The following is a 72089-nucleotide window of genomic DNA, read 5'->3' as shown; positions in this document are numbered from 1 at the left end:
TTTGTCCTGAAATTCTTGGATGATTTTCGAGAATGTAATTTATTTTTAAATGCTTGATTTCCTTCTATGCATATACACATATATAAATATTGTTTATACATATACATGTGTGTATATGTATGTGCATATTTATATTTGTATGTATGAACATATAGACACACATATACCTTAACTTGAGAGAATGGAGATTTCAGCAGAGAGGAGAGAGTTGTAGAGACATGGCCATGAGACGTGTGTTTATTTGTAAATGACCTTTGATCCCTTCAAATGTAGAGAAATATAAAGGACATTTGATGGCCGTAGACTTGGAAAGATATTTTTTTTAAATACCATTATCTTGCTATATTTTGGTCTTTGATAAAAGTCAATTTTAGTACAATGGAGGAATGTATCTGGAAGACATTTAGGCTATGAAAGCTGAGTTTTGTTGAGATTTATGGGCAGAGAAACCTTCCCTTTTGACTATTGCTCTGCAGGGTCAGAGGCAAATCGATCAGTTCTAGTGTTTTTGAAGAAAAATTACTCTCTTTGTGGTTGACGAGCTTCTGGGAGGCAAGAATTGTCTCAGTCATCTCCAGCACCCAAAGGAATGCCAAACATTTAATAAGCATCCCACACATTTTTCTTGAATGAATAAAAAAAGTAAGATGTTCTACCTATACATGGTACTACCTGTTTCTAGGCATAGTTCATGCCCCATTTAATTCAGTTTCAGAAAGTAGCCTTTAATGATTGATATGAACAGACTGTGAAACACACAGTATCTTGAAAAATCCTAGTGAAAACATAAAAATTATCTGGGAAACCCGTAATGGGAGAAATGGCTCAGAGTCCGTGATTTTACAGTCTAGAAGAGCACAGGCTACTGGACGATGATAGTGCTCTTCATGTAAGGAATGTGTCTTGGCCACACGAGCTGGGAAGCTTCAGGCTCTATCACTGAACCAACCAGTGGAAATTATAAGGATGTATAATTTAGGCATAAGCAGACTCTGATATTTATTTTCCAACCTTAGAACAGGCTATCGCATGAGGTAGGGAACATTAGTGGAAGCATTCTAATGAAAGTTAGATGACAATTTGAGGCACGGCTGAGCATGGTGGCTCATGCCTGTAATCCCAGCACTTTGGGAGGCTGAGGCGGGTGGATTGCTTGAGGTCAGGAATTTGAGACCAATCTGACCAACATGCTGAAACCCTGCCTCTACTAAAAATACAAAAATTAGCCAGGTATGGTGGCGCAGGCCTGTAATCCCAGCTACTTGGGAGGCTAAGGCAAGAGAATTGCTTGGACTCGGGAGGTGGAGGTTGCAGTGAGCTGGGATCTCACCACTGTACTCCAGCCTGGGCAACAGAGCTCTGTCTAAAAAAACAAAACAAAAAACAAAACAAAACAAAATTGAGGTATGTATTGTGGAGACTACTTCTGTATCAGATGAGAAGGAGGAGACCTCAGATCCAGTGTCTTAGAAAAAACAGTGTCTTTCTCCTTTCTAATCACATGGAAGGGGCTGATGCCACAGGTGTGGGTCCTGCCCCACACATCTACACTAGGAGTCTTGCTGTTTTACCCAGCTGCTTTGTGGCATCTATCAAATACGAGTCATTAGCTTGCTGGGAGTCCAGGTGGCAGAAAAGAGAAACAGCATTATTTCAGCCAAGTGGTTTGCCTCTGTGTTGAGGACGACCTTGACATTTCACAGACTTTATCCATTTACATTGCTCTGACCCAAACCTCATTACGAAGGCACCTCCACTGAGCGGAGGGTAGAAGCTTTGTCTCCAGCTGGGGGATCAGGCATCTCACAAAAATCCCTTCCCTATAGGAGAAAGGAAGGCTAGATTTAGGGGAAAACCTAGGCAGTGGTCTGTATTATACAACAGAAAACAATGGGGTCTCTTACTCAAATACTACTGCAATCCTGCATGTGCGTTCATTTATTTGTTCTTTTAACAAATATTTATGGATTAGCTACTATGTATGCAGTACTGTGTTAGTTACTGAGATATGCATACAGATAAAATATGCTTCCTGCTTTCAATAAGCTCACATTATATTTTTAAAGTATCTTGAAAAATAGCTGTAACTTAAAAACAACAACAAATAACCTAATTCAAAAACTGACAGAAATATTTGAATACACATGTCTCCAAAGAAGATATACTAATAGCCAAAAGGCACCTAAAAAGATGTTCAACCTCACTAATCATTAGGTAAGTCAAATCAAAACTACCATGAGATGCCACCCTACACCCATTGGGATGGCTGCCATCAAAACACCAGGAATGAAAATGTGTTGGTGAAGATGCGGAGACATTGGAACTCTTGTGCACTGCCGGTGGGAATGGAAAATGGTGCAGTCACTGTGTAAAATAGCATGGTGGTTCCTCAAAAAGCTGAAAGTAGAATTACCCCGTGATCTAGCAAGTCTACCTATAGGTCTAAAAGCAGGCTTTCGGCAGGGCGTGGTTGTTCACATCTGTTATCCCAGTATTTAGGGAGGCTGAGGTTAGAGGATCCCTTGAGCTAGGAGTTTAAGGTTGCAGGGAGCTATGACTGCACCACTGCACTCCAGCCTGGGCACAGAGCAAGACCCTGTATTGAAGTAAATCAATAAATTAAATAAAGTAGGATCTTGAAGATATACTTGTATAGTCATTTTCATAGTACTATTCATAATAACTAAAATGGAAGCAACCCAAATATCTATTGACTTATGAATCAATAAGCAAACTGTGGTAATTCATACATATGTTATGGCATGGATGAATCTTGATGACATTATGCTGAGTAAAGTAAGCCACTCACAGAAAGACAAATACTGAGGATTCCATTTACATGAGATACTTGGAGTAGTCAAAATCATTGAAATAGAAAGCAGAAGAGAAAGTGGTCATATAATGGGTACAGAGCTTTAATTTGGCAAAATGGAAAGAGCTATGGAAATAGATGGTGTTGGTCATTGCACAATATTATGAAGGTATTTAATAACACTGAACTGCACACTTAAAATGGTTAAAATAGTACCTTTATGTTATGCATATTTTACCACAATAAACAATTGGAAAAATAGCTATAATTCATTGATTTATGTGCAATCTATAAGTAAATTTAAGGTACAATGAGCAAGAAAAAACACAATCTCAAAAAGGACAATGACAATGACATTTAAAGTGTCTTAAGAGTGAGAAAAAGAATCCCATTAGCGTTTAAGGAGGAAATAGTATTCTGGGCAGAGGAAAGTATTTGCAAAGCCCAGAGGCATGAAATAGCACATCACATTTCCAGAAATGGAGAAATGAATGGAAATGGGGATAAGGAGAAACATGGAATGACTCATTCCACCACGGAAAGAAACTTGAACTTGATTCCCAAAGTCATGAACAGTCATTCAAATAATTTCTAAGTGGGATAGGCTAAGATTCCCATTTAATAAAACTAGCTGACCTTAAAGATATGGATAACAACAACTTTCAGGTAAGGAATGATAAAGACAGAGACAGAGGTCCCGTTTGTGTGAGGTTTTCTAGGCGTGATTGTCAGTGTTATATAACATGTTGCATTTTTCCACTCGTTGCCTTTATGTCTGCATATAAAGGCTCACTAGGCTAGGGCTTGGAGGACTTCACATGACTTATAATGTACTTAGCACATTGCAAACACTTAATAAATAGCAGTGGAACGAATATGTAGATTGAATTTGTAGATCTCTCAGTCTTCCTCACAGCCAGCCTAGAAACATTTAATGTAAGTAATCTCCCTATAAATAGGTTGTGATAATCCATATAAAGTTGTGAAATATGGGCAAAGTTCAGTTTCATAAACATTTCACTTTTAAATAAGTAGAATCAATTAAAAAATACATCCCCCACGCAAAGTAAAATATTAGTTGAGCTCGACAAAATTTTTCAGTGTTTGTTACAGTCTACACAATGTACATCTATTAACCTGAATATCTACAACTTTTTCAATCCTGTTGCATTTTTGGTAATTATGCTTTACTTAAGTGCTAAATGAGGCAAACCAAGTGGATTTGGCCCTGCTCTGTTTCAACGTTGTATTTACAAATAAAGATTGAATATATTCAAGTTGTATATACACCCACTATGGAAAACCACATCCAGGTTCCTCAAAAAATTTGCCAGCAATCCCACTTCTTGGTATATACCCAAAGGAAATCAGTAGGTCAAAGAGATACCTGCACTTCCATGTTCATTGCAGCACTGTTCACAGTAGCCAAGATATGGAATTAACCTGTGTCCATCAACGGATGGATGGATAATTGAACGGTGGCGTACACGTACACACATTGTTGGTCAGATTGATTGAGTGGCTGACAAATGGGAACATTTGCCAGCAACCTGTCAGGGATAAGAATCTGGGATGCATTTTTTGAGAGACAATTATTGAGAAATCTTTCACGTCTTCCTATCTAGGCTTTAACAGCAATTTGCTTAGATGTATTTAAATGTTAAATAGCAAAGATAAAGACCTCCTCTCCTTCCCAGAAAGGATGTGTGTACACCCCGGTGTGCTACAGGTAGTATCTCTCCATGGAGGAGAGGATGGCAGGGTGACCAGCAGCCCACGTCAGATGGGGGTGTCCTCGGCGGGGCTACACCCTGTGTGCAGCCTCTTTCTGCCCCTGCCCCTGCACCCTCTCATCGGGGTTAGGACAGGGAGAGTCAGTGTGAACAGGAAGCTCCCATTGCCCACTGTGTTCTTGGTAACAGATTTCCCAGGTCCACTGGGCTCATTGTCTCTTTACCAGCTAGTTCAAAGTGTGACGAACTGACCCAGCAGTGACATTCAGGAAGCTCAAGAACTGCTCGGCTGCCTCACAGCTCTCAGCGTATGCCATATGGGACCTTGTGCAGGCTGGGCTGGGGCAAGAACTGAGGGCCTCAGTTTGTCAGCTGTAAACTATATGAGTAGTTCTTTATTCGGACGTGCAGAATCCCAGCGCTATCAGATTGTCCTGTCAGCCTGTTTCCTTCAATCTATGGTCAAATACACCCCACCATCACTTCTACTAAGGTTTTTTTTTAATTCCAAGGGATAAATTTCATTTATTTCAGGACCACCTATATACACACACACACACACACATATATATATATATATGTATATACCCTACCATTACTCTCTTGTAAAATTTTAGGGTTCCCTCCATTTAAATACACACACACACATATATGTATATACCCTATCATTATTCTCTTGTAAAATTTTAGGGTGACCTCCATTAAATAGATACACACAGACACACACACACACATGCATATATACATATATGCATATAATTATTGTGTGAATGTGTGCAAGATTCACTGGAAGAAACATTAATTTTTTTACTTTCTCTTAAATACAAATCACAGTCCTTTATTTGGAGGCTCAGTGTGAAAAGTCAGCCCTACGAGAAACATGAAAACCTGCCCCAGGACCTCCAAGTGGAATCCCTGCTTTTGTCATCATTCCTTTTTCCTCAAAGGGTGGTTACCCTCTCAGTGACTGTTACAGTGGCGTATTGTCTAAATTTCTATTTCTTTCAAATAACATAAGCCTGTTGCCTTATCAGAAAAATATGAAGGCAACAGAGCACATCCCCTTGAGACTGAATAGAATCCTGTCTCCTCTGCCTGTTTATACAACGAGAATGAAGTTGGCGTTTCCCTGAGGCAGGATGCAGAGGTTGGGCATTTGAGGTGAATAGAGTCAAATTTTAATTCTGCATTGCATTGAATTTAAAATCTTGACGGTTTTCCTGGAGGTTATGCTCCCAGAAATGGAAGCTCTACCCTTCGGACTCTAATTACATATCGCAATCTCCAAGGACATGAAGCTCTCACATTTCTAAATCCTCTTTTTCACCTTTATTTATTTCCCTCTTTTTTTTTTTTTTTTTGCCTTAGCACTTATCACCTTCTCACATATTGTATGATTTACTTGTTTATTGTGTTTATTGATTGTTTTCTGTTTCTACCTTACCAGAAAGTCAATTCGACAAGAGCAGAGGTCTTTGTCCATCCCATTCTCCAATGGAATCCGAAGTGCCCGGGACGATGCGTGGCATACAGCAGGAGTCTCATAAATGTTCACCGAAAGAATAAATGACACTTGTGTTTCTATTCTGGAAGACGTTTAAAATCCTGTGTATAAGCAATACATTGATTAGTTGCATTCGTTTCAGGTAAACTGATTATCGGAAAAGTGGTCTCATCCTCAGAAATCCTGTCTCACAGGAATTCAACAATGGTTATAAGGACAGCATATTTGTACTATGGACAACTGTGCCGTAGAGACTGAATCTCAACCCACCAGGTCCATAGAAAAAGGAAGTCCTTAGTCAGGCACGGGAATCCCACCCTGTGTTCAGCGCTGGGGACACCCGGATGGTGATGACACACCAGGGCTGTCAGACAGCGCCTCTGGAACATCCATGACAGTTTCCATTTTTGCCTTCGCCTCTGCCGGGTGCAGTATCCCGTGGGGGGCCTTTGCCAGTGGTTTTCCAGTTCACTTCTCATTCAGCCGGTCCCAGGCAAACCTTGAGTTTTCGCTGATTCCCGAGAGACTCTCCTTGCAGGGCTGTGACAGAAAGCAGCATCAGACGGAGCCCTGAGAGGCAGGCTGTGAGGACAGGAGGACGGCACGGACGTTCTAGCTCCAGGATGCCTTTCACAGAACCAGCGTCAGGGTTTGCTGTGTGGTGATTTAAATTTGTTTTTAAAGGTGATGTTGATGTTCTGGTTATGGTGCGCCCTAGTTCTACAGGAGGTTATAGGCTTATCATCACTCCAGTAATTGCCAGAATGGCAACTGATAGTGTGAGAAAGAGGCAATTCTGGCAGCAATTTAACTGGATAAGATCTGCAATGACCCTCTAGCAGGCAGACAACATAGTGAAAACACTTCCCTGATTCTCAAACCACTCAATTTACGATGTCCGCTGCTTATTAGATGCCTAATTCAGTGGTGTTTTTCTTCTCCGTAGTTTTGCATTCAAACTCAGTCGGTAAACGTGTAATCCAATATTCCACATTTTGAGAATAGACTTAAATTGAGAAATAAAATGTAGAAAATCAGTGATGACAACATCAAGAGTTGAATGGGATTTCTCATTCAAACTAAAAATACAAAGTTCAGGGGATCCTTGGAACTTTTTCCATTTAACTTTAGGGAGTTCAATTTTTATGCCATCCCCTCATCAGTTTTCTGTGTTTTGATATTGATGCATTATCCTCACTGAAGCCTGCATCTTCACTGGATACATGCCACATTGTGGTGTTTTGGTGGCCTTGGTTACATTTAGCCATAAAGATTACAGAAGGATGAACCAATTCAGATTATCTCTTAAAATGTAACTGGAACACTCCTTATTTTGAAGATGGAAAAATGTAAAAGGTCTTTATTGGCTTTTGATCCTGGTTTATGGCCTGATAAAGTTCTAACAGTTTAACCATGTTTCAGAGAAGTATTTGAAAATTATTAAAATAAAACTTGATTTCTTTAATCTTTTTTTTTCTTATAAAGGCTAAGAAAGTTCGACCAAATTTGAAAATAACATTTCTAGCAAGTAATAGGATCCTCTGTTAACTTTTTTTTTTCTTTTTTTGGCGACAGAGTCTCACGTTGTGGCTCAGGCTGGAGTGCAGTGGCACGATCTCAGCCCACTGCCACCTCCGCCTCCCAGGTTCAAACAATTCTCCTGCCTTAGCCTCTGGAACATCTGGTATTACAGGTGTGCACCACCATGCCAGGCTAATTTTTGTATTTTTCATAGAGATGGTGTTTCACCATGTGGGCCAGGCTGGTCTCGAACTCCCGACCTCAGGTGATCCATCCACCTCAGCCTCCCAAAGTGCTGGGATTATAGGCATGAGCCATCTCGCCTGGCCTGTTAACTTTTGAAGAAACCCCTTCTGGCAACTTTTTCTGAGATGAAATACTCTATTCAAACAATATAATTACGGAGAATTTGCTTGAACCTCAGAATTAAAGAGAAACAGACTTCAATGTTTCCACTTGCCAAAAAAAAAAAAAAAAAGCCAGTGTTTTCTTTCCATGAATATATGATTTTTCACGGTTTATTAACTTCTTTCTAAGCCTCAGTTTTATCATTTTTCTCGTAGGTGGCGTCTCCTGCATGGGTTCTCATTAGGATTAATTGAGATGTTATCTGTGGAGCGTTTAGCACAGTTCCTGACAAAGGGGAAAAATTCAGGGGATGCCCCTCTTTTTGTGTTAGAAAGCTGCTTGGTAAATTTACTGCAAAGTACTGCAAAAGTGATTTTGAGGTGATTGTTATCATAGCATAAATATTACAATAATAGAATCATTTCCAATACATCTTCTAACGACACCAAAGGAAAATATACTGATGTTTTATTGCTGACATGTAGAAAAACTGATTTGTCTATATTTACTTTGCAACTGGTTGTCTCACTGACCTCTCTCACCACATCTATCACTTTTAAATATGTGGTTTCTTCATATTTTAATGCCTCCAAAATCAAGTCATGGTTTATAGTCAATGTCAGAAACCATGTACTCTCCGCAGCCATTGTTGGAGAAGATAGGTCCTGGCAGACCTGTCATTGCTGGGACATGGTTTTCATCTGGGCATGGCAGCCGTCCATTCACTTGGCCGTCAATGTGAGGTATCTCCATTGGTAGCACTTGGATGCAGTTGCAATTTAAATTAAATTTGGATGGAACATTATTACTTGTCTGCAAAATGATTACAGATGATAAAATATGGAGACAAAAATGTATTATATGTACAGTCAGTGCTTCTACATACCAATGTAATGTAGTACTGATTTGTAAATATCTCCAGTAGATCATGCCATTGTTAAATGCAGAGAGGTTGTTGTAACAGATTCTTGCATCAAGAGAGACTCTCACTAGGTGCTAAATATATGTCTAAAGTTTCCAGTGTCTTCCAAGAAAAAAGTATTAGCTTATGCCCTGATGTAATTCAATTAAAAAATAAATAAATCTACAGTCTTGATCAAACTGGAAATATAAGGAAGACTATTATTTTGAATAATTCTTGAAATTATACAGTTAATCCTAAAGATTATGACTACAGGTTACCCAAACCAACACGTCCCCATGAAGATATGCATAATTGCAAAAGACCAAACATCTCTCGGAAGAATCTCTAGACTATGAAATGAACATTGATTATGTCTTGCAGAGGAAGGCAGTATACATTGTATAGGTAAACATTTTTATTGCCTCCCAGAAAAAAGTATAAAATTATTTCAGTGCTTTAATTTTTCTATAATTGGCTATTATCAAAGTGATTTTATTTTATTTTATTTTATTTTATTTTTTTTTTGAGACGGAGTCTCACTCTGTCGCCCAGGCTGGAGTGCAATGGTGCGATCTCGGCTCACTGCAATCTCCGCCTCCAGGGTTCAAGCCATTCTCCTGCCTCAGCCTCCTGAGTAGCTGGGATTACAGGACCCCGCCACCATACCCAGCTTATTTTTGTATTTTGAGTAGAGATGGGGTTTCACCATGCTGGCCAGACTGGTCTCGAACTCCTGACTTCAGGTGATCCACCTGCCTCAGCCTCCCAAAGTGCTGGGATTACAGGCATGAGCCACTGCCCCTGGCCTCAAAGTGATTTTAAATATTTAAATTGATTACATTTTGGAATCAAGAAACTGCAGCCATTTTAAGTTTTGTTTTTGTCTTCTTCAGTTCTCTAGATAGCTTGACCCATCAGCCTTAGTGAAAGGCAGCCCTGCAGAGAATTAAAACCATGAATTCCAGCGTCAGAAGGCTTGTATTTTAATCCTCACACCAATACTCATTGTTACCTGATTATGATAAATTTGTGTATTGTTTTAATGTGGATCTTATCCCCCTATTAACTGGTGCTGATAATGCTTACACCCCGGATTATCATATGATTGCATCCTTGCAATGTGTCTGAAACCACACCATTTTCAGTTTCAAAAATAAAACATATTGGATTGCAAGCAAGTGAGAATGAAAATAGACAAGCATAACCATACACACACATTTTGAAGCATTGTACATTTAACAGATTCCTTATTGTATGATGTTCAATTGTCATAATAGAGCTAAATTAGCATATTTTGTTGGCATTCACTTTGGAGTTCTGCTGAGATAGGTGATTACAGCAAGTGAAGGTCAAGAGGCAGAAATCCAAACACGTCAGAATCCTGTGTTCACCACAAAGCTCCAGTTTTTGCTTCCTTAATCTTCATAACAGGAATAGCCACTCACACCCTGGAGAGCATTGCCCAACTCAGAACAGCCAGAGCGGAGCTGACCAAAACCTTGTCCAACACTCTGCCTATGTTTACACCTGCCTGGCAGCCACTGGTATCCAATGGTAAGAGCTGAGAACTTCCAATCCCATTCTGCCTTCTGTATGCCAAATTCTTCTAACGATATTCTCTGTGGTCCAAGAGACTTTGTTTCTTGCATTTGTGATCTTCTTACTGATCATGAAATTCAAAGATCAGCAGGATATACCGATGTAGATACAATTTTGGGTTTATCTTTGTCTCTTTATTAGAAGTCCCTGGGTTTCTCAATATGGAGTCATCGGCAAGTTCCAGCTTTCTGCCCAAGGAAGAGACTACCGTATAAATGCTGAACTTCAAAAAGACTAATTAGTGAACCAAGTACAAATTGAACCCAATAATTATATCATTCTCTTTGCTTAACTTTGGCTATAAATATTTTATTTTATGCATTTTTATGAGCTTATATCTAAAGTATGAAACTGAAATAACTGTCAGAATTGAAAGAAGAAAATGAGACAAATATTCTTCAAAGCCACATCCATATACCAATGCTCTGTAGAGTTTCACCCGTGTTTTTAAGCTAAAATTTAAATGAAATTGTGTTTGTCTGAGTTTCCCAAATTAGGTTATTGTGTCTATTTATGACAGGCAGTTCCTGTCATGTAATATGATTACATGGGCTTTATCAGAAGTGACACATTGGATGATTTATATGACGTGTCAGCCAGAAAGATACAAAGGAAGATAATTTCCTGTAATTACTTTTAAAAGAATTTTGAAAATGGATTTTAAATAAATAGTATGTGACTTGTATTTGAAGTAATTTTTAAATATCATTCCAAGACATTACTGAGAATGAAATAATCAAAGAGGTGGCATGTTAACAAGCTTTTTCTAATGGATTAAAACAATGAGTTTTAATTTTGAGTTTAAATAAACACATTGCTTGTTGTGTCATCTTCTGATGGTGTGATATTAGTAGGTGCAACTTTGGAATTGCTCAATGCTCACCCAGCAGAGAGAGGTGTTGCTGTGTCTCTCATTGTTTTGGTTATGCCATTGTTTGTTCAAAACCTTAACTCATTTGTGCTCTTTGCTTTGCTGTTCATCTCCTACCCAAATCCTTCACACCTTTCACAGCCACGAGAAAAAAGGTTATTGCCTAAAAGCCTTTCTTGACCATATTTGCCTCTATGAATCCCTGCCTTTTGAATAAATCCCTAGCCCTTGGGATCTCTGCCAGTGTTTTCACGTGGCTGTTTTGAATCCTTGGGACTACCACTGTGTGTCACAGCTAGCCCCATATGTAGTGGATTTCCCGTACTTGTATATTGTTTATTGCCATGACACGGAGCAACTTGCCCCAGACTGTTCCCTGACTTTTGCCAGTTTTCTCCCTTTTGACATGGTGATTTATTTCATTTTAGTGGTTTATTTCACAACAGGTCTGACATATATTCAGCATGGCAGAGGGAGAAAACAACAGGTCTTCAAAATCTCTGCGGTACAGGCCTGGGTTTAGATATCATCTATTTTCCGAGGAATGTGGATTGTTACGTGGGGATCATTTCCTTTATCTGTAAAGTGGGATTCATAATACTCACCTCATTAGCTGGCCAACACATTAACTGGTCAAGGCTCTGTCTTTTCGCTAACTTCTGTAATGCCAGGATCTTGCATTTAGCACATTACCAGATGCAGTGGGTGCTCAAAAGAATCTGTTGAATAAAATAGCTGGGGTATGATTTTCACTTCCATCCTTAACATTGTTAACTGTAATTCAGAATTCTTACCTGGCTACAATGCCTGGGTTAACATTTTGCCCAGTTCAGTTGACTGCCCAAAGGCTCTACCAACATCTAGTTTTGATTTATCAAAACTTAACTGAGTTATTAGGTTCCTGGTTTTTTTTCCATGCATTTACATTGTCTTCCAATTAAACGATAATTTCTCGTTAGTCATCATCCGTATATTTTCCTGTTTAAGCATTCACATTTGTCAATGGCACAGAGATTAGCACATAGTAGATGTTTATTGTTTATTGACTAATTAATGTAATGCACAGATGTGTTTCAGAAAAAAAGTCCTTTTGATCTATGCAGGTGTTAAAAAAGGAAAGAAAATCGCTAATTTGCTATTTCTGTGTTGTGTGTTTCATAAGGGCCGGGGCTGTGTCCTGTGGTTCATCATTTTTTTCTCAGGTTCCCAGAGTCTCAGGCGCTTGGCACACGCTATGCCATCAATGATAGATGAGTGAATAGTTTTATGGAAATTGAGGATTATTGTTCACAATTTTGATGCATAATAACTTTCCCAATATCAGAGTAGCAGTCATCAAATGCTTTGTCCGAAACTGCCCTGCCCTCAAAAGACCAGAATGCCTTAAAAAGTCATTTCCAGTAACTTGACCATGGGGAAGTTGAGGCTTGGTTGATGGATGACTGTAGTTTATATTCATTGGGTAGTTCAATAGACCCACTATAGCTCTCTATGTGTGTGGGTGGATGTGAGGGTTTCTCACAAGGCATTTTCTAAGTTGGTTCCAACACCAGAAAATTATTTGAAGCCAAAAATAATTTCTTTCCAGTTTACACCTTCTTAATCCATGTAACAGGAATTCTAATGAATCTCATCAGGTAACTGATATATGCAATAAAATAAGATCATTTTAAGACACCACTAATCTGACAACATCCTTAGTAGGATCACACATTTCTACAAAAATTGAAAGCTTCTTGTAAATATAGAGCCATCTTAAGAGATGAACAGATGGCAAAGCTTGGGACCTATAGACACCTGGGAAGGATCTTGCAAGCTCAAGTGGGAAATGTGTTTTAGAGATCAATGGTCAACTCTCCCATGTGCTAATGTTCAGAATCTCCTAGAAGCTCTTCAGTTACAGCAGTGGCTCCATGACCTTTTTGGCACCAGGGACCGGTTTCATGACAGACAATTTTTTTCATGGACTTGGGGGATGGTTTGGGATATAACTGTTTGGGATATAACTGTTCCACCTCAGATCATCAGGCATTAGATTCTCATAAGGCGTGTGCAACCTAAATCCCTTGCAGGTGCAATTTACAGTAGGGTTTGTGCTCCTGTGAGAATCTAATGATATTGCTGATTTGACAGGAGGCAGAATTCAGGTGGTAACACTCTCTTCTCCCTGCTGTGCCACCCGGTTTCTAACAGGCCACAGACTAGTACCGGTCCATGGCCCAGGGGCTGGAGACCTCTGACTTAAAGTAAAAATACATGAAAATTATTTCTTAAGAGAAAGATAATTTCTTCTAAGAAAGGATAATTTCCGCATCATATGAAGAAAGACCTGTTTTTATTAATGCTTTAACTACTTTATTGTTACTAAAAGACCAGATGTACAATATTCAACTTGATTTTTTCACGATGGTTGTGAAATACATTATCATGCTGAACTTGGACATCTCTATGTAGCAAGAAGGGCCTACATAGAACATGGAGGCTCTTCTTTGGATTTTGTTTGTGACATGTCTGAGCTCTTCCATGGCTGACCCACTGTTAAACAGAATACTGGGATGTAATTTTGCCTAATTGTAAGGGTATATAAATGCAGTCATCTTAAAAGCATTCTACACACCCTCGCTAAAAGAGGACTGCATTAGTACACAGGAAATGTTCTTTTTATTTATTTAACCTTCAAGTTCCTTATTAGCAGTTGTAGCATAGTAAAGATTTATTCTTCAGTAAAATCCAAAGACTCCATTTACCAAATTTTTATTCTTTACTTTAATGAAACTTGTCTGTAGGGCTTTTAAAATTCATTTATAAAGTTGGAAATATATTCAGCTCTGCTGTCGTAGAGATAGATGGCCACATTATTACTTGTCTGTCAAATATAAGTAGGGCTGTTAATAATGGGGAGACAACTACGAAAGCTTCCAAACATGGGTGTTTCCTTTGCAGGAAATTGCAATTCTAAGCCCTGCATTCCTCTTGGAATCAATTACCTGACTTTGCAAGTATTACAAAATAGCTTACTTTTATAGTTAGGGGTACAAGACCTAAGTTAATGTTCTTCAAAACATTGCCTCTAAGAAGGCAAGTGAAGCTGAAGACTATAAACACGAAGAAGATGTGAACATGATACCTGAAGCAGGGTGGTGCCAGCCCGTTCTGTCCACTCCAAAAGGATAGCCCTCATTCCATTCTGTCCCGTGTACATATTTCTACATGATGCCGAGATCGGGGCAGGAGCCAAGTAAGTGAAGAACTGCAGGGTGTTGTAAAAAGATCAGACTATGGCCAGGCGCAGTGGCTCATGCCTGTAATTCCAGCACTTTCGGAGGCCGAAGCGGGTGGATCACAAGGTCAGGAGTTCGAGACCAGCCTGACCAACATGGTGAAACCCCGTCTCTACCAAAAATACAAAAATTAGCTGGGCATAGTGGTGTGCGCCTGTAATCCCAGGTACTCAGGAGGCTGAGGTAGGGGAATCACTTGAACCCGGGAGGTGGAGGTTGCAGTGAGCGGAGATCGCACCACTACACTCTAGCCTGGATGACGGAGAGAGACTCCATCTCAATAAAATAAAATAAAATAAAATAAATAAAATGAAATAAAATAAAATAAATCAGACTCCTTCTCAGCCTGTAAAGTATTGATACATATTTGGAAATACCTTCCTTTTTCTCAGCCTCAGCAATAGAGTCTAGAAATAGAATGCAATAAGAGAAACAGTGTTAGAATACATTAAAAAGGGATTTTCCAGACTAGACAGTCCAATTTTAAAAATATCTATAGATAGGTGTAACTAAGTCCCTATTTTAGCTATCTTTACCCCTCTATCTTAGGGTAAACCAGTGAGTCTATACAACCCCAGAATTTTCCAAATGTGAATTGGAGACGCACTATCCAACAATAGGTAATATCTATGAAAACTGTTGAGACATGTTATCAGTTACTATGCATGTGGTAGGCACCCTTCCTGCTGTAGTAGATACAACAGTAATGTACAAAAAGGACACCTGAAACATTACTAGTGCTATGAAGCTCATCTGGATCTCCAAGAAAAGAGAAGTCATTATGGGTTGGTTGCCATAGCAAAACGTTCGTGCAAAAGTGAAACCGGAATTAGCCCCTGAAGATGAGTGTTGAATGTAGAGAGATTGACAAGGATGTTGAAGAATTTAGTAATATTTGAATTATGTATTAGGTCCAGAAAAAGATGACTCAATCAAGAAAAAAATAAGCATCTTTTTTTCAAATTCATTTCATTGTTGAAAGAACAATAGTTGGCTTGTTTTAAAATTTTCCTTTTAAGGCATTTTCTTCTGGTTGGTTTTCAAATATTGGGTATTTCAAGACTTTGCTCATGAGAAAATCAGCAATAATATGTTCATTTATTTTCATAAACTAAATAAGATAACACTGACACCTGGAAACATTATTTTTTTTCACTTGGGAGGAAAATATTGTTAGTCTTTGGCAATATGTGATTATGGATGTGATTTGGTAGAGTGGCTGACCTGTCATCCATGTTGATTGTTTTGTGAGTGTGTTTCAGTTTGTAGCTTCTATGTGATGACAATTTCACTCATCTACATCACAGGCCAGGGGAGGGTAATGTACAGCTATGTCTTCTCTGCTTAATGTGTCCTCAGGATTGAGAAGCTGCTTGGTTAAGAAAAGCTGTGAGCTGCAGGGACAAGAACCCTGGCGCTGAGATAACGTCTTATTTTCCTTCAGCATTCCATATTCTGGAAGAGTTTTATAGACTCTGTTTGGGAGCAGAGGAAAGGTCATGCCAGAAGAATAATTGAAGATTTTCATGTAATTCTTAAATGTATGATCTCTGTGTTTGGTAAAAGAGAGAAAATCACCCTGTCAGCATATGTCCCTGAGACGTATTATATATATATATCCAGCAAGCTTTAGCTGGCATTGGTAGAAAAAAATACGTTAAGGGTGCAAAGTCTCCTCTGGCATAAAATGTCTTTTGTCTTTTGAGAATTTAAAGAATATCCAATCACAACTGATTTTTATCCATTTTCATCAATTATTGAGTTGTTATCCAGTGCTAACATGACCGACTAAAGTAGACACTTTCAAGCACATTAGGGAGGCACTATAGCTTCATGGTTAAGAATGTTGGCTTTTAAACTTTAGACATGGTTTAAGTCCACTGTCTTATTGATCTAAGGTGTAACCTTGAAGAAATTGCTTAAACTCTCTGGCTCTCCTGGTTCTCCTCTGAAAAATGAGACAAGAATAATATCTATCTTATAAGATTGTCTTGGAAATCATATAAAACATTTTCACATAATACCAAGAAGGAAGGTTTTGTTTTACCAATTATTCATTGATCTCAAACAATATGAGAACAGGATGTAGGTGTGTTTCTTTGCAAACACATTCAAGAGCTCTTTCTCTTCCTTTCTCACTGCGAGGACAATGGGCACAACGAGGGAAGTACAGGCCACCCAGGGGACCAGATGCTATCATTGTCCTTGTTCACATGCAATACAGCATGAGCGTCTTGGGTGAAACAATTTGACTACAGCTCTTTTATAAACCATGGCGTTTAAGTTATCCCTTGATTTTCTGGTATGTTCTTTATGAAGAACAAAGCTTTGTTAGCTCATGATTCTGGAGCCTGGAACGTCCAAGACTGAGGAGCTGGCATCTGGTGAAAGCTTGCTTGCTAAGTCATCCCATAGCAGAAGGGCAAACAGAGGATGAGAAAAAGAAGAAGTTGAACTTGTCTTTTTATAAGGAACTTACTCCTGTGATAACAAGCCTATCCCTGTAATGATGGCATTACTCCATTCCTGAAGACGACGGCACTCCCTTGACCCCAAAACCTCCTATCAGGTCATGCCTCCCAACACGGCTGCACTGGAGATCAAGTTTCCAACACATGCGCTTTGGGAGAAACATTCAAACCATAGCAGTTATTATGAGAATCTCTGCTCAACTGGGGTTCAGCAGAGAATTTTTCCTAATTTCTACCAGATTTAGGTTATGGGGTGAAAACATTTGAATGACATCTAATTTTGTTCTTCTTGTTACTGACATCATCGACTAAGTATTCTGTTTCAACCTCTTTACAAAGATAAGATTTTGAAATTCAGTCCACTGAGGCACATAATTTGCACTTGGATTTCATCATGTTCATACATAATGGATATGTCTTTATATCAGTGTTGATTTGCATGGGCATGCACAGACTCACATCTTCACAGAAAGGCCAAAATATTAAAGATGTCAACAAAAAAGTATGTTTCTTGGACAGAATTTTTACTGAATCGTCATCACATATCACTTCTCTACTATAAGCTGAAATCATGTGTCATTAGTGTTTTTCAGCTAACTGAACTATAATCTACTTTAAGAAAATAAAATACAAAATAACCAATCAAGGCAGGGACCTGAAGACTCGCAAGTCTTTGCAATCTATATTTACCTTTCAGCTCTCTGCACTGTTTCTGAACACATTTTCAATAATGTAAAATTAGAACCTTAGCCTCTGTGCTCAGAATTCATCAGTTCATAATACACTATTTTATTTACTAATTATTTCATATTTCTATTTTGCTCAAGTTGATCAAATCCCTATAAATTTATCATCAGATCTTTGCCGGTAGAATTCTAGTCATTAAGGAACGGCTATGTCCTTGTCACAGAGCACAGTGTCATAAGACTCAGAATTTCATCTGTTTTTTTGAGTGGGGGGAGACAGGGTCTCACTCTGTCACCCAGTTGGAGTGCACTGGTGCAATCTCAGCTCTCGTCTCCCAGGCTCAAGCGATTCTCATGACTCAGCCTCCCGAGTAGCTGGGACCACAGGTGACTGCCACCATGCCCGGCTAATGTTTGTATTTTTTAAGGAGGGGCTTTCTCCATGTGGGCCAGGCTGGTCTCGAACTCCTGGCCTCTCAAAGTGCTACGATTACAGGTTTAAGTCACCGCACCCAGCCAGAATTTAACTTTGTAACTTAAAATTCATGATTTACTTTTTATGAAGAATTTCCCATTTTTGTACATTTTTGTAACTATATTGAACAAAGATAAAAGTTTTCTTTTTCTGTTAACCACTTAAAGTTTTAAGGCTCAAAATATATATTGAATATGATTTTCTAAAATATGTCAAAATAATTTCTTTTAACTCAGGGGCTTAAAAAGATTTTAAACTTTTTTTGATGACTCAATTGATCATTATTATACACAAGATTTTAAAATTATCTGTCAACATGATTTATTTACTTATTTATTTTTTGATTTGCCCCTGTCTTGCCTTGCTGGAAACCATTGCTTTTCTTCTAAGGGTTTTCCTAACATAAGTACTTTAATTTAAAACAGCTTCTATAGATTGCTGCTTCTAGTCTGCTGTTAAAAACAAAGAACAAAAACAAAACCTAGATAATAGCAGCAGACAACAACATCTATGTTACAGATTGTCTTGAAAATTATATACAACATTTGCACACAATGCCAGAAGTCCTTTGGTTAACCAGTTACTTGTTGGTCTGAAAAGCAGCTGGTCGGTACTGTCACATTTCCTTTATACGGGAATTTTTTAAATCTTTTAAAGTCAGTTGGTTTATTCCTCTTTTTTGTGACTGCTGTATTGCAACTATACCGACAAGAGAAAAACATTACTCAGTTAAAAAGTAATTTATTGGTAGTAAAAATAGAGCACTAGATTTAGTTGGGAAGTAGAGAAAGCTGAAATTATTGATTAAAATGTGAGAATTGTCCAGGCACAGTGGCTCATGCCTCTAATGCCAGTACTTTGGGAGGCTGAGGAGGGTAGATCACCTGAGGTCAGGAGTTGAACACCAGCCTGGCCGACATGGTGAAACCCTGTCTGTACTGAAAATACAAAAATTAGCTGGGTGTGGGGGCAGGCACCTGTAATCCCAGCAACTCGGGAAGCTGAGGCAGGAGGATCTCTTAACCCCAGGGTGCAGAGGTTGTCATGAGCCGAGATTGCATCACCGCACTCCAGCCTGGGCGACAGAGTGAGACTCCATCTCAAAAAAATAGATAAATAAATAAATAAAAATGAGTGAGAATTAATTGCATTTAATTCATTAGCTAAAAGTTAACACATTAAAATAAAAAAAATGGAATGAAGGCTGGGCTTTAATTTAAAAAAAAAAAGGTATTTCTTTGTTTAAACCATTTGTTTTGCTAATTAACCAGGCAAAAATAATAATTAGAGACTTAACAAACTAAGAAAGAAAATGTTGAAAAATCATAAAAAGCAAATATTTAAAATTGTTTTAATGACTAGAGGTGAAAAAGTGCACAGAAACGATCATTCTCCATTATTGTTGGTGTCAGCAAAAATTGGCTTGACTCCTTTGGAAAACCATTTGAGTTATAAAAATAAATAACTTCTCCGATGCAGTAATCCTATTTCTGGGAATTTGTCCAATGAAAATAATTTAAATGAAGGCAAAATCCACTTGAACAAAAGTAATATTTGTTGTATCATGTATTTAACAGTAAAATCTGAGAAGATGATAAATATACACAATAAAAAATAAGTAAATAAATGATGGAGCTGGTACTAAATGGAATATTACGCTCTCATTCAAGAAATGGAAGATATCCCATACAGAATGCTTATAGAAAGCTCATGTGTTTCTTCAAGTTCGAGACAGCATCTGGAGGACATGTAATTATTTCCTCTCTTCCCTAAAATCCCACTAAAGTAATGGTATGGAGGTACAAAGAACTATATTTGTAAAAGGCAGGTCACAAATATTGATAAATATCTAGACCACTGAAAACATTTGGAGTGATTTACAAATACATCAGAGTTAATTATAGCCTGAAATGTGCATGGAAATAGCATTAGAGAAGGCAGAAGACACTGCCTTCTGACGTGTCCTTTGAGACACCCTGATCTTTTTAATAAAAGTACGGAAAATGAGGATAGGAAGTGTGGCAGAGATCAACATCATCAATTGCAAAGCTGTCAATGGAAGAACTGTGGAAATCTTTTCACACAGGGACATGCCTCTCCTCACCATCCCCTCCATGCCCAACACCTTTTTGATCGTGGTTCTTTTCTCCAAGTTAAATGTGCTGTGCACCCATTGAACATGGGAAGAATAAGGATCGCCCAGAGTCAAACCTTCCTCATTCTATCAAGGATGGAGATGAGAGGAGACAGTCTTCCTCCCTGCTTCCCACATGTGTGCTTCAAGCTGAAGTGTTCCTGTCACCAAAGCTTACCTGTGTATGCAAAGGTAATAGTCAACTCACTTACTCGAGGGAGGACTGGTGGAGAAACAGGCTTCCATGGTTGCAGAAGAAATTCTGAGAAGCCTTTGATAATTTGTCGAGTCCTTCATTCATAAATATAAGCAAACAACCAAGGGTCACCAGATAAGAAGAAAACACTAGTACCTGCCCCCTAAAATGGGAAGAATGAGGAAATAATACAAAATATTAAGGGAACAGAAAAGATTTTAAATGGTTTCCAATTAGCATCTTGAGAGAAATTTAAGAAGGTAATTCTATAAAATAAGAGCAGACTATGACTAAAAGGATTTTAAAAATTCTAAAATAATTCTGGAAAGATGTTAAAATGTGAAACTTCATATTTAAAAAATTTTTAACTTACCATGATTCAGTATTCTGATATTTGTTGTAATTAAATAAAGCCTTTTTCTAAAGCAGTTTTAAATTTACATAAATACTGAGCAACAGTGTAGAGTATTTTTATATAAACTTTCATCCCAATAACAGAAAGCATATTTGAAAAAACCTCATATACCTGGAGATTAAAAACATGCTTCTATATAACACATACTCTGCAGCTCTTCTCCATCTTATCTATAGGTGAAAGAAGTCTCTGAAGAACTAAGATAAAATGAAGATATAACTGCTCTCAATTTGTAAGATGCAGTAAAAGCAGTACTCAGGGGTCAATCTGTAGCAGTAAATGCATATATTAAAAAGAGGATAAATCTCAAATCAATAATCAAATTTCTACTTTAGGAAATTAGAAAAGAAAACAAAAACAAATCCAAAGTAAGCTAAAGAAAATAATTAATAAAATTAGAGCAGAAAGCAATGAAACTGAAAGCATAAAATCATTGGAGAAAATCAATAAAATTAAAGCTGATTCTTTGAGAAGACAAATAAAATAGATATGAGAAACTTCTAGCCAGGTTAACTGAGAGAAAAAGAGAAAAGACCCAAACTACAAACATCAGAAATGAAAGAGGGGTGATCACTTTTTAAAAGGAGAATAAACAAGTGCTGTGAAAAATTCTTTCCCCACAAATGTAATAATACAGGTGAAATGGACCATTGCTTTGACAGATACAATCATACAAGGAGAAATAGACAATCTGATTAGGCCTATACATTTTTAAATAAATAAAATCAATAATAAAATTACAATCAGTAATTAATATCCTGGGCAGAAATAAAAGATTTTATTTTATCCTCATTTATGCCTATCATGCTTTCCTTCCTTTTTCTTTTTTGTTTGTTTTTCTTTTTTCTTTTTTCTTTTTTTTTTTTTGAGATACGTTCTCACTCTATCACCCAGGCTAGAGTGCAATGTTATGATCATAGCTCACTGCAGCCCTGAAATTACTGGGCTCAAGTGATCCTCCCACCTCAGCCTCCTGAGTAGCTGGGACCACGGACGTAAGCCACTTTGCCAGCTAATTTTTGTATTTTTTTGTGGAGAAAGGGTCTCACCAATTTACCAAGTCTGGTCTTGAACTTCTGAGCTCAAGCAATTGGCCTGCCTTGGCCTCCCAATCATACCTTCTTTATGTAGGTCCAAGTTCTGACCTACATAATTTCCTTTTCTCTGAAGGACTTCTTTTAACGATTATTACAAGGCAGCTCTAGTAGCAACACATTTTCTCAGTTTTTGTTTGTCTGAGAAAGTCTTTATCCTTCACTTTTGAAGAATAATTTTAGTGAATGCAGAATTCTGAGCTAATGATTTTTTTAACACTTTAAATATTTTACTCCAATCTTTTCTTGCTTGCATGGTCTGAAGCGATGTCTGGTGTAATTCTTATCCTTGCTTCTTTATAGAAAAAGCGTTTTTGTTTGTTTGTTTTTTGTTTGTTTGTTTGTTTGTTTGTGGCTTCTGTCCAGATTTTCTGCAGTTTGTTTATAATGTACCTAAGAATAGACTTTTTGGTATATATCCTAATTAATACTCTTTGAGTTTCCTAGATCTGTGGTTTAGTGTCTATCATTAATTTTAGAAAATTCTCAGTTACTATTGCTTCAAATATTTTTTTCTGTTTCTTCCTCTCTTTCCTCTTCTTTGGAATTCCCATTATGTGTATATTACACATTTTTGTAACTGTTACACAGCTCTCGATTTTTCTGTTATATCTTTTCATTGCTCTTTTTCTTTTATATTTTAATTTTGGGCATTTTTATTGACATTTCTTTAAGCTCCCTGATTCTTTCCTCAGCTGTTTCCAATCTGTTGATGAGTCCATCAAAGGCACCCTTCATTTTTATTACTGTGTTTTTTATTTCTAGAGTTTTCTTTTGTTTCTTTCTTACATCACCCATCTGTGTGTTTACATTACGCATCTCTTTTAGATTTGTACACTTTTTCAGTTAGATTTCTTAGCATGTCGACATAGTTGTTAAACGTCTTCTCTGATAATTCTGACATCTCTGCCATATCTGAGTCTGGTTTTGCCTATTCTGTTTCTTAAAAGTGTCTTTTGTCTTTTAATATGCCTTGTACATTTTTTATTGTAAGTCAGTCATAATGAACTAGATTTCATTTCCTGTTGTCCTCAGGTTTCCCTACAGACTTCTTAAATAATGTGTGATTCAATTCTTTTAGTTGTCTCCCTCTGTTTTCACACAAGAGTCCTATTTGGAGGCTCTTTTCTGGGGAAGAAGAAAGTGCTACACAGTCCTGTAATCAGGCCTCAGTCTTTTCACAAGCCTGTGGCCCTGGGCTATGATCTTTACAAGAGCTCTTAAGTGTCCTCACCTCTAAGGTTAGACAGAAAGATTAAAGGGAGCTGGAATTGGGTCTTCTCCTTTGCCCACATAGGTTAGGCTTTGGTAAAATGGTTTATTCTGAAGGAAGCATTGTTAAGAAGAACTGGATATTCTGGCATATTTCAAAACGGAAATTTTACTTCCAGGGTTCCTAGAAGTAAAATTTATGGAAGTGCGGGTGACCCTAGAAGACTGGGTCCCTGGAGAATTTTTCTTTCAGACTTGTCCATGTTAGGTCTTCAACACTTCATGAAGGACAGGTCTGGCTTTCCCGCCCCGCTGCTTATTCCCTTGGAGGTTTCTGCTCATGAGTTTTCACCACAGTGAGTTGTAACTCTTTATACCCCTATCTGTCTCCCTCTCGCCTTTTTGGGTTTCTAGTTTGTGCTGGGACCTCAATTCTCTGATAAATCTAAGAATTGTTGATTTTGTCTGCTTTGTTTTTTTGCTGTTGTGTGGATCATGGAGACAACTTTGAAGCCCCTGTTATATGTCAGTATGGAGAGAGTTTCTGGGTGGACTTTTGGAATTTGTAACACAGTGTATTTCAGAAATAGAAAAAAATAAAATTTCGTTGAAGAGATTGAAGACATTGTCAAATAAATCTCTCATGTTTTAGACAAAGAGATAAAGAAATGTGAAATAGAATAGAATCAGCCAATAAATGAGTCAATACTGATCTAGTTCAAGAAAGGAGAGAACTCGGGAAATGGAGGGAAAAAGCTAACAAAATAAGAGCAGAATTTTCTAGAGCTGCAGAAAGGCTTTGGTCCCTAAACTGTGCTGATTTGACAATTAAAAAGGACTGACACAAAGAACAACTTATAAAGTTTTTAGCACACCAAGAATAAAGGACCTATCTTAGAAGCTTCCAGAAAGAGAAGGTTAAATTTCCATTACTTATAAAAGAAAACTCAGATTGATGTACTTTCTGGTTTCTCATCAGCAACAGTGAAGGACTTTCTTCAGCAATCCTTTCTGCTAGAAGTCGGCAGAAACTCGTGTTGCAGTTCTGAGGGTAAACCACTGAGCCCAGGGTTCTAAAATCTCAATAGGAATCATTTGAGAGGGTAAACAATGATTCATTTCATTTGGGATTATAAATGGACACAGCTATTGCAACAATATCAAAAAATAATTGTAGTCAGGCATAAGGCAATAAGAATCAGCAGCACCTGGAGGAAACTAAAGAATGTACAGGCTCCACTATAGAAAGTTAAGTTCTGGAAAACAACATGAAACCCAAATCAGAAGACCTAGATACAACTGTAGGTCACCAGCAGGAGACCTCCTGTTTACACCACCCATGTGGTGGTATAAAACAAAAAGAATCAACTGCAAAACAAACCAACTGAAACATCTGAAAATGAAGAGTAAGTAGAATTCAGGAAATCATGGATTTAATCAAAGAATGAGAGAAAATAAATTTTAGAATTTAACTGTATATCAGGCTTAGAGAACAACTGGGTCATACTAGGGTATAAAATAAAAAGGGCCCAAGGAAATATGTTGAAGTGCAACCCCTAAAATAAATAGTGCCAACTTACTGATAAAGTGAACAAATATATTGCTGTTGTCAAAGAAGAGGAAAGAGAAGAAGAAAGGAAAGAGAGAGAGAAACAGAGAGGAAAGGAAGGAAGGAAGGAAGGAGGAAGGAAGGAGAAAGAAAGAAAGAAAGAGAAAAAAGAAAGAAAGAAAGAAAGAAAGAAAGAGGGAGGGAGGGAGGAAGGAGAAAGAAAGAGAGAGGAAGGAAGGAAGCAAGGAAGGAAAAAGGGAAGGTGGGAGAAAGAAAAAAAAGAAAGAAAAAAGAAAGAAAGAGAAAAGAAAAGAAAAAAGAGAGAGAGAGAGAAAGAGAGGGAGAAAAGGAGGAAAGAAGGAAGGAAGGAAGCAAGGAAGGAAGGCGAGAGAGGAAGGAAGGAAGGTAGGCAAGTCGGAAGGAAGATAAAGAAAGAAAGAGAGAGAGGGAGGGAGGGATGAAGGAAGGAAAGAAAAGAAAGGAAATTGAGAGAAAGAAAGAAAGAGAGAGAGAGAGAGAAAGGGAGGGAGGGAGGGAGGAACGGGAGAGAGGGAGGAAGGAAAAACAAATTTACAACCAATTTCAGGCACGGTAACATCTACACAAGGAAAATCAGAGTCTAAATATCAAACAAAGTTAAATGTCACATGGCCTTTGAGTAATTATGAAACTTTTTGATCTTGGTGCTTGAATGTTGTCTTTATAGTGTCACGGGCTCGATGGTTAACAAAATGGCACAATGCCTAAGTACCCAGTGTATGAGAGAGAATGGATTTGTGCTTGACGGTGCTTGTGCCTGGGGCAGGTGGGTCACCTGGGAGTGGGGAGAGGAGTTGAGTTTTACATCTGGGTTGACACAGGGTAAATTAGAGGCATTGGTGTAGGATCTAAAGGTAGGAAAGCTCATGAGGAGACTAGACTTCTGTGATGGTACTGAGAGGTTACCAAGGGACAGAGGCCCCCACAGACATAAATATGTGCAGATAAAATTTTTCTAGATAAATATGATATTTGCTTTGCGAGGATTGTGGAACTATGAAGTTTTCCCCTGTTCTCCTAGTTTTCTCTTCTGTGGTTATGTAACTTTATAAAAAAGGACTTTATAATTAAAAATGGAACAGATTATTCTATACTTTAAAAAATAATTGACCAAAGTTAATTATTGTGTTTATAACAGCCACACCTGCTGTATCATGTGGTTGCCAAGAATGATCTTAAAAATATAAAAATGCATCTGCTACCATGATTTGATAGAAGTGACTTGGAAGCCTGCAGGTTAGTGACATCACTCCACTTCATGAGCTCTTCGATGAGAGATGGGTTGGCTGGAGGTGGGTTTATTCCCTGGAGTAACTGTCATGCTGAGATTATGACTAAACACCTTTTCTTGCCCCTTCTTGACCACCAGATCTATCACAATAGTAGTTAGGCAAATCCAACAAAAAGCACAAATCCTGCTTTTTCCCCACATTGAATATACATTGCCACATATATTTCAGATTAAAAATATCTTGGTCTTCAGAAAGATAAAGGAACATCAGCAAACAAATCGAATCTATAACTTTCTCTTGGTCTTAGGCAAAATTTTATAAGGAGGTTGATTAGACAGAGAGACAGGTAGATAGATAGATAGATAGGTAGATAGATAGATTATAGATAGATAGATAGATACACTATATATATATATATAGTGTGTGTGCGTGTGTGTGTGTGTGTGTGTGTGTTTTCAGAGGAAAATAAAATAATACTTTCCTGGGGAAAGGTGTTTTGAGACTTGCGGTCCAATTCTATGTTGTCCTCATTACCTGTGCAAGACTGGGTGAGAGTCTTAAACAGTTTCCCCTTGAGGAAGAGATGAAGAGCTTGGCCAGCCTTCTAAGAAGACTCAGTGGTAACGTTCTGCAAGTCCCTAAGCCAGGTGAAGATCTGGAGGAGGATGTGAGTTCCTCCTCCACCTCCCTCACATTGTCAGGTACAGGTTGCTGGGCTTCAGAAGGATTCGCCTGTGGCTACTGCCCCCCATCCATCGCTTCCTCCTAAGGCCACCCTTGCAACCAGTAGGAGGCTGACGAGACAAAGTTCGCGCCATCGCTGGGCCGGGCCAGAGTTACTGACTGCTCAGTTGTTGACACCTCCTTATTTCTGTCCATCCATGAGATGGATTGTTTTAGATTTGGTGAAAAGTGTTCAGTGAAGAAAGCAAATCAAATTGCTTTAGTTTATATATGAGATAATGCACGTAAAAATGCCCTTAACTATGAAATTCTAGACAGATACAGGAAATTATGATTCTTCTGATTAAACACTAGCCTACTGCTGCTATAAGACACATATAGAGACAGCTATAGACAGGAAGATAGTGCCTGTATCTGTAGTCAGCACAACCTACTATATAGGAGAATAAAAATATATTATGCCATGTTACAATGAAATGCAAAAATACCTTAGCATTCAAGAATTGCATATTCATTTGATGACAGTTTCTTCTAGAAAAGTGAAGTGGAATGGAATTATGTGACTTTTTACATGTTTTTCAGATTAAAAAGTTAAATATTTACTCTCATTAACTGATGACTTGCTCTCCCACTCTTGCCTATCACTTTTTCTACCTAAAGAAGGGTTGGCTCTAGTAGCCAAGCAAATAAGCTGATGGCTCCCTCTGACGCCACACACTTCTGAAAGTAAGGCTCTTGGTGTATGTTGATGAGGAGGTATGATTATTACATGACACGACTGAAAATACTTCATTTCTGTTTCACTCAAAGTTGAAGTCTAGGCCCGGGCACGATGGCTCACGCCTGTCATCCCAGCATTTTGGGAGGCTGAGGCAGGTGAATCACCTGAGGTCAGGAGTTCGAGAGCAGCCTAGCCAACATGATGAAACCCCGTCTCTACTGAAACTACAAAAAGTTAGCTGGGCTTGGTGGTGGGCACCTGTAATCCCAGCTACTCAGGAGGCTGAAGCAGAAGAATTGCTTGAACTCTGGAGGCGGGGGTTGCAGTGAGCCAAGATCGTGCCGGTGCACTCCAGCCTGGATGACAGAGCAAGCTCCCGACTGAAAAAAAAAAATGAAGTCTAATTTGTCTTCATGCATAAAATCATCATATTAGTTTGACAAGCTTTCTAACAAAAATGAAAACAAACTAGTAATATATTTAATAATTATACTTTACGATTCAACAAAAAACAAATGTTGAGCTGTGCTTAGTTGTTTAATTTTATGTTTGGTGTAGTGCAGGTCTTGGGATAGGAGCCCATCTCAGTATTAGAAGCAGCACATGTTGCTGAGGACATTCTGGCTGGGCAGTGCTGGCTCCAGCAGGGCTGGGTCCCGAGGAGCAGGGCATGTGGGGTGACACAAAACCGGAAACCCCCATCAACCCCACCACTTCCCATGCTGTGTGTGACGTTGGCAGATCACTGAACCTCCTGGAGCCTCACATTCCGAATCTGTTTACTGTTCAAAGTAACTGAGATGATATATGCAAAGTTCTACAGAGAGGTGTTCAAGAAATGTTTATTCTCTTTACCCTCATTACCCAAATAATTTTTTTTTGCGGATAATTTAAAGGACAGAAATACACAGAAAGTGCTGAGAGTACACAAATAAACTATTCCAAGCATCTTATTTCTAATATTTTTAAAACACCATTTACATTTGTTAATAATTTAAATATAGTTACATATCAATATCCTACAGGGATTTTACTTGAAAAACATTATGAACTCTCTTTATATTTTTAGATGTTGAAAATTGCAGGAAAAAAGCACTTAAGCACACTTAATTTCAGAAGATTTCTTTAATCCATCTTTATTTTCCTAGATACACAATTAGTCTAAAAGAAATATCATTATTATTATTTTTGAGGTGGAGTCTCACTCTGTCACCCAGGCTGGAGTGCAGTGGCACGATCTTGGCTCACTGCAGCCTCCACCTCCCAGATCCAAGTGATTCTCCTGCCTCAGGCTCCCAAGTAGCTGGGATTATAGGCATGCGCCACCACACCTGGCTAATTTTTGTATTTTTAGTTGAAATGGGTTTTCACCATGTTGATCAGCCTGGTCACAAACTCCTGACCTCAGGTGATCCACCCTTCTCAACCTCCCAAAGTACTGGGATTACAGTTGTGAGCCACTGAGCCCAGCCAAGAATGACCTTTTTTAATGTTGAAATAGCAATAAAAGAATATGGAGAAGTAAATTTACAAGGCATGAAACGAACAGCTTTCAGTGCATGTCTGTGTGTTGTGGCAGAGCTGCAGAAATAACAGGGTTGCGCTGGTCTTCCAGGTGGCGCCCATGGGCCTCCAGCTGCTTCCTTTGTGCCCTCACCTGGCCAATATCTCCTGCCGCAGTTGTGGTGTCAAGGTTCCTTTCGCTCCCTTTCCCCCACCGTCCCTTCCCATCATGCCTTTCTGTCCCTTCTTCTCCTATTTGCATGTAATGTTGCTGCTGCACTTGATTCCCATAACTGTAATGGTTATGAATCAGAAAGGAAGTAAATATTTGCATGCATATGGAAACTTTGCAGAAGAAACCTACACGGAAACCAGCTGACAGCACATTTGCTGACAGGGGACAGTCTGGGCTCGGAGTGGCCCTGTGTTTAAAATGCATGAAGCGGGCACGTACAGTATTTCAAAAGAGATTACATTTTGTCATCCGTCATATGTTGAAGGTCACTGCAGACACAGACTGTTAAAAATAGATTTCAAGAACAGTATCTTTCGTCTCTTTAATAAGTCATTTGGATAAAAACCTACTTGCTGTGTGGCAGGGACATTTTGGCATTGCTTTCTAAAGATGGAAGCCCAAGCCCCTCACCCTTTCCAAAACAACCTGTACACACACACAAAGGAGCTTTGACTGACCCACATTAACCTTGATGTTAGTATCAAGTACTGGCACTCAAGAAAACTCCTTCATTCATTATCTCTGGATTACCATTTGAAAGATACGAATACCAAACAAAGAATCTACTTCCTAAGAAACAAATCTTAAATGAGAGGTATGTCAAGGAATAACGGACCAAGTGCATAGATCCACAAACAAATGTTAGTTGCGCGTGACTCTAAAACTCCTAGAGATGTTAAACCAGAAGAAATAATACACGAATAGAGTGAATAATATACGAATAGAATGAATATGTCTCCAAGCAAGCAATATCAACATTTCTGAAAGTGTGCACTTGTTAAAATTGCAGTTATTTTGTTTGCTACGTACAGGCCCACCTTGCCTTATTACAGTCTGCTTTCTTGTGCTTCCCTGATAGTGGATTTTTTACAATGTGAAGGTTTGTGGCAACCCTGAATGAAGCAAACCTATCAGCACCATTTGTCCAACAGCAGGTGCACACTGCATGCCCTCATGTCACATTTTGGTTAATTCTCAAATATTTCAAACTCTTTCATTATTATATTTGCTACTGTGATCTGGGATCAGTGATCTTTGATGTTATTCTTATTGTTTGGAGGTGCCACAAATTGCACCCATATAAAACGGCAAACTTAATCGATAAGTGTTGTATGTATTCTGAGAGCTCCATCAACCAGCCGTTCCCCAGCTCTCTCTCTCTCCTCAAGCTCCGCAAGCTTTCCTGTTTCCTGAGACACAATAATATTCAAATTAGGCAAATTAATAACCTATAGTCTCAAAGTGTTCGAGTGAAAGGAAGAATCCCCTGTCTCTCAACTTTGAATCAAAAACTAGAAATAATTAAGTTTAGTGAGGGAGGCATGTTGAAAGCTGAGAAAGGTCACAAGCTCGGCCTCTTGTGCCAAACAGTTACCCAATTTGTGAATGTACAGAAAACATTACTAAAGGAAATTAAAAGTGCTACTCAAGTGAAAACACAAACGAAAAGAAAGTAAGATAGCTTTATTGTTGACAGGGAGAAAGTTTGAGTGGTCTGGATAGAAGATCGAGCTGGTCACTCATTCCCTTAAGCCAAAGCCTAATCCAGAGCAAGGCCTTCACTCTCTACAATTCTGTGAAGACTGACAGAAGCAGGGAAACTGCAGAAGAAAAGTTTAAAGCTAACAGAATGAATGAATGAATGAGGAGTCACTTCTTATGGATGAGCAAAGAAAGTGGCTTCTTGAGATAAAATCCACTCCTGGTGAAGATGCCGTGAACATTGTTGAAATGACAATAAAGGAGTGTAGAATATTCCATCAACGGTTGATAAAGCAGTGGCAGGAGATGAGGGGATTGATTCAAATTTTGAAAGAAGTTCTACTGTGGGTAAAATGCTATCCAACAGCACAGCATGCTATAGAGAAATCTTTTGTAAGAGGAAGAGTCAATCAATGTAGAAAACTTCATTGTCTTATTTTGAGAAATTGCCATGGCCACTCCAGCCTTCCCACCAGCAAAAAGATTACAACTGGCTAAAGCCTTAGACGATTATTAGCATTTTTAACAATAAAGTATATTTAAATTAAGATATGTACATCTTTTTAGACACAATTATATTGCATACTTAATAGATTACAGTATAGTGTAAACATAACATATATACTGTGGAAAACCAAAATATTTGTGTGACTGGCTTTATTGAAATATTAACTTGATTGTAGTGTCTGGACCCAAGCCTGCCATGTCTCTGAGGTATACCTGCATTAAAATTTTAAATGATCCTTACCCTGATTTTCACAACTCCTTATCTTATTTCACTTCAGTCACTCAAATCTTTTTAGTGCATAAATATTAATGTATACATTTATATAGCATTGTAGCAGTAGTCCTCTCACCTCACATTGTGATCCAAAGTTAATTTTATTAAATATAAATGTGAAAATGACAGTTAAGTTATTTCTGCTTTCTGTAGAAATATTAGCATTTGTAAGCTACATTCACATCCCCAGAATGTCATCAACAGCTATAACATACTGGGCTGACTAAAATAGCAAATGTATCCTGTATTTTGCTTTGAAAATGTCTAGAGTAACCATGCTTGCTTTCCATATTACTTCCAGAGAAATAAATTTGCTGGCTCTTACGAAAGGAAGGTTCCAGTAAGTTTTTCAAGGTTAACAAATTCCCTTTGCAGCAGTCTGAGCAGGGCTTAGACTCACATATATGTAAATATGTGAGTACACACATAAACACAACACAAATGAAAACATGCATGCTCACGTATTTGTAGTCACAAAGTGACTGGTGTTGTAACAACAAGGAGCTCGAGCAACTGGGGCCTGCTGGGTGGCTTAATCTCAGGTTCTCTCCATGTGGTCTCTGCACATGAGCTAGCTTGGGCTTCCTCACAACATGGAGGCCTCAGTAGAGTCAGACATCTTACATGGGGGTTTAGCACTCTAAAAATGAGAGTTCTGAAAGAGTTGGCTAGAAGTACTGTGCTCTCTTCTGCAGAGACACTACTGAGCCACACAGTTACTAAAGACCAGCAGGACTCAAGGGTAGAGAAAATGTCACCCATCTCTCAACAGAAGGAATTTCAAAGGCACACACACAAGAACATATGGTAGGATATATGGTTGCAACCTTCTTTGGAAATAATGAATCTACTCTTTCAGAAAGAATCTTCTAGAGGAAATAATGAATTTCTCAGCAAACAATCAAACTACTTATCCATCTGATGTGCATTAACTTTTCATGTTTCCTCAGTAAAGTGCAATTGGTATGGTCTGGAAGAATGGTATTTTAAGTTAAAATACAGCATAAGGGGATAAAGAAAGTAGTACATTTCAGGCTGGGAATGGTGGCTCATGCCTGTAATCCCAGCACTTTGGGAGGCCGAGGTGGGCAGATCACTTGAGGTCAGGAATTCGAGACCAGCCTGGCCAACATGGTGAAATCACCCCATCCCTAACAAAAATACAAAAATTAGCTGGGCGTGTTGGCGTATGCCTGTAGTCCCAGCTACTTGGGAGGCTGAGGCAGGAGAATGGCTTGAACCCAGGAGGTGGAGGTTGCAGTGAGCTGAGATCATACCATTGAACTGCAGCCTGGGTGACAGAGCAAGACTCCGTCTCAAAAAAAAAAAAAAAAAAAGTAATATATATCAGAAATCTCCAAAGAATACAAAATTTCAAATTATGGACTCCTAAAAAATTGTTGTAGACATCAATCATCTTCTAAAGCCTCACTAGTTCTGGAGAAGAACAGTCAGTGATTAGTGGAAGACCATGTTTCTTGGCCACTTCTTTTCTTTAATCAAAATTTTTGGTGAACACTGCAAAGGATGCTATCATTCTTTTAAGCACTAATGTGAATGAAACCACAGCCACAGCAATAATCTGAAACCCTGCCCAGCAGATCGACAAGAATTGAATGCCAGGTTCTGGACAGAAATATGGTTATAATTAAGCATTCATCAGGCTGCATGCTGGCCCACTTCCATGTTTCTAAACATCACATAGCACTAGATACTGGCCATTTGCATTCCACTATCCCTATAAACTGGATCTCTGACATTAGAATCATAAGGCTTTAGTTTAAGGATTGCTTAAGGTGTTCTTCAGGCCTGAATTCGGGCAATCAATTTGAAGAGCCAGAGAGGAATGGACTCAGCATGAGAATACAGCTTCTTCCTGCACTCATTGACCAATCAATCATCTTTTCACTTTGGCCCACTCCAAAACCCTTAAAAATCCTAACCCTAAATTCTTTGTGGAGATGGATTAGAGGTTTCCTCCTGTCTCCTCAGTCAGTGACTCTACAATTAAACCTCTTACTCTGGTGCAAGCCCCTGTCTTGCTTGTGGACTTGGTGCACGCACTGGGGGGTAAACCTATTATGATTCCATCTCTCTTGGAGCTGCTGGTTCTTCATAAATTTTGCATGGCACATACCACCTGGAATAAAGATCACATTTCTTGGCCTGCTGTGGTAAGCAGAATTCTAAGGTGCCTCCCAAAATTCCTCTCCCTGGTGTCTAAGTCCTGTATCATCCAGGGACGTGAAAAGGATAGGCTATCACTCCTGAGATTAGTTTTGATTAGAGGAAACATTTTATTTTAAAAAGGGGAGATTAACCTGGGTGCGTCTGACCTAATCAAGTTGCAACCACCCAGTGGGATTACCTCACCTGCTGCCTAGATGGAGCCAATTTCTCAAGACAGGAGAATTGCAATAGAGAAAGAATAAATCATGCAGAGCCAGCTGTGCCGGAGGCAGGATTTTTATTATCACTCAGATCAGTCTCTCTGAGAATTCAGGGATCAGAGTTTTTAAGGACAACTTAGTGGGTCGGGGGAAGCCAGTGAGCCTGGAGTGCTGACTGGTCAGAGATGGAATCATAGGCAGTTGGAGCTGTCTTCTTGTGCTAAGTCAGTTCCCAGGTGGGGGCCACAAGATCAGATGAGCCAGTTTATCGAGCTGGTGATGCCAGCCGATCCATCAATGCAGGGTCTGCAAAATATCTCAAGCACTGATCTTAGGAGCAGTTTAGAGAGGGTCAGAATCTTGTGGCCTCCAACTGCATAACTCCTAAATCGTGATTTCCAATCTTGTATGTAATTTCTTAGTTCTACAAAGGCAGTCTAGTACCCAGGCAAGAAGGTGGTTTGTTTTGGGAAAGGGCTGTTATAGTCTTTGTTCTGAAGTATAAACTATCAACTGGCTGGGCATGGTGGTTCACCTCTGTAGTCCCAGCACTTTGGGAGGCCAAGGCAGGTAGACTACTTGAGGTTAGGAGTTCAAGACTAGCCTGGTCAACATGGTGAAACCCTGTCTCTACTAAAAATACAAGAATTAACTGGGCATGGCGGTGGATGCCAGTAGTCCTGGCTACTCAGGAGGCTGAGGCAGGAAAATTGCTTGAACCCGGGAGGTGGAGGTTGCAGCGAGCCAAGATGGAGCCACTGCACTCCAGTCTGGGTGACAGAGCAAGACTCTGTCTGGAAAAACAAACAAACAAACAACAAAAAACACTATAAACCAAGTTCCCCCAAAAGTTACTTCAGCCTATGCCTAGGAATGAACAAGGACAGCTTGGAGGTTAGAAGCAAGATGGAGTCAGTTAGGTTAGATCTCTTTCACTGTCTCACTCATTATTTTGCAAAGGCCATTTCAAAGTGACCACTCAAAGGAACTGGGATTGCAGGGTGCAGAGATTCAAACACAGTCCTGGGACCACTCTCTTCTGGATTTGATTCATGCGTGAGAGGGATAAACCTCTATATTTTACTTAGCCAATTGCTTTTTGGAATTTGTTGGCAAGCCAGATTTTACCTAATGCAGACTAACCTGCTCCAACTCAATTAAAGAACCAGCTTTTGCAATTGTGGTTTATTATATAGGTTGTAATGTTTTGTCTTCTAGAATCTGCAGACAAAAACAACCCATACACTTCATTCCACAATTCACAGACCGTGGTCATTAGCAAAAAAGGTCAGAGGGAAAATTCATGGGCCTTATCAGAAAATTATTAGCCTGATAGATCAATGCTGTGTTTGAAGTATTCTAATGTAATTAACTGCCTCTGCAAAGTGAACAAAAGGAGGCCATTATGCAAATAAGAACCATTCATTTTAGAGGAAGGAGCTTTGGTTTCCTGGTACAGATTCAACAAAATGAGGAAGCTGCGAAAGGCCGGGATCAGGTAGTTAACCTTGGGTCACTGTACCCTCCAGCCTTAGCACAGTTAATCCATGCATACTTGTAGTAAACAGCCTCTAAAAGTCACCAGATTCTGATGTCCAGTTACTATTTGCTACCAAGTTTACAATTCGGAATTTTTAGTAAATAAATATGTAGCCTGCATCACTAATGTACCAAACTTTCGGATAGGTTTCTTTCTAATTAGATCTCTGAAGGATTTTCCTGACGGAGCTCCTCACGCTCCTGATTTCATCAACAGACGCGGTGCAGAAACCCCTCCGTCATGATTGTTTTGCTCAAGAAATCTTCATTTTGCGAAAGACGAAATGACAACAAATTCCGTTCCAAGACGCCAATTGGCTTTATTGAGATCCTCGAATCAGGCAGCACTTCATTCTCTAAAATAGAATACATGCTCCAATGAACTGAACACAGGAGATTGGCTTGGCTTTATAGATAGAAAAAGTGCTGAAGAAAGAGAAACAGAGAATAAAAAGTGTATTGGGTGCTTCTAAGTTACTTTCCTTGTAAGCCACTGTGTCAGGGGTGTTCGAACCAGGGCGACTCCATCTTGAGTGACGACTAGGAAAATGAGGCTGGGACTTGCTGGGCTGCATTTCCAGAAAGTCAGGCACGCTTAGCTTCCAGATGTTTATTAAGCAGACCCAGACTCGGGAGTGTCCAGATATCCTGGTATCTGGAGAACAAAAGCATTCCTAATTTTACTTTAAAGATAATAATATCGATTCTTGAAAAATATAGCAATTGAGAAAATTAATTCTTTATCACAAACCCTTGTAGTAGAGCATATCGCCTCACGATCTTTTTTATCCCATATATACGAGTATTGTACCTAGGGTGGACATGTTCCTCTTCTTACTTTTGGGACCCTCCTACTCTGTCTATGTAATAGCTGTACTTTCACCACTTGACTTTCTTAATAAACTTGCTTTTACTTTGCATTGCAGACTCGCCCTGAATTCTTCCTTACATGAGATCCAAGAACCCTCTCTTGGGGTCTGGATCTGGACCCTTTCATGTAACAACTGGGGCCAGAAAGAAGAAACAATAGAAAAACTGATGAGTTCACATGATGTGACTTCAGATTAAGGATTTAAACACAGGAAACTTCATTATACTGCCCATCGAAGACTAAACCTGTTCCGTTCGGGAAGTTAGGCTATTTCTCTCCTGGGTCCTCGGAGGGCAGATAACTGCTCAGTTTGGGTTTGGTGAGCCTGGGTGACCCCATTATGATTTGTCTAGTCTGTTGCGACTGCAGGAGTTTTGTCCAAAATAATGGCCTCTTGTAAATTTTGTTGAACAATGTATACGGAAAGCAATATCCACCTCTGAAGATTTCATAAAACACATCAGCATAAAGTGTTGAGAAATCTGTTTAACTTTAAAAAACAAAAACAAAAACACAAAGTCTCAAGATTTCACAGTGCTTTTTGATTCTGGTATCTCTCCCTCTCCCACCTCCATCTCCTTCACTCAAGGTGCACCTATCAATAGCTTGAAAAACACAAGTGTGGGTGGGATACGCTGTTTTGGATCATAAAGTTCTACTCAAAGGGTGAATCCATTAGCCACACGTCACTAGAGCTACTGTCTGCAAAGGCAAATTTGTTTCCACTAATTGAGAAGCCAGTAAAGACATCAACTACAGATGTAAAATTTTCTTCATGTACAGGAAGGGGGAAAAACAGTAACCCCACTGCGGCGCTACCACTTTGCACTTGCTATTTGTGGGATGGTTTTCTTCACAAGGAAAAAATAAAAAGTACAAGTGGGAGCATGGGCAACTGTTAATTACAATGAGATAATGATCATTCAATAAGGAAGAATTGAATTATGAGTCAGAAAACAAATACTGTGGGACCTGCATGTAACACAATGTTTATCGTGGCACTTTGACTCTCACACTAAATGATCTACAGGCAAAATTCAGTTGCAGACCCGCGATCGGAGGCTCCACGCCCCTGTGATTTGTGCTCTCTAGATGGTGAGAGATGCTGAGAAGCGACCCCAGGAATCCTGACCTAGAGTGGTGGCCTCCTCTAGTGTGATGAGACCTGTGACTGACTTATTTTAACCAATACAGTGGCAACGATGGCAGGTCCTTATCTTGATAGAACAGCTGCTTCTGCGGCAGGGATGCGGTCCACAATATCATCGTGTCTGTGATATGAGAGAGCGAAATAGACTCCCCTGTATCGACAAACATGGACACTAAGGTAAAGGGAACAGAGTCACCTACATCTCAGAGGTTTAGAGCCTGGCTGGTGTGGCAAATTTCCAAATTTACACAGGTACAAAACAAACCACACTTGCTAAGCTCCCTCACAATGGGTGCTATCAGACCCCTCAAAGCTCTGATTTACAACGCAGACCACTACCCTTCCGGTGGCTTTACAAACATTCTTTTCTGATAAACAATGGAAGACTTGAAGTCAGTTTCAGCAGCTTGTAGAGGATGTGCACAGACTGTTTTTGTTCCTGCAGTTCGTCTTTTGACATAAAGGGCTAATCCCACCTCATTTTCATGCTGAAACCCTGCCCCAAAGTGAACACAGGATTTATGTTCCATACACGTTCACCCATCGCACATGCGTTCCACTCTCCTCTTAAATATGTACAGCGTTTCCCCCAAACTTGCTGACCATGTGTGAGTCTATTGTGTAACAAGACCCCCTGAGGCATAAAACCAACCCCTTCCTTCCTTCCTCAAAGAGAGAGCACCTTTGCCTGGTTCTAAGTAGTTCCTGCTGGAGTCTCCTGTGGTTGCGGTTGGGTCATCTAAATTACTTCAAAGAGGAAAAAAACTGTCTGACATAAAAATGGTCTCTTATTTTCTTAATCTTTGTGTTTCTCAGCTGCACTGTTGTGAAGAGACCTCAGAAGAAGTGTCAAGAACAGTTAGTAAACATTTAGTGAAAATCCATAAAGAATTTGTAAATGCTGTCTCTGTAAATCCATACACAGACTCATTTTTTCCCCCCAGTTTCCAGTAAGACTACAGAGTTATGATTTTTACACAAAGACTTGTTTTTTATCCCCTATTATTGTGCCCTATAACATCCTGGCAAATAATAACAATAAGAAATGAGAACGATAACAGTAATTCTACTTTTGAAATACCTTTTGTCTGTAAACATATATACACTTTCTGTAAGTGTCAAGGAATAGATTTAATCATGACATTAATCCCCAAGAACTTCGTGTTTTGTCTCAAAATTCAAATAGACACAGGGCCCTTTGTTTGGACTTAGGTGGTTGCACAACACTTCCCAAGTTAGCATGTTCTATGAAGTCAACTCGGATTTTCAAGACTTTCTTTTCTGTACATTAAATATGTCTTAACATGATCTTAATGAAAGATGTAATAATTGTCTGGCAGATGGAAGAGGCAGCAAGAAAACTGTAGTTTAGTAAAATACAGTTTCACATTACTATATCAATATTAGGTTTTACACTAAAAGGAAAGCTAAATTTAGGAGCTTTATTACATACTAGCATTGAAATGAGTCATTTCCTCTCCATTAAAGCAACCAAAACCCCAACTTCCTATCTTAGGCTATAATCTGCACCAGCCAGCAGATTTCAGATCTCAATTCTGTATGTTCGAGTTCCTCAAAAAAAAAAAAAAAAAAAAAATCTCAGTTTAAGTTTGTACTTTCAGTGGAATTTTAAATAATTCCAAGAATGAGAATAGCTAACATCAAGCATCAGATATTAGTCAGAACGGTTTCACTTTGAGCAATAAAATTAGATCTCAGTTGAAATTTGCAGATACTGTGAAAGGAAAAGTGAAGGACTTGCATCTTCACAAAATAAAATGACTAGTAGTGAATTGAGCACACCCACTAAGACAGACACTTACAGACATACACAACACAGAGACACAGATGACACACACACAGACACACTCGCAGACACACATGGAGATAGAGACACGGGCACATACACACAGACACACACAGACACACACAGTGAGACAACACAGAGATACAGACGACACACACACAGACACACTCACAGACACACATGGAGATAGAGACACAGACACACACACACACAGACACACACCAACACAGACACAAGAAGATACACAGAGACAAAGACACACACACACACAAGACACACACCAACACAGACACAAGCAGACACACAAAGACAGGCACACGCACACAGACACACACCAACACAGACACAAGTAGATACACAAAGACACGGGCACACGCACACAGACACACAAAAACACAGACACAAGCAGATACACAGTGACACAGACACACACAAGACACACACCAACACAGATGCAAGCAGATACACAGAGACGCAGACACACACACACTCACACACAGACACACACCAACACAGACATAAGTAGATACACAGAGGCACAAACATACGCAGATACCAACACAGACACAAGCAGATACACAGAGACACAGACACACACACACAAGACACACACTAACACAGACACAAGCAGATACACAAAGACAGACACACGTGCACACACACATTCACCAACATGCACACACCCAATGATAAATGCTTCTCCACTTCTGTGTTTTGGTGACACTAATAATCTTGTACTTTCTTCAACACAGTAGCCCATTTTATGTTCAAAAGCAAAAGAAAAATATGTCATCTAGTTTACTGTTTTTAAAATTCTAGGGTATTTTTGTTTCAGCCTCAATAAAATTACTTGTTCTACCATTCTTCTAAGTCCTTCTAAGTTTTGAGTATCTTCTAATTTCTTCATTCCTCTAATGAAGGGTCCGGTCATGTGTCAATATCACCCCGGTGGGGATCCCCTCACATTGCACCTGAGCTTAGCTGTGCTGCTGTCTGCCTGTAGATGAAGTGGATTGACAATGGTGGCATTCACCCGATGAGAAAAATGCCCCTGGGGCCGCGCTCCTGGCGAATGGCTTTGGAAATCAACAGAAGATGGCCACACTTTTGTCTGTGGACCAGTCTTTACAGCATATCAGTTACAGTGGTGTGCTAAATTTTGAGGCCAGGTGGACAGAGGTGAGATAAATGTTTTCAATTGATCAATAAAGACACATACCTTTATTGGGTACTTATCACAAGCTCTAGAATGGAAAAATACAAACATGCATAGTCTGTATTACTCTTTTGAGGAGTTTAATAATTAATTGAACATAAAATTCCTATATATGTGTATAAATACATATATTTTAATACCTACACAATGAAAACATCATGTAAAAAAATGAGAAGTGAGTAACAAGGACTCAAGAACCTGAAGTTCACAAAAAAAGAATGCATTACTGGAGAAATAAAAAACTAAATAAGTGACTGCAACTTTTTCTCACAAAGCTAGTCAATAAATTCAATGTTTAAAATGTGACCTGTGGACAGCATTTAGACAGGTTTAGAAATATTGTACGTTGTTGAATCTGTCTAAAAGGATTCAATGACCTTGTGAAGGAAAAAATGACCCTTATTTTGTCTAGTGAAACATGTAGCATTTACAAGCAGAACCTACTCCAACTAAAATAGAAATAAAATTAAATTATTTAAGCATCTGGCATACTCAGAAAACTAAAGTCATCATTTTACTCATGAGGTAGAATCTACCTAAGTTATTTATCTCTGTATCAAATCCTTAAATACTTTGTTAAACTTGGAAAATTTTAAAGTTGAGTAAAATCATCCACATTTATCTGGGTGTGTTTCTGCTGTGTGCACATATAATTTAATATAATAAAATATTTATTGGATTTTGACATTAATTTTCATCTTAAATGAAACCTGCTGATACTTCTTAAATTAGGTAGGCAACAGAGCAGTCTCCTTTATGGTACAGTTCAGATCCTCCTCTGTGAGTCTATCTTCTGTCCTGGAATATATAGTCATTCACTAAAAGTGAGCACCTACTGCTCCACCAACTTGTGTTAAATCAATTTAAAAAAATTCCTGCCCTCAGGGAGCATACTTTTTACATCACAAATTATAAATATAACATGTAAGTAAATTATATGGTATGCCAGAAAACGATAAGTGCTAAGAAAAAAATAGGGTAAGAGATATCTTAAATGTTGGGTTTTGAGGGGTTGGGTTGGAATTTTGAGAAGAAAAAAAAACTGCTTAGTGTAGACCTCCAGCTGAGGAGATAACTTTTGGTAAAATCTCCATCATTAAGAAGGCCCTAGACCCTGGACTTCTCAGCCTCCATATGTATAAAAAAAAAATTCCTTTTCTTTATAACTTTCTCAGTTTTAGGTATTCTGTCATAAACAACAGGAAATGGACTAAGACACTGGAGCCCAGGTAACATGACGCAGGGGGAGATGGTGATGTCTTGAGTGAGAGCAAAGACCTTCAGATGAGATCTGGTGCATTCAGGGTGGTATAGTCGCAGACAGAGCAGAGACCTTCAGGTTGCAAGTGCTCTCATTCTGCATCTTGAGGGAAAAGACAACAGAGTCCTTCATTAATTTGGATTACAAGAGGTGAGAAAAATAAGATAAGGGTAAAAACAAGGTTTTAACCTTCCTACAGAACGAACTGAACAGAATTTTGATCAATGGAAAGTGTGTGATGAGTAGGATCAGATAGAAGGGAGAGGACAACACCTCCATTTTAGATGGAATAAGCTGGGTGTTTATCAGAAAACCAGGCAGGCAAACCGACTAGAGTTGATGAGCAAGTCCAGCCCCAGGAAAGAAATCTGAGCTGGGGATGAAATCTGAGCACCATTTGCATGTGGTTGTTCTTAAAGAATGCATGAGGCTAGATGTGATCTTGAGGGGTGAGAGTGTAGATGGAAAAGGGTTGAAGAAGGCTCACACCTTGAGGCACCAGCAAGCAAGAGGCTGGGAACAAGAGCAGGAACAAGAAGAGAAGCCCAAAGAGATGGGATCAATGAGTTCAGGGGAAAAGGGTCAGACCTGGGCAGTGTCCTAGAAACTAAATGAGAGCAGTGCTTCAGGTAAGAATGCATAGCAACTCTTCTATATGAGGAATGAGAATTAGGCATGAAACTTCACAGGCAGGTCATCGTTGGTGCACTGGACAAGAGCAGTTTGGGCGGAGTATGGAGGTAGGGTGAGATGAAAGCCTCATTGGAGAAGGTTCAACAAGAATAGTGAGAGGAACTTCACACAAAAGATATGGGTGATTATGTGAATGAATTATATTGCAAAAGGGAGCATAATCTCTGGGCAGTGGCTGGTAGAAAAAGTAAATCAGAGGAGCTATGTTTGCCAGGATGGTAAGATAGCATGTTTGCATGCTGGAGGGAATGACAGGGGAGAGAGAGAAAATTAAACAATGTGGGAATAAAAAAGAAGAGTTCCAGGAGCTGTGTCTTTGAAAAGGTAAGAGAGGATGACCTCTATGAACAAGTGATTGGTTTTGAACAGGAGGAGAGAGAATGTACCTATAGGAATAGATGGGAACTTAGAATGGATGGTTACTGGTGGTGCTAGGTGGGAAGCTACGAAGACACGGAAGTTCTCTTCTGATTTCTTCAATTTCCTCAGTAAACAGAAGGTACAGTCATCATCTGAAAGTGAGGATGAGGCCATGGGAGGTAGTGAAGATTTCTGTAGAGGAGAGCTATTAAGTGAGAGTCTAGAGAACAGATAAGGGAAGTAGAGTATAGAATGATAATGTTATCACAATGATTGCCACGTCACCATCAGGATGCAGTTGTGTTGTGATCGTCAGTATTTGACATGACACCACTCAGGTTGGTTGTGGGATTTCCTGTCAGTGTCAGAGGCACAACTGCCGTTGCTTCACATAAAGATTGTAGCTTAACCAGGTATCCCAAAACTAGACAGGGACAAAGGAACGGAGGGTTTAGCCAGCCACAGATCACTGGGTATTGTGTAAATTCTTTTACTATGGAAGATAGTTGTTGAAAGAAACAGAAAAAAGACAATGTGGGGGACACAGAGATCATGAAGGTAGAAGAAAACTTAAACAAACCCACCTTCCTCTAGGCTGTCGAATTCACACACACTTACTCAGTCTGTAAGCATGAATGAAGGAGATTATACGGTAGCCTGAAGAAGGGAACACTGGAAATAGAATATTAAATATCACTGCTCCTCCCGCTGCAGGTGATTTGTCAGGGTCATGCTTCTTAGGCCTGTGACTGCAGAAACCATTGCTGATGAAACACCCTTTGCTACTATTTTAGAACAAACCATCCTCTGGTTTTACTGCTCTCAGGGGAAGACTGAACACTCATGTTAATTATTATGCAGAGCAGTTTGGCTCTTGTTTCTCTAAAGAAGTCTAAATCACCTATGTCAGGAAACCTTGCCTGACATTATGAGACCAACCAATTAAGGCATTTTCCTTAGGCCTATAAATGCAAACTCAAAGAGTAGTTTTTAAAATAACCATTTCCTTTTCTTATTATAGTATCACTTAGAATTATCTACTCTATTGTAATTAATTGATCAATTGTCGGCCTCTCTCATTAGAAATCAAGGTCTTTGAAGTCAGGTACTGTGGTTTATTCACTATTGTTTGCCTAATATGAAACTATTTGGACTCTATCAAACATCGTTCATAAAAAGTAATGCCAGGTGGGTTATAGATCTAAATGTGAAAGGAATACAAAACACTTCCAAAGAAAACTACAAGGGTATCTCCATGCCCTTGGGATGAGTAAAGAATTCTTTAAGAGGACTCCGAAAGCACTGAGTATGAGAGAAAAATTCACAAATTGGACTTTATTGCAATTAAGAACTGTCATCAAAATATACCATCAAGAGACTGAAAAAGCAAGCTACAGACTAGGTAGAGATATTTGTAATCCATACAGCACAAAAGAATTACATCCAGAATATGTAAAGCAGTTCTTGAAATTATTTATTTATTTATTTTTAAAACAAAGTCTCACTCTATCGCCCATGCCAGAGTGCAGTGGTATGTGATCATGGCCCACTGCAGCCTTGAACTTTCAGGCTTATGTGATCCTCTTGCCTCAGACTCCTGAGCAGCTGGGACTGCAGGTAGATGCCATCACATCTGGTTAATTTAAACTTTTGTTGTTGTTGTTTTGATGGGGTCGGTCTCACTATGTTGCCCAGGCTGGTCTCCAACTTCTGGCCTCAAGCGATCCACCCACCTCAGCCTCCTAAAGCACTATAATGACAGGTGTAAGCCACTGTGCCCAGTCAAAGTTTTAAAAATTATTAAACATGACAGTCAATCCTATAGAAATAAAACCTAGAGAATTGAACAGGTGCTTTACAAAAAAGGCTACATGAGTCACCAATAAGCATATAAAAAATGTCCCACATAACTAGTCATGGGGAAATGCAGTTTACAATCAAATGAGACCTCATTGCTCCCCAACCAGAACTGCCAAGTCAACATTGGTGAGCAATGGCAGGCCGTGGCAACGACGGGGGCTGCCTGAATGCTCAACCCTTGTTGGTGGAAACCTTGGCATGTGCACCCCATGTGTGGTGGTTTCTCCTAAAATGGGACATACACATTCAGTATCACCCACAGTTCCACTCCTAGGAATCTATCCAACCAAAATGAGGACAAATGTTCATAAAAAGATGTGTACAAGAATGTTTATGGTGACACTCTTCATAACAACTCCAAAGGCAAAACAACCAATGCATATGAAGAGCAGAACGAGGACACTGTGGTACATTCAAAAAACAAGATTGTTTCTTTGCGATTTCAAATGCAAAACTCATCTCAAGTGTGAAAGACAGAATAGTGGATGCTTTTGGGGAGGATAGTGACTTCTGGGACATGGGAGTACCTGAGCGGCTAGCAATGTTTTATTTCCTGGTCACGGCAGTGGTGACGCAGAGTTGATTGCTTTGTGAAAATTATTCACTTTTGCAATTGAAATTGCATTTCAATTGTGCATATTCTCATGATGTGTGCGCTTTTCAGTGTGTAAGTTACACCAATAAAATTCCTTCAAATTATGTGTTCAATGGTAATTAAAATTCTGCAACTATTTTTTAAATAAAGAAATGATAATACTATGAACAATCAGTTGAGTTGGATGTTATCATGAACAAGAAATACGAGAAGCTTCACCTCTGAACAAGAGTTTCCAACATTCCCTATTCCTCTGGAGCCACAGAGTGGGAGTTTCAGTGCGGATTAAATCCCACAGTCTGAATTTTTTTTTTCGTGCATTGTCATAGCTTTGTTATTTAATGAGGTATTGTGAGAATTCCTGCTATTCCTTCCATGGTTGTTATAAATATTGACATTAAAAGACCTTATTGCAATAGTAAAATGAGCTCTACAGCCAATGGCTGCCTGTGAGAGATAATGGGGCCATGACTTTATAGGATTTACCAGTCACTGCACACCTAAGTCATTAATTTGTTAAGCACTTTGTGCAATCCCAAATATGAAAAGTACTATATGAGCCAAAATTCTATTCTCTCTTATATGATGATTAATTGTCTCATAAAAGTACTATACAAGCCAAAATTCTATTCTCTCCTATATGATGATTAATTACGTTTGATTAATATGATGTAAAATATCATTAAATAATTTAAATGCAGGTGTGTGGATTAAAGTTACTCTAGAGCTTCCATGACATCAACAGTGACAAATTGTGTGCAAGTTTAAGTTTGCACAAGTGATTAATCTGCTATTCTGCAGTTAAAATTAATTATTATTAATTATTATGCTCATATTTACATGACCGGTTCAAAATATGGCCAACCATTAATGCACTGCGTTTGCACAAAGTTATTTTTAAACATAATCTTACATTCTTAATGTACAGCAAGTACAAAGAGCAAGAGAGAATTGGCTCAAAATTGTAATTTTAGCTGTTTTAGCTTCAGGTTTAGCTGGCTAATTTTTATAAAACAGCTGAGGTTATTAAAATATTTTATTTGTTCTGTCTGCACAGAGGCTAAATAGGATTGTATTATTCTTATAGTTAAGTGGCCTAGTATATATGTTTCCAAATTTTCTCTGTAATTATTGGCACAACTTTCTTTTGAACAGTATATTCGGATGTTCTCATCCTGTCTCAGGAGTACACTTACCCAGGAAGTGAATGAAGAGGAGGCTTTCAGATGTCACGGAAGCAGAGTAGGAAGATTCTAGAATGAGAGAGCTGGCAGCCACCTTAGAAATGAGGTGTTGCCTCTGTTGCCCTGCTGGGAGGGTTTACTTGAACCACGTCAGACAGATGGATATTTATCTTACTCTCCAGAGACAGAGATTTTATAGATTGTGTACAGTATGTGATGGTTAGCCACTCTCTGTTGTTTGAGAGTGTGAGTGCATAATAAAAATGACATTTAGATAACAGCTATAGCACCCACACCTTCCATTTATTAGGTACCTATTTGGTTCTAGACCTTGTTTTTGGCTCTTTACATTTATTGTCTTGTTGAGATTTTTAAAAATTTTTTTTTTATTACAGTTGACAATACAGAAGCTTGTTTGTCTAAGGCCGTTATTGACATACATCTGACTCCTGGTGAAGGACTTTTGGAAAATCAAATCTACACAGGGAAGAGCTAAGTGATCGGTATAAGACACAATCTATTCATGTAAATGCCCCCTCACTTTTCTTTCTGCGGGTCAAACTATCATATGTTTGTTGCTTACCTTGACAGGCCTAGTGACCAGGGTATACATTAAATGTCTTTTAGCCATTTTTGTTAAAGTTGATGCTTCAACTGTTTCCCGTTCATACTTGTTAGTACTTATCCCTGCAGTGATACTCAGATATGAATGGAAGGTGAAGGGGAATGAAATGGAATATATAGTGTGATGGTTAATAGTGAGTGTCAACTTGATTGGATTGAAGGATGCAAAGTATTAATCCTGGGTGTGTCTGTGAGGATTTTGCCAAAGAATATTAACATTTGAGTCAGCGGGCTGGGGAAGGCAGGCCCACCCTTAATGTGGTAGGCACAATCTAATCAGCTTCCAGTGAATATAAAGCAGGCAAAAAAATGTGAAAAGGCGAGACTGGCCTAGCCTCCAGCCTACATCTTTCTCCCATGCTGGATGCTTCCTTCCCTCTAACATCGGACTCCAAGTTCTTCAGTTTTGGAACTCGGACTGGCTCTCCTTGCTCCTCAGCTTGCAGACAGTCTATTGTGAGATCTTGTGATCATGTAAGTTAATACTTAATAAGCTCCCCTTTATATAAAATGGAATATATATATATATGTGTGTGTGTGTGTGTGTGTATATATATCTCCTGTTAGTTCTGTCCCTCTAGAGAACCCTGACTAATGCATACAGTGTGACATTTATTAAAACTTAGGTCCAGAGAGGCAGATAAAACCGAGATTCAGAGAGCCTACAGTCATGTAGGGGAATAACTAATAAATGAGAAAAATTGCATTTTCCCTTTTTATTCTCTTTGTGTTTCAGCTTGGTTAATTATCATTGACTTATCACACAATTTCACTAATTTTTTTCCCTTGGCGGTATTGAGTTTATGATAGGTTTGTTAAATGCATTCTTCATCTATTATACCATTGGATTTTTATCTATATATTTATTGTTCTATTTGACTTTTTCTTAGAAATTTTCATCTCTCTACTGAAATTCCTCATCTTTTCACATGTTGTCCACCTTTTCTATTATAGCCTTTAACAAATCTCTGTCTCACAGTTACATTTGGGCCACCTATGAGTCTGGTTCTATTGATCATTTTGTCTCTTGAACATGCTTTGTTTTCCCTCACTTGCTTCTTTTGCTCATCACTTTTAATTAATGTCAGATATTATGTGTAGAAGAGTAATATGGAGATTATTATTATTTATTCTTTGACAGGGGTGTCAGGGAGGAAATACACTTTCTGCTCAACCCTCATAAGTTCATAGCTGGGATCCTTGTAACAAAACAAAGTTTGACAAAATAAAGATAAGCAGGTTTATTAATGTATACAGCACACATGACACTGGAGAAACCCCAGTGAAAGGTAACTTAAGGCAATAGCTTAGAACTCTGACTCATATAACATCTTCAACCAAGAATAATAAATTTCTAGATAAATGAAAGTACAAAGAAAAACAGCCTTAGGCTTCCAAAGGCAGAAAATTGTGGGAAGGTGAATAGATGGGAAGAAACCCTCGGGGTAAGGTTTATTTGCAGATTCTCTGGTGCCTTCTCTGGTTAATAATAGCTGTCTCCAGTAAAGGGGAATTTATATCCTGTCTTTAGGTAGAAAGCAAAGGACAGAGAGAACTTTTCCTTCGTCTGCTGCTTCTTAATTGCCTTTAGCTCAAAAATACGTTTTATGTCAAAAGGCATATTTTGGAATGACATACTCTGGTTTCCTTCATGGGCACAGCCTTTCAGCTAGGCTGTTAATGTGGGAGTTGCATCAATCTAGTCTGCAGTTGAGCTGTGTTTGGGTCTTTTGTTGTTTCTATGGTTACCCTCCTTTTAGCACTGGCTTTGATTTCTACCAGAATCATCTTGGGTTTACGGTGAGACTAGAGTGATGGGGTGTTTGTCTCCAGGTCCTGCTGCACCCTCAGCTTCCAGCCTTCCAGGGTGAACCTTCTTTGCCACTCTGGGCCTCCCCTCCTGGCCCACAGCTCTACTTCTTGCTCCAAGTTTGCTGGTCAAGACATGGGGGTGAGCAGAGAAGGGACCTCTCCATGGTTCTGCTTCAGCCTCAGTCTTAGGCGGGCCCTAAGTGTGCCGGGGTCTCAGTGATTCTACCCAAGTCCTCTGACCTCTTCATGGCAGCCAAACACCACTTTGCATCTTTGGTGCCTCTCGTCCAAGAGGGAAGTTCCTGTGCCTCTCGGTGCAATGTCTTGGTCAAGTGAATTTGCCTGGGATGGCTTCCTGCCTCTCCTCTGGGGCTAGTGTCTTGTTTCTGTATCCTTCCTCCACCCTCTCTGGGTCTACACCTGTGCCATGGGGTGCCAGGTCTTGCCTCCCATCCCCCAGCAGCTTTAGGCACTGCACCTTGTGCCTTCCCCACAGGCACACCTCTGTCCCTCTGTCTTGCCAGCAACCCCAAAGGAGGGCCATGGAGAAGCATCTGCATGGGGTTTGGAACTCCTCTTGTGTCTGTGGTTCTGAGGAGTTCTGTGCTCTCACATGGACCCACATTGAAGCGTTAACACTGTGTTGAGGATTTTACTGTTCTGCTTATCTCCTTCTATGTCCCAGCCTTCCCCTCCTGTGCCCAGGCACCGTGCTGCATCCCCGTTCTCCATGGGTTGCTCATCCTTCCTTAGATTTCAGGTTTCTTGGTTTTCTTGCCATCTCAGCTCTCAGATGGGCTCAAGAAAAATCATGATTTTATAGGTTACTTGTTATTTTTTTCTTATTTTAAGGTGGGAGCAAGGTTTTTGCATCTTTGTATATCCTAGACAGAAGTGGAATTTATGATAAACAGCATTTTAACTTGGACTTCTCACCCAAAAGAATCTGCTATTTCCTCTCTTCCTTGCCTAGTTCCTAAAGGTGTTCTAACTGAACACAGTCATCTGCTAGAAAAGTTTCCACCTTATCCACCCTGTGCAGTCTGGAGTAGGTCTTTCTAACCTAGGACTAGAAATCTGTTAGTGTGACCCTTGAATTCCTGATCACTCATCATCCTGCAGCCTTCATCTCTTTTAAGATTTTTTTTAGCACACACATGCAGTTTTACATAAATCTATAAATGCGATCAAAATAGGTAATGAATTTTTTCAAAAAGCTATAATAATTTACATTTCAATGGCCAATGTATGAGAATATCCACTTCCTGTATCTCTGCTAGAAATAGCAGTTACTTTTTTCCTGTGTATAAAATGATAGCCCATTGTTACCATAATCTGCTTGCCTTTATTGTAAGCTTGAACACAATGTCATAAATTTGCTCCTCTTTAGCTACGCACTTCTGTGAATTGCCTTTTCACACTGTTTGCCCATTTTTCTACTGGACTATTTGTCCCCTTCAAGTGAATCTGTCAGATCTTCTTATGATTATATATTAGCAATTTCCCCTCAAATAATTGTTTTTCTATTTACTTTTTTTTTGTGATACATTTTATCACACGATGATTTTATTTTTGTGAGCTGGGGAATGTGCATCATTTTTTTTAATACAGCTTCTGAGATTCCAACCTTAGTCAAATGAGATTCTTAAGTCTGTAGCTTAAACGTGTCATTACTTAGAGTTGCACAAAGTGTAGAAAAATACAGGCAGCTTTAAAGATCCAGTGCACAAAAGTCAATGAAATGAAGGTAACTCACAGGTGGAGTCCTGCAGAGTTGTGGTTGGGCTGAGTGTACATGGATTCCCTTGTCACCTACATATGTACAGGGAATGGGTGCAGCAAATGCCTAACGTCAGAATCCAGGGAGTTCCAACATAGATCTAATGAAGCAGTTTCTTAATCAACTGCCAAAAGCAGGGAGGTGAGCTTTCAGGGCCATCTGAATTTGTCTCTCCTCACTTAGACTTTATTCCAAAACTGTGTTATTTTATTTTATTTTCTTGAGATGGAGTCTCTCTCTGTCTCCCAGGCTGGAGTGCAGTGGCGTGATCTCCGCTCACTGCAACCTCTGCTTCCTGGGCTCAAGAGATTCTCCTGCCTCAGCAGTTAGCAGGAGATTACAGGCACCTGCTGCCACGCCTAGCTAATTTTTGTATTTTTAGTCGAGATGGGGTTCCACTACATTGGCCAGGCTGGTCTCAGGCGATCCCCCTGCCTCGACCTCCCAAAGTGTTAGGATCATAGGCGTGAGCCACCGCGCCTGGCCTTTTTTATTTTTTTTTGAATTCAAGTGTTTAATCACTTGGAATTTATTTTTATAGGAAGTGAAATAGTGTCAAATTGTATATTTTTCCAGATGTGCAGCTATTTTTGCCAATTCTACTTATTAAAAGGTCTATCCATTTCTCACTAAATAGAAATGCTATCTTTATTATATATTCATGTCTCATATCATCTATTTAAATATCTCCCAGCTAATGCCACATTAATTTTATTGTAATGGCTCTATAGTTTTTCTTATATCTGATAAGTCAAATCTCTTCCTTCCTAGGCTTCTATTTAAAAATTTCCTGGTTATTCTTTGACATTTATTTTCTCATATAAATTTTATGGTCATATAATTCAAGTGAAACTTAATACAATAATTATCATTGTATATTACATTTGAAAAGTTTCACACTTTTATATCAGAGACTTCTCATTCTAGAATATTCTCTTTTTCCATTTATTCATATAATATGTTATATTCCTCAATAAGATATTCTATCATTTTTAATAAAAGTTCTATTTCTTTCTTCTGAATTTCATTCCTTAATATCTTATGCTTGTCTCATTATTATGGGAATTTTTTCTTATTTTTCTTTGTTTTTATTATTAAACTAGAAAAAAAACCTAATGCCTTTTACATATTTATCTTATATCTGTCTGCCTTACCTAGCTCTTCTGTTAATTCTAATTGTTTATATTGTTTTCTGGGTTTCTCTAGTTATAAAATAATGTCATAAAAAGGGACAGTTTTATCTTTTGCAAACATTGTCCCACTTACTAAACTCTGTGTCTAATTACAATAAATAGATCTTTGAAGAAAATAATGTTATAATGATAATAGTAGTAATCCATGTCTAATTTATGATTTTAATCAAACTAGAGGTCGCACTTCATCATTTAGAAGAATAATTCCACTTGCTTTATAGAGACAGTCATTATTTTGCCCAAGCAATTCAAATCTACTTCTTCTACGTACACTTAAAATTTTACATAAGAATGGCTAACAAGGATTTTATTAAATATCTTTTTAACACTTTGTGTTAATTTTCTTTTTTAGGCTTGGATAATGGATCCAACGTGACCAAGGAGTGACTCATCTTTCTGCCTACTCCATGCCCACACCCATCCAGTTGAATGCGGCTGGGGGAAAATAAATAGACCTTAGGTAGCTCTGAAAGCTGTCCACCAATCAAACTATACTTCCATAGCATTTTCCTCTCCCACTCCTCTTTCCAGAAACTTCCTACGCTTTTCCCCATTCCTACCCTTGGTCGATGATGTCACCTTCTGTTCCACAGTCCGAAGAAACTGCAGGCTGATCACCTGTGCTCGTCTCCACTCTCTCCGGCCACTGTCAGCAAGGTTGCCTCCCCTGTGACCTGTGCGTCCCCCTCCTCCCACTTGCTCAGGGACAGTGCTTTTCTCTTGCCCTGAATAATCAATCTTCCTCATGAATATACAAACGTGCTGCTGTTTCTCCATGGGCTGAAAAATAAAACCCCCTCTTTATCTTACTTTTCTGCCCCATTTTTCTGCCTTTCTTACAGTAGAAACCCTCCAAGCTGTCAGCGTTTACTTTCTCCATTTCCTGCCTTCCCGTTCTCTCTCTCTCTTCTTCTTCTTCTTCTTTTTTTTTTTGAGACAGAGTCTCCCTCTGTTGCCCAGGCTGGAGTGCAGTGGCCCGATCTCGACTCACTGCAACCTCCACCTCCGGGTTCAAGCAATTATCCTGCCTCAACTTCCTGAGTAGCTGGGGTTACAGGCATGTACCACCACGCCCAGCTAATTTTTTGTATTTTTAGCAAAAACAGGTTTCACCATGTTGACCAGGCTGGTCTGGAACTCCTGACCTCAAGTGATCCACCTGGCTCAGCCTCCCAAAGTGCTGGGATGAGAAGTGTGCTCCACCATGACCGGCCCCATTCTCTATTGAGCTCCCTCTGATTAGGATTCTGGTCTCTAGAGTTGCACTAAAACAATCCTTAATTTTGGAATTCCTCCTTGGGCATCTTCCTTTTCTATTTAAACTCCCTTAGAAATCTCATGTAGTTTTACAGTTTTAAATAATAACTCTATATTAGAGACTCCCAAATATTTATTTCCAGACAACACTTCTCCCCATCAACTCAAGTCCCATACATCTGATGCTCTACTTGATGCCATTTGGATGTCTAGTAGGCATGAGAAACTTGATGTCTTCAAATCAGTTTCTGATCTCTCTCCATCCTTACCCATACTTGTTCATCCATCAGTCTTCCAGTCTCTCTTTATGATTCTTCCTTATGTAGACTTCTTCTCAAGCCCAAGTTCTTGAAGTCATTCTTACCATTTTTTCTCTCCCCACATCACAAATTCATCCGTTAAGATATCCTCTTGATTTTGTCTTAAAAAGATACCACATCATTTCTCACTATCTTTACCGTCACTACCCTAATCCAAGGTATCAGGAACCTTGTCTGTATAATTGCAAAATTATCCTAATTTTTTCCCCCTCCAATACAGCAGCAAGAGTAATTCTGTTGAAAGGGAGGCCAGGGAATGGCTGCTATAGCTTCCTAAAAGGCAGGCTTACTACTGCCCAGGTGTACCGCAGGATCTGGTTCCCCAGCTTCTCTGGTGAGCTCTTTTGTGCTTTCTCCTGGGATTGTTTTGATCCAGCACACGGTCTTTCTCCCCTAGAGTCTGCTGTGTCTTCTCCCTCTGCCTGGAATGGTCTCCCCACCACGCCCCCAGCCACGCATTTCCACATAGCCAGTGCTCTCTCATCTGTTTCAAGTTTTCAGTCATCACCTGAGTGATCTCAATTCCCCAACACACCCTCTGCCTACATTTTTGTTATTATTATTATTTTTTTTCTAGAGACAGTTTCTCACTCTGTCGCCCAGGCTGGAGTGTGATGGCACGATCTCGGCTCACTGCAACATCTGCTTCCCGAGTTCAAGTAATTCTCCTACCTCAGCCTTCTGAGAAGCTGAGATTACAGGCGCCTGCCGCCACTCCTGGCTAATTTTTTGTATTTTTAGTAGAGACGGGGTTTCACCATGTTGGCCAGGCTGATCTCAAACTCTTGATCTCAGGTGATCTGCCCACCTCGGCCTCCCAAAGTACTGGGATTACATGCATGAGCCACCATGCCCAGCCTCTGCCTACATTCTTTATTTCAGCTTTCATCCATTTCTCTTACCACCACTTAACGTATTAGGTATGTGTTTTCTTCTTAGTTTGTTTCTGGTCTCTGTCTTCACACTAAAGTGGAAGCACCATGAAGGGTGGTAGAGACTTTTCTTTTTACTCTACTTCTGCATTTCTGATACAGAGAGAAGTATATAGAACATTTTAGGTGCTCAGCAACACCAACACAAACTAATAAAATCAGATAAATAAAGGAAAATACTGCTGAAATAAAATTCCTCTTACTTAATAATTTTTTCATCTGTATTCATAAACCAGATCTAGGTACAATTTTTCTTTATTGTTCCATCTTTATCAGATTTTTTAAAGAGCTATATTGCCTTTGTCAAATGAATTGGGGAGGCCTTTCATCTTTTTTTCTAAGGCCTGGAATAATTTAACTTTGAAAAGCTCTCTTTCTTAAAGGTTATATAAAATTCATGTTACATAAACCTCAGCTGGGAACCCATCTGTTCTCAGTGCCTTTTTCAATGGTAGATTTTTAAGTGTCTTTTTCTAAACTCTCTTATGGTAACTGATGTATTTAAGTTTCCCCTTTCTTCTTGGGTGAATTTTGGCAACACATAGTTTGCTGGGAAATCATCCATTTCCTCTAAACTTTCAAATGTCTTGTCAGAAAGTTTCATATATATTTTTATGACTGCTTTAATCACTTCTGTATGTATGGTTCTTCCTTGTTTCTCTCTCATAATTTGGTTTATTTTTGCCTTCTCTCTTTTTCCTTTAAAGAAGTTCATGGGGCATTAATATAATTAAATTAACTTGTGTTAGGATGGCCACTATGAACAAATAAGTATAACTGGGATGTTTTGGGTACATACCCAAAAGAAGTGAAAGCAGCATCTTCAGGTGAAATTTGTACCTGGTGTTGACTGCAGCAATATTCACAATAGCTAAAATGTGGAATGTCTGTCAACCAATGAATGGATAAGGAAAATTCAGTCAATATATACAATGGAATATTATTCAGCCTGAAAAAGGAAGGAAATTCTGACACAAGTTACAATATGGGTGAGCCTTGAGGATGTTATGCTGAGTGAAATAAGCATAACGTATAAGTATAAACACTGTATGACTTCACTTACATGAGGTTCTAGAGTACTCAGATTTATAGAGACAGAAAGAAGAATGGTGTTTGCCAGGGCCTGAGAGTGGAGGGGATGGGGAGTTGTGTGTTGAGGTTTAGAGGTTCAGTTTTACAAGGTGAATCTCTGAGAGAAATGGTGGTGATGGCTTCAGAATAGTGTGAATGTACTTAGTGCTACTCACAGGCTGACAGTGCACTTGAAAATGGTTAGAATGTTTTATGTCATTTGTACTGTCCACAATAAAATATTGAAAAAAATCATTACTTTGATAAAAGAATTATAGTTGAATTTTTAAATTTTTGGTAACTTTTTGTTTTTAATTTTAGTTTTTAATATCCATTTATATTTCGTATTCACTTTTTGTTGGAATTTTTTAGATTCTTAAGATGAGGACAAACTCCCTTTGATTTTTCAGTTTTGTTGAAAATAAAGACGATATTTTATGTGACTTTTTCCCCCCTTCGGGGGACTGCTTTCACTTTGTTCTACAGTTTTAGACAGAAAGAGTATTCTTCTTCATTACTAAAAGTTGTAATTTTTCTTTTGATTATATCTTCGAATTGAGTCATTTATTTGGGGATGTGCTTCTTAGTTCCCAAGAGATTTTACTTTTTAGTCCCTTTATATTATTATATCAGTTTATGTTCACAGAATAAGCTCAACAAAATTTTTATCCACACCTAGACACTGCTGCGGGCTCGGCGCCCCACACCCTGACCCCATCTGTATGCTCCCCTAGAGGTCTGAGCAGAGGGGGCCTGAAGAAGCAAGCCACTCCCCCCTGTCACACGCCCTATGAGGGGCACAAGGGAACGTTTTCCGTTTCACTCTCACTACGTAGATACACATACAAGGTAACTACCAAAGATAATGCATAGAATAATTTGCTTCACTGTAGTAATCACTTGTTTTCATATATAGATACACACATATATATACGTATATACACATATATATACATATATACACATATATGTGTGTGTGTGTATATATATATGAGAACATTATGTTGTGCACCTTAAATATATACAATGAAAGTACAGAGTCTTGGCTGCTGGGGTCTCCAGGGTTGGTGATATCTAGATTATTGTCCAGCCTATGGAGGGGAGAGTTCATGTCCTTTCTCTGCGAGTCTTTTCACAGAAACTAAAACCTCACCAAATCTCATTCAGAGGCCGGGCCACTTCTGCCATTTGACACAGGAGACGAGCCTGATTGTGTCCCATGAATAAAGCTTCGTGGGTGCTGTTTAAAACTATGGGTCTCTTTTGTCTTCAGCAGAAACAATTTTTCATTGTTTTCATATACTTCTAAGATGTTAAAAATACTTGAATATTTACACCAATTTTCAAACTTCTTTATGTTTTATATTAACACTCTCCACAAAAACAACACATGTACATAATATATAAACATTATATATCTTAGATAAAACTATTTAGATAGAACAAAAAACGTGTTCTAGACTAAATTTGTCCTCTGAACAAATTTTCCACCAGCTCTAGTCGTTGCTGTATTTGGGATTCTCGTCCTCCAAGGACTGGGTTTTACTACATGAAGATGCTCCTGTTGACATAAACTACTCAGTGCAAACGTTTACCTGCATGTCAGCACGCAGCCTCCCCAACTCAAACAACTCTTCATGGCCACGTGGTTACAACACACACTTTGGCCGAGGACCCACTTATTTTTTGAGATCGTTTCACCTTGGTCCTGGGGCAGCGAGCTCACCTGAGGTGAGACGCGCCCTCTGTGGTACCGGATGCGGCAGCGGCTCAGAAGGACTGTGCAGAGGATCGCTGGGTAATTGATCACAGCCAGTTTTCTTTATCAATGCTGGGAACGCGGGGGTGAGGCGAGTCAGTCCCAGCTGGTTCTCTGGTTTCTGAGCTGTGGAATCCAACAGGAAGATCCCTTTCCCAGCAGCTAAGCATAGACCTGAGATTTCCCCCTGCTTGACTTCCAGTGGGGACTTCTCTGTGCTCAGCCAGCTGCCTCAGGCTGTGGTCCTTGTTATGTATTTATTTATTTGTCATCAGCTTGGTACTTTTCAATGAAATGTTTTTGCTCGTTGTTGAAAACTTAAATGCAAAAACCAAATCCATTTTCCAATCGTGGGAAATCTTCATCATCTGATGCCATTATTTCTCAAGTGTGCTACGCAGTCGTGTTCTTCTTAGCTTTTACTTTTCTATGAGCATCATACTTAAACCGCATACGTTTACCTGCCTATGTTTCCATGCTGAATTTGTATATTTTGGATTCCAGGGTGACAAATGAATCACTTATTCCCAGAAATGAAGCAGGCTTTTTGACTTCCCTGTAAGAACAGCATGGCGCACGGGCGTCACATGTGAAGGCCCCGCATAGCCGAGCTTTGTTGATCTGTTTCTTTTCAGCTTCAGTAGGGCTCCGTGAAGTGACAACCACGTCCCTCAAATTCTCTCTTGACTGTATTTTTATTTTCATATGTCATACTTCTTACCTAGGCCTTCATATTGCAGTCATCTAAACAGAACAGATCAAGGCTGTGGCTCACCAAAGGTAAAAACTAACTAGGCAAAGCAAAGAAAGAGAAGCAATTTGAAAACTCAGAGAATTCAAATTGTTACTCCTTCTTCACTTTGCCCACCTTTGCTTTTCTTGACCATTCTTTTGTTTGTGCCTTAATATCTCATGCTTCCCAGTTGTAAGATGTAATTAAACAAAATTTTAAAAAAATAGTGTGCCGAGACATTTCCTTTAAAGTGATTAAATCTGAGCAACATTAACTAAATGCTTTAGTAGTTATAATTTTATAAATTCACTTTGTCTTAGAAAATCCATGTGGCTTCCTGCTGAACAGAGTGTGGCCCCTGGAATAGCAAGAGGAGGACCCATGTTGTGTAATTGTGAACAGGGCAGAGCCCCTTCCCTATTTCCTCTGTGAACTGGTCTAAACATATTTTTATAAATATTTTTTAAATATTTTAATAATTTAATTTTTAATTTTTATTTTTTTGATACAGGATCTCACTCTGACACCCAGGCAGGAGTGCAATGGTGTGGCCTCATCTCACTGGAACCTCTGCTTCCTGGGTTCAAGAGATTCTCCTGCCTCAGCCTCTCGAGTAGCTGGGATTACAGGCATGAACCACCACACCTGGCTACTTTTTGTATTTGTAGCAGAGAGAGGGTTTCACCATGTTGGCCAGGCTGGTTTTGAACCCCTCACCTCAAGTGATCCCTCCGCCTTGGCCTCTCTAAGTGCTGGGATTACATGCATGAGCCCCCATGCCGGCCATAAAGGACTGCTGCTGAAAATACAGGATTATAGTTGCCAAACGGTTGAGAGAGGGTTCAATGAACTAAAAATTTAGTCGGAAAGATCGGAAAACTCAGAGTGCACAGATTTGGGGTCCCTCAGGTCAAGAGCAAGTGGAGGCTGGGCACAGTGGCTCATGCCTGTAATCCCAGCACTTTGGGAGGTCGAGGCAGGTGGATCATGAGGTCAGGAGTTCAAGACCAGCCTGGCCTACATGGTGAAACCCTGTCACTAGTAAAAATACAAAAATTAGCCGGGTGTGGTGGCGCACACCTGCAGTTCCAGCTACTCAGCTTGTGAGGCAGGAGAACTGCTTGAACTTAGGAGGCAGAGATTGCAGTGAGCCGAGATTGCACCACTGCACTCCAGCTTGGGCGAGAGAGCGAGACTCTGTCTCAAAAACAAACAAGCAAAGAAACAAACAAACAAAAACAAAAAGCAAGTGGAAGCCCCATTGAGTGTATCCCCATTTCTTTGTGAGGGCAAAGGGCCCAGGGCGGCCTCCCCCGCGGGGCTAGAGATACATCTGCTGGGCCTTTCCACCTACTCCAGAGAATCTCCTGGCTACCTGGCAACTTCACTTCCCTCCTCAAAGCCTCCACAGTCCACCCTACTCGTTTTAAAGGCCTTACCATGTGAAGAAAGGTCTTTTGGGTCCCGAAGGAGCACTGCTTTCTTTTTTGTCTGAGAAACATCCGTCACGTGGGAAGCCTCAGGTGGCACCTCAGGCCTGGAAGGAGGCAGCCTCTGCAGCAGCCAGGGGCACAGGACCATTTTAGGAGGATTTCTCTGCAGCAAAAGGGGAACGTAAGGAAGCTTATTTTCGGTTGAAGTTTGATTTGGTTTTGCCATCTGAATGTTTTTATTATTTGGAAATGTCATTTAATGGCAGGAGCCTATTTTCTGAATACACTGGTCAGCTCGGACTTCACTCGCTTGCAACTGATTTGCATTTCTATCCTCCTGGACCACAGTCTACAGATGGATTAACCGAGAATAGCCAGTTTGGGATGATTTTAGGGCTTCTTGGGTGCCAGCCCACTGGTGCTAGGACTTTTCCCAAAAAAAGAGATAACAAAGAGGGCCGGATGATATGGTTCTTATCTGAGAAAAAGGATATCCATCTTTAAATGAAATATGGCACAAGACAAGTTCTATGGAGAAACTCAAACATGGCTTAAAATTATCTGCTGGGAGGACCATGAGCTCATGAGATGACAGGAAGGATTGAGGGTAAAAAATAACTCATTTTTAAAGTCCTTATGTAGGTCATAGCATACTTTGATGTGGGAGAGACAGAAATGAAATAGTGCAGATAAACCTTATGTGAGTTCACCCTTGGCAGGAACAGGATCATGTTCTAACGATGAGAAGCCACGCTATTCCCAGCGGGTTGGAAGATGAATAAAAGCACCGTCGAGACCTCTGATAGACTAAACCTGCATGTTCAGCACCCGAATACAAAGGAAGACAAAGGAAGCATATTCTACTAAGTTCTTGTATGTTTCACTTTGTTTTATTTTACATACAATTCTCCTATAAAACATCAGTGTAATTTATTTTTGTGTTAATTTAATAATAACATTTTTAAACCTAATATTTTAATTGCAAAAGACAGATGTAGAAATACCGATAAACGTAATAATAATTTTAAAAATCCCATCTGCCATCTTTCCATCTAAAAACATTTACCTTGACCACTTATTAGAACATCTCCGCAGACAACTTTCTATATATTATGCACATACATAAAATGGAAGCAAATCCTTGAATAACAGCTTTCTTATTGTATACCATAAATATATGTATATTGCCTGTGCGATTCTACGTTTGGGCTCTCTATTCTGTTCCATTGATCTATTCGTCTATTCTTTAACCAATACCACAGGCTTCATTACTGTAGCTTTATAATAAGTCTTGAAGTCAAACAGCAAGTGCTTTTGACTTTGTTCTTCTTCAGCACTCTTTTGGCTATGCTGGGTGTTTTACCTTTCCGTATAACCTTTAGAATGAATTTGTTGATATCTAAAAATTAACTTGCTGGCATTTTGACTGGGAACATATTGAATCTATAGATCAAGTTGAGAACAGCTGACATCTTAACAACATTGAGTCTTCTTATCGACACATGTGGAATATTTCTCCAATTATTTACATCTTCTTTGATGTCTTTTATCTGAATTTTCTACTTATAGCTCTTGTACATATTTTCATTAGATTTATACTTAAGTGTCATTTTTGGGTGCTAATATAAGTGATGTGTTTCTAATTTTAAATTATAATTGTTCATTGCTGGTATATGGCAAGCAATTGACTTTTGTACACTTCCTTTGTACCTTACGACCTTGGTACAATCACTTATTCATTTCAGTTTTCTGTAGTTGTTGATTTTTTTTTTTTTTTAAACAGGGATAACCATGTCATCTATGAACAAAGAGAGGCTTATTTGTTCCTTTCCAATCTGTGTAACTTTTTATTTTTATTTTTTGTTAGTTTTATTAGCTAGAACTTTCATTTTGATGTTAAATAGAAATTTCGAGAGCAGATACCCTTGCCTTGTTTCTGATCTTAGCAGGAAAGCATTCAATTTTTCATTATTTATTAAGAGGAGAGCTGTAAGTTTTAATAGATGTTCTATGTTAGGTTGAGGAAGTTCTTCTTTATAGCTAGTTTGCTGAGGTGTTTTATCATGAATGGGTATTGGATTTTTTCAAATTATTTTTCACATGATTATATGATTTTTCTTCTTTAGGCTGTTGAAGTGGTAGATTATGTTAATTGCTTTTTGAATGTTGAGCCAACCTTTCATACCTGAGAAAAATCTTATTTGTTTATTTGAAATGATAATGGCTGAGAATTTTTCAAAATTAATGACTGATACTGGCAGGGCACAGTGGCTCACATCTGTAGTCCCAGTGCTTTGGGAGGTTGAGATGGGATGCTTCAGGCCAAGAGTTCAAGACCAGCCTGGGCAACACAGCAAGACCTCATCTCAATAAGAAATAAAACAAAAAGGCCGGGCATGGTGGCTCACGCCTGTAATCCCAGCACTTTGGGAGGCCGAGGAGGCAGATCATGAGGTCATGAGATCGAGACCATCCTGGCCAACATGGTGAAACGCTGTCTCTACTAAAAATACAAAAATTAGCTGGGCTTGATGGTGCGCGCCTGTAGTCCCAGCTACTTGGGAAGCTGAGGCAGGAGAATCACTTGAACCCGGGAGGTGGAGGTAGCAGTGAGCTGAGATCTAGCTGCTGCACTCCAACCTGGGTGACAGAGTGAGACTTTGTCTCAAAATAGCTAAATAAATAAAATAAAAGGAATAAAACAAAAAATTAGCCAGGTGCCAGAGTGCACTCTTGGCCTTTAATTTTAACTACTATGGAAACAGAGGTGGGTGAACATCCCTTAAGATTGAGGTTACAGTGAGCCGTGTGGGCACGACTGCGCTCCAGCCTGCACGACAGAGCGAAACCCTGTCTTTAAAAACAAACAAACAAACAAACAAAAAACGATCGACTCTAAACCACAAACCCAAACAGTCCTGGCTCCAATGTGTCAGCTTCTGCTCCTGGGTTTCTGCCACAAGTGAACTGTTACTCTCTCTGAGTATCTACCCCTCTTTCCAGTTTTGGGGGCAGCAGTCCACACTGTGACTGCAATTCTCTGATGGATAGAAGCAGAGTTGTTGATTTTCAGTTTGATCAGTTTTTTTCTTGGTCTGAAGATGGAAGTGAGATCTTTTAGGGTCTTTACATGTCAGACCATGTTGTTATTTTTCAAAAAATAAATCCAAAATTAAGAATTTTTTTTTTTTTTTTTGAGACGGAGTCTTGCTCTGTGGACCAGGGTGGAGTGCAGTGGCACGATCTCAGCTCACTGCAACCTCCACCTACTGGGTTCAAGCAATTCTCCTGACTCAGCTTCTGGAGTAGCTAAGACTACAGAGGCACACGCCGCCATGCCCAGCTAATTTTTTGTATTTTAGTAGAGATGCGGTTTCACTGTGTTGCCCAGGCCAGCCTTGAACTCCTGAGCTCAGGCAATCCGCCCACCTCAGCCTCCCAAAGTGCTGGGATTACAGGCGTGAGCCACCGCGCCCAGTCAAATATTTTTAAGTATGTCAAATATGAATTATACATAGACTTAATATTCAGTGTAGTAGCATCATTTTTAATTCTATTTGCTGCTAAAGTCAACTGCAATAAAACCGTATAAGCAAAGTCCTTGAGGTTTTCGGCTTACTAAAGTGAGGACTGAAGACCCATGTCACTATGTATGGCAAAAGACCAAAATCAAACAAAAAGCTTATTAGGTATAATCACCAAGTTTTGTTTTTTTGAGCTTTCCTAGAAAAAATGTCTTTGTTTTGAGGTTTTTGAATAATTGCTGAGCAAAGAACTATAAAGGAGTGATGCTTCTTGTTTTGCCTTTTATTTCACTCGTTTCATGAAGTTGAAGAGCTTTAGCCTATGAATAATGAAAATGCACCTGAATTCTTATTATGACATCAGTTGTCTCCTACTCTGCTCCTATACAGTATAGATCAATAATGTGCAAAGAGCTTCTTCCTTATCCTATACAATTATAAATTTTAAATTGCTACTGTATAGAAATTCTGTTACATTGTACCCTCAGCATTTGCTAAATTTTTTTTCTTTTCTTCAGAGCGTTTCTCCTATGATGGAAAAACTAATTTATTTTACTTAATTCTTAACACATATACACACACGTATATGTGCATCTGTGTGTACATGTGTGTGTCTGTGTGTGTGTCTATATGTGTGTCTGTATGTGTGTATATATATACGATATATGTGCATACATATATGTGTGTGCATCTATGTGCATGTGTATGTCTATATGTTTTAAGAATTAAATAAGCTAATTTTTTCCATCGTGTGTGTGTGTGTGTGTGTGTGTATAAAACACGTCATTTGATCTAGAACATTGTTTGACTAAAATCTTCTGTGTGAAATACTGACTTTCATACTTGCAAGAAACAGTCATACTTTCTGCTACTGCTGTTTGGGGGAGCTTAGGAAAAATTACATATTTATGGGTCAAAGATTTAAAAACGCAGGTCTTCCCAACGTACAGCCTACAGATTTTTCCATTAACAATGAAAATAAGGACTGCTACCATTTATTAAATTTCTACCATATGTGGGGACGATACACACATGACATTCTTATTCCCACAACGTTCACCTTGTGGCAGGAATCTATACGCTTCTTAAATAAAGAGGAAAGCATACTGAGAAAAGTCCCCAAGTTAGTAAATAAAGCTGGAACTAAGACCTTGGACTGTTTTGGTCTTTTTAATAAAATGTTTTCAAAGTGAGGGTGAGATTTGCATATCATAAAATTAATCATTGTAAAGTGTACAATTCCATGCATTTAGTATGTCCACAACTTTGTGCAATAACCACTTTCAATGAAGTTCACAAACATTTAATTACTCCAAAAGGTAACACATATCCATGAAGCAGTCACTGTCCATTCTCATCTTCCTTCAACCCCTGGCAACCACAAATCTGCTGTGTATCTGTGTGGATTTACCTGCCGTGACATTTCATATAAATAGATTCATACGATACATGACCTTCATGCCTGACTGACCCTTTTCTGACCAATCACAAATTCCATGTTGTTTCTTTGATAATAATCTGCCCTGGGCATTTTCTTGCTCACAAACTTTAAAAACAAAATGTTGGGCTGGGTGCAGTGGCTCACGCCTATAATCCCAGCACTTTAGGAGGCCAAGATAGGCAGATCACTTGAGGTCAGGAGTGCAAGACCACCTGGACAACATGGTGACACCCCGTCTGTAGTGAAAAATACAAAAATCAGCCAGGCATGGTGGCACGCACCTGTAATCCTAGCTACTCAGGAGGCTGAGGCAGGAGAATCGCTTGAACCCAGGAGGTGGAGGTTGCAGTGAACCAAGATTGTGCCACTGCACTCCAGCCTGGGTGACAGAGCGAGACTCCATCTCAAAAAACAAAATTTTAAAATGTTGCTTTTAAAAATAATGAATAGCTTTCAAAGGATACTTATAAAATGCATGTTAAGCAATAAGAATAATGATATAAGAAATACCTGTGTACCTGACTCAGTTTAAGAACATGCCAGTGTGCACATGTGCCCAGACACACGTCACTGTTGAAGGCCCTGCAGGCACCTCCTCTAACCTGCCCCACCTCGCCTGTGCCACCATTCTCCTGAATGCTTATCTATAATTCCCTCCCTTTCTTCAGGCTTCTGTGCATATTTCTGTGTCTTTTATTGAGTTCTGCATATTTTGAAATTTATATAAATGGAATCCTACTGGGTGAGATGCATCTACATTGTTGTGTGTCTCTCTGAATGTCTTCTTTTCACTGATGACTAATATTCTATGAAATGATTGTACTAAAGGCCGGGCACGGTAATCCTGGCACTTTGGGAGGCCGAGATGGGCAGATCACCTGAGGTCAGGAGTTTGAGACCAGCCTGGCCAACATGGTGAAAACCTGTCTCTACTAAAACTACAAAAATTAGCTGGACGTGGTGGCACATGCCTGTAGTCCCAGCTACTCAGAGGCTGAGACATGAGAATCGCTTGAACCCAGGAGGTGGAGGTTGCAGTGAGCAGAGGTCGCACCACTGTACTCCAACCTGGGCTCAAAAGGGGGAAAAAAAAAAAAAAAAGGATTCTACTGAACTGTCTCAATCCATTTTTGTGTTGATAGGCATTTGAGTTATTTCCAGCTATGTCCTTATTATGAACGTTGGTATGAATATGCATATGTACATATATATGTATATTCTGGGAGATGAGGTGGAAGGTAGAGTTTTTTTCTGGAGTTTATACATAAAAATGAAATTTCTGGGTGACAGAGAATGCACAATTTCAGCTTTACTGGATAATGCTGATTTTCCAAAATAGTCGTAGAAATTTATACTCTTACCAGTTTTAGAAAAATGTTCCAATCACTACATATCCTCATCAGTACTAGATATTTTCAGACTTAAAAAAAAAGGTTGCCAATCCACTGGATTAGAACATGCATCTCATCTAGTTTTTAATTTGCTTTTCCCAGGTTACTACTGGAGGTAGGATTTTTTTTCACGTGTTCATTGGTTATTTGCATTTCCTCTTCTGTGAAATTACTCTTTATTGCTATTTTTCTATTGGGTACTTGAATTTCTCCTGTTGATCTATGTATTGAAAATAATCATGTCTTGCTTTGTGCTTGTGTTTTCATTGTTTTTATGATATCTTGATTAGCCTCATTTTCAAATGCACTCTAACCTAAATTATTTTAGCATAATAGGTTGTGGTTTAATTTATCTTCTTTATAATTTGCAATTTTCCGTATCCTATTAAAACATCCTTTCCTACCCTGTGAGCATAGACCTATTTTTATATTATTTTCTGAAATTTCTAAATTTGTCTTTAACATTTACGTCTTTAGGGGTTTGATGCAGTAATCTATTTTCATTTATTGAAAAGTCCATTCTTCCTTTACTGACCTACAAAGTGAGCTCTACTGTAATTTCATATATGTTTTATTCAGCTTTCTATTTACCTGTTTAGATACAAATATATAAATTTCTCAACTCTGTATTGTGCTCCATTTATGAATTCATTTATTCCTCTGTCATATGCATTATGGCATTTTTGTTTTTTATTTATTTTTTCTTTCTGAGTTTTTTCATTTTTCTTTTTTTGAAAAACTTCATTTTTAACACCTTCTTCACCCCATTCTACTCCACCCTTGGGAAAATTATTGTAAAGTAGTTAATCTACATAATATTGCTGGTATGTGCTTTTGCATAATGTGTATTTTGCTTTATGCAAATCCATTTTTAATTTAAGTGAACGGTATCATGTTTTATACCTCGTTCTGTTTCTTATCCTTTTTTTCTTCACTAAGCATGGTATTTTTAAGACTCATCTATTTAATAATCTGCAGAGAAGATCTGCTGGTCTCAACATAAATAATACTCCACAGGGCACTGCCCCATGTCTCACCTGTCTGTCTGACCCACAGGCAATGCTGGAGCAAGCACCTATGAACACGTTCCCTTACTGACCTGCATCAGAATTTCCATAGCATAAATGTGTACAAGGGTAACTGCACATACTTGGGTAAGGTTTACACATGCTTAGCCTGACTAGGGTGTGCCAGGTTGTTCTTTAGCATGGCTGTTCCAGTCTACAAGCGCACTCACAGTGAATGGGGCCTTCATCTCCCCTACATCTGTGATACTTGGCATTGCCTAGCTTTTTAAGCTTAGCCAGTCCGTATGCAGAATGTGATATTATATTATTTAAATTAGCATCATTCGGTTTACTAAATAAAGCTTTTGAACATTGATTTTGAACATTGATTCATTGCCTTTCAGTTTCCTTTTCTACAAATAGCCATTTCATATCCTTTGCATATAGTATTAGTTTGTTCTTACATCACTACAAAGAACTACCTGGGACTGAGTAATTTATAAAGAAAAGAAGTTTAATTGACTCACAGCTCCTCATGGCTGGAGGGTCCCAGGAAACATAATAATCATGGTGGAAGGCGAAAGGGAAACGAGCACATCTTACCATGGTGGAACAGGAGAGAGAGAGAAGAGGGAGAAGAATTATACACTTTTAAACAACTAAATCTCATGGGAGCTCATTCAACATCACGAGAACAGCAAAGGGGAAGTCCACCGCCATGATTCAATCACCTCCCACCAGGCCTCTCTTCCAACACATGGGAATTACAATTTGACATGAGATTTGGGCAGGGACACAGAACCAAGCCATATATATATATATATATATATATATATAAATATATATCTATATAAAATGTACATGTTATGTATGTACAACCAAGCCATATATATAATGTACGTGTTATATATGCATATGTATATATAAAGCCTGTGTTTTCTCTACTAGAGTTTGCTGTCTTTTCCTTCTTTATTTACAGAAAATTCTTCTAAACACTAGAATGTAAATATTATTTTTATTTATTTGGCCAATGAAAATATATTCTCTTATTTTTGTAGCTACTAGATTTCTTTACAGTGTTCTTCATTTTGAGGAATGCAATTCATCAGAATCAAGCTTTTCCAAGATATTTTGTTTGCTTTGTTTTTGTTTATAAAACAATCCTTTCCTGACCCTAAATCACATGATATTCTGCCACTGTTTTTTTCCGCTTTTATGGTATTCTCGGTAATTTCTCCAGATCTGCTGTCTAGTTCACTCTTTAGCTTTTTCCCAATACAATGATAAGTCTGTTCATTGAATTTCTCATTTCAATTAGCATAGAAAAGTTTAATTTTTAAAAATCTTCTGATTATTTTTAGGTCACTTTTATGCATCCCTATTTAATTAAACATAGTGAAATGCCTATTTGTATTCAATGTGTAATATTTCCATATCAAAATATTTTTGCTGGTTAGTTCCTGCAGTTGTTGTTGTTGTTGTTTTCCTTGCTGGCACTTGTTTGTGGATCTAGAACTTGTTTCCTTGCGTGATAAGAGACCTTTGCGACTTTGTCCGTAGCTGTCCTTTGAGTCTCCAGTTCAGGGTATGGAGGACTCACATTTCTGCCAAGTGCCTGGGTTCACTGCCAGCCCTGGACGAGTTTGACCAAATGACTAGCCTCGTGTTTAGTGGAGTTCCCAAGCTGCATAAACTCAGACTACACGTTTCCATGAGGATCAGCTTGTGGTCTGAATTTCTCAGAAGACATCGTTTTTCTTCTCCCTACTCAGAATCAGGGTTCCTTGGTCTTCCTAGGTTTGGAGAAAATTTATCAACAGTTCATCTTTGTGCAGAGAGCCCTATTTTCATGAAAAAGTTGTCTCAGCAGACACTGTCTCGGGGGTGAGGGAGGTGTGCTGTCACCAGCCAGAGGACAGCAGAGCCCAGGCTGACTGTGTTCAATAAGGCCTCAGGGTGCTGCAGGCTGGGAGCTCTGCTTCTGGCCCTGAAATCCTGCTAACATGTCCTGCTCAGTCTCCCATTGTCTCCCTAACTTGCTACTTTTTTTTTTTTAAATGAATTGATGATGTAAAATATCTGATTCAGAATTTGACTTCTATTTCATGGTTGAATTAGTTAGGGGCCCAACATGTCTTCACTTACACAGTTTACCTACCTATAGAAAAGGTATAAATCCTTTGTTTCTTGGAATAAAATCTCAGGGTCTCCATGGCGTGGCAGTGCTGTGGCACTCTGAACTTGCGGTTATTAACATTCCACCTGCACTGTCGTGTCAAACTGCCTGGCCTCGCTTTTCTCTCTTCGATGTTTTCAATTTGTCACTCGCAGGGTGCTTTTCCCTTCATGCTGTCATTGTGATTTTGATTTCACTCAACTCAGCAGGCGTGCACAATCACCAGGTGGTGGCTCCCCGTTCCAGCACAACTGTACCCATCATCTTCCTCATCCTCTGGGTACCAGAACCAGCCTTCTTATTCCACAAAGCCTTCCCTGCCAACTTGGAGCCACTTCAGACTCACAGCTTCGAACTCCTCTGGAGTGGACTGAGTTACCGACATCCCTGATTCAGATGATGAAACTCCTTATCCGATTTTCTTACCAGATTGTTACCTCCTCGAGAGCAGCAATCATTATCTGCTTTTTTGGTGGCTTTACTTCAGCATCCTATACACTGTTGGTTCATTAAGTATTTGATATCTGTGGAACACATTTCTAATGTTAAATGATCTTGTTTTAGACTTGAGATAACACCATCTCTTTTGTTTTATTGCATGACAATATCACATACATTTTAAGAGCTCTAAACAGAGTTGCGGATATCCTATTCATCTTTGATTTGCACCCCTCTTTTGGAGCTCACCACTTAGATTCTTGGCTCATGAATCTGTTCAATGAGTATAAATGATTGAGTCTCTTAGCTCCCAGAAGGGTTAACTAGAAAATTAGTCCTCAACTTGAAACTTCAATTATGTACATAAAATCTATGCACCCTCCTCATTAAGCACTTTTGTCAGCTGAAGCTAGTCTTCAATTTAATAATTTTATTAGTATTCTAAAATTGTAGCAGGAAAGATTAATTTTAGTAATAATTAGAAAATTGAGCATTAAGTTATTTTTTTTCCAACAGAGTTTTCTTCATACTGTTATATTTCACTTTGTTTTAGCAAGGCAGTAGATGTACAAACGGAAAATAATTTACTTGTGTGTGACCTAACTAATGCATTTTTAAACAGAATGTAAAGTTTTGTAAAAACACTAGAATTCCTGTTTTATTAACTAAGCTCCAAATAATGCTAGCCTCACCAAAAAAAAAAAAAAAAAAGAAAAAATCATGTCTATTTTGTTAGAGCTACCATCTTCTAACTTTCTCATCAGCTTATATGAAACGTATACAGCAGCAGGAATTGAACAGAAACAATTAAGGATATGGAAAGTGTATCTTTCCAGTGAGATTTGCTCTGCACACAATACGCATGTCAGGCCCTGCATGATGTATGCTTTCTGTCTGGCCTTCCCCCAATCCCCACCCTTTTCTTACAGTTTTCTTCCTTGTCACCCCAGCAGCTGAGCAGCTGTGTCTTCTGAGCTGGTGCATAGGTCGGCTTTGGCATGAACTCTGTCTTCCTGCATCATCCCTGCACATAGCAAGATGCCTTCCTCATGCCAATCTGCTCACACTATTTGCTCATTCCTTTGTTCAAATTGCAAATGTGAGGCAATTGGGGTGCTAGAATCCTGACATAGGTCTCATCATTGGATGTGGTCCTGCCCCATTTATGGGGTCAAAGTGTCAACATTTTAGGTATATATACCTCAAAGTGGAAGGAGACCGGAACTCTAGGTTAAGCCGCATGTCAGCTGTGTAGTGTCATTTAGGACTCATCGCGAGGTGAGCCATTGCAGGAAGCAGTGAAACCATGGGGGCAAGGAATATTTCAAAGGCCCAAGGACTATTTAAACATCAACAAACATTGTGTCTGGACCCAATGGGATATGGAGCTTGTTGTCAGGTGACATGGAGCTTGTCAGGTGACATGAGGAATCTTGTGTCTATGATAGAATCTGTCACTAGTAGTGGAGAGAGAGAGCCAGCTTCCAAAAGGCCAAAAATGGTACAAGAAAAAGGAGAGGTGTGGTTGAGTAGTTAAAGAAAATTGTGAAGATTTTTCTAAGGAGGTTGTGAAAATTTGACTTCTCTGCTGCCATTATTAACAACACCTTTTCCATGGAAGTTTCTGTGCTCTGGTCTTCTAGAGGAATAAGAATCCAAGCTGAATATATGTATTTTTTTGAGACAGGGTCTCACTCTGTTGTCCAGGCTGGAGTGCAGTGGCGTGATCTTGGCTCACTGCAACCTCCACCTCCTGGGTTCAAGCTATTCTTATACTTCAGCCTCTGGAGTAACTAGGACTACAGGTGCCCGCCACCATGCCCAGCTAATTTTTGTTGTTTTAGAGACAGGTTTTTGCATGTTGGCTAGGCTGGTCTCAAATTCCTGGCTTCAGGTGATCCATCTGCCTTGGCCTCCCAAAGTGGTGGGATTACAGGCATGAGCCACCATGCCCTGCCCAAGCTGAATTTTTGTATGTTTTATTGGAAATGTAGAAACATTCCATTCACACTTAATTAGTCCATTTGGAAAATATTGATTAGAATTTCCCATTTTCTAAAAAGTATTTTTCAGCTAGTACTCCAATCACTGTTATTAACATCATCTCTACAAAATCAGTCAGTCTCCTTTAAGCTTTATGTTATGAGCAATGTCAGTTTGATTACTTAACAAACAATTAAAATGAGTTGTAATTTTATATCAGACTTTGAGCCATATATGGATTGATGGATGTTCTTAAGTCAACATACTTTAAAATTCAACCAAACAGGTAATTATCATATACCATCAAATATAATTATAGGTGCTCATCTCCATAAAACCCTACAACTTAATATCACATATTAGCAGTTAATCATATAGTTTAAATGGGTCTATGATGCATTTTTATGAACTCTCTAATCTGCATCAGTGAAGAATTCACACAGCACATGAGAAAAAGATTAAACGAATGCTCAAGGAAAAAAGGATGTATTTTTAAATATTTACACTTCTGAAAGGAAGCGTGTTCTAATTCAGGAGCCTTGACTAAGAGTTAAGAATCAGATCAAAGCAGCCCATTCTGAGAGGTGCCACCCAGAGAAACCACTCCCATTATTACACTTGCCTCCAAGGACAGCCAGACCAATGGACTATGTCCCCACCCCATGTTTTCATTATTTCCCCTGCCAATGAACAATCCTTTTAACAGCAAATACACTATGAGGATTTTTTGGGTTGGTTTCCATTGGCTTAACCCTGACAACTCACTAATACCAAGCTTCATGACACAACCCTTTTATTCCCAGGAAT

Source organism: Colobus angolensis, unplaced genomic scaffold (genome assembly GCF_000951035.1).
Source record: "Colobus angolensis palliatus isolate OR3802 unplaced genomic scaffold, Cang.pa_1.0 Scaffold405, whole genome shotgun sequence".
Taxonomy (NCBI): domain Eukaryota; kingdom Metazoa; phylum Chordata; class Mammalia; order Primates; family Cercopithecidae; genus Colobus; species Colobus angolensis.
This window is presented reverse-complemented; position numbering follows the sequence as displayed.